Source organism: Chionomys nivalis, chromosome 5 (assembly GCF_950005125.1).
Source record: "Chionomys nivalis chromosome 5, mChiNiv1.1, whole genome shotgun sequence".
Taxonomy (NCBI): Eukaryota; Metazoa; Chordata; class Mammalia; order Rodentia; family Cricetidae; genus Chionomys; species Chionomys nivalis.
This window is the reverse complement of record NC_080090.1, coordinates 80,793,184-80,865,272: the sequence shown is the minus strand read 5'-3', so window position 1 is coordinate 80,865,272 and position 72,089 is coordinate 80,793,184.

Sequence of the window (72,089 nt, the reverse complement as noted above, 5' to 3'; positions counted from 1 at the left end):
TCATGAACAAGTCCTTTCTCTCTGTCTCAGACGCTTGTTAATTCTTACATTGCCACCTGGAATGCACTAGTACTAATGACAAAGCCTTTAAACTGATCTCCATACTCCATCTTACATCCCTCCCATTGCCATTCCAGGAAGTAAATTCGTCTTCTATCAACATAAATAGGGTTATATTAAATCTAACTTTATGGTATTTAAAACATATCATATTCTCTATGTTTCAACTGATTAAAATTCATTCTCTCTGAGCTCAACCCATTTAATAATGTCTTCCATATTTCCCATACTATGCCCTGAACATGCTGGCCTTTTACTGTTCCTTTAAGCGCCATGTTATTTCCTACTCATTTTACATCGACCACCTGGGAACATTCTTTTATCTACATATTAACTTCCTCATAAAGATTTTCCACCTCAGAACTTTGTTAATTTTCTCCAAATCTAGTGATGTATTTATTTCTGTTTCTACATACCTGTCTTCTTCACTATAAACCTGACTTGTAGTTAGTAGACTGTGATGTCTAATCAGTGGTGGTTAGTATAATGTAAAATCTAATGAAGGAAGGAAGAAACCAATGTTCAGACTTACACCACACAGCTGGATTTATACAAAATATTGAAGTTGATTGGATTAGAGGCTGGTAGGATGGTGGAGACGCTTGTGCTTGCCCTACAGGCAAAGTATACTAATGGAAGTGATGTTGATTCATGAATGAACCAATTGTCACAATTACAGATTGAATAAACATTATTATCAATGAACAAAATATTATAGGCGAACAAGACAGGAACTACTGTCATACCTTTATTATTTGAAAAATGCACATTCTTAATTCTGACATTTTATCATTTAAAGACTTCTGTGCTGGAGCTGGTGAAATGTCTTGTGGGTTTAGATCACTGACTGTTCTTTTAAGAAGACCCAGGATCAATACCCAGAGCCCATATGGCAGCTCCTGACTATCTATTACTCCAATTCTAGGAGATACAACTCTCCCTTCTGGCTACTATGGGCCCTGTAAACCATTTATAATACATAAAAACAAGGAAATACTTTTAAAAAAATGCCTCTCTGCTGAGCATAGAAGTCTGCCTTACTGATAAACCCACTCTCCTGTCTCTATGTTTAATGAAAATACAGATAAAAAACATCAGTCTACTGGGGGCCAGAGAGATGGCACAGATGGTAAGGGCACTGAACAGTCTTCCAGAGGGTCAGGGTTCAATTCCAAGTACCCACATGGTAAGTCACAACTAATTGTAACTCTAGTTCCAGAGTTCTGACACCTTCTTTTGGCTTCTGGTACACCAGGCACACGTGGTGCACAAAAATATATTCATGAAAACTGTCATTTGACTTCCAGTTCCATTGAAAAGGAAAGGAAGTGGATGCCAATAGAGGAACAAGATTTTCCATCAGACCTTATCCTACCATCTCCTTTCTTCAAATTGGACAAAGGCCTTTTTCAAAGGGAGAGGTGAGGTGACAGAGTGGAGACAGCCATGAGACTGAAGTGTAAAACTGTGGGGGAGTGGACACACAGAACTACAACTTTGTGGCAACGACTCTCTGTGAAATGAGGTGCAAACAGGAGTTGGTGTACTTTTCTGGACAATGTAAAGAGACTGTTGATTACAAGATGTACCCTGGTCTATTGTCCAAATATGCTTTAGGGTACAAGTGAGCTTCTCACATGAATGAGATGTGGTGGCACAACATAGAGGACGCAGGGAAGCAATATGATTGTATTAGGTTTGCTCAAAATAAAAGCTCCTTCCAAAATGATAATAGCAAAATTTAAAATTCCAAACAGCAGTCATACGGTTGCTCCAGGTTGTAATTCAAAGCCTTGTGAAGGCAGAACTGTTCCATAGATCCTGGCTTGGTTTCCACTAAAGTGAAACCAGTGCAACTAAATGAAATAAGAACTGAGCTAAAGACTTCTGAGCATGTATAAAGTTGAAATCACATGAACCTAGAATTTAAATTTATTTTAAGTTTCAACAAAGATGGTTTCAGAATCTCAAAGCCATAATTTACTACTTTGATTAACATCTAAAGCACGTTTAAGAGACCCACCCTCTATTCTATTTGTCTGAACTTATAAGTTTATGATCTCTAGTTTCCCTAGTTTTAGAAGCAACATGGAATCTGTCTCTCGGGCTAACAAAATGGGTGTTTAGATGCAGGTTAGCTACTTTTTGTTCTTATTAATAGCAACAGCTGCTCAGATGCTTAGAACAGATTACATTTTGTGACTATAACAACTTTTTCCCAATAGTTTAAACCATTCTTAAAATTCAGTTTGTTATTTCATCACTAATAATCTTTCCAATGTTACTCCCTAAACATATCTTGAGTTTATCATTTTCTCTAAATTTTTAAGTTTTTTAATATTTTTATATGCATTGATGTACTGCTTACATGTATGTTCATGTGAAGGTGTCAGATCTCCTGGAGATGGAGTTATAGACTGATGTGAACTGCCAAGTAGGCAGTGGGAATTGAACCTGGATCCTCTGGAAAACAGCCAGTGCTTTTCACCACTGAACCATCTCTCCAGTTCATTTCTCACATCTCTTAAGCAGTAAAAATGGTCCCTCCCCCAGCAAGCTTGCTAGCATTAATTATTCTCACTTTGCAATGCATTCTCCATGACTTTCTAAAAAAAAAAAAAAAATCACAACCTGTACTTCTGAAGCTCACAATCTCACAATCTCTAAGGTCCTTCATCCTCTCCTCATAAACATTGGCTCAACCTGGTTTTAACCATAGTCTTCTCAAGATAAAAGAGTTCACATACAATTGTTTGTTTGCCTTAAAACCCTGCTCCTGCTTTCCTCCTCGTATCCTTCTATTGCTACCTAAGTTTTTTGAAGAATTCAAAGATTCTACCAGTGTTTGTCCAGTGAAATTTTTGTCTTCTTCATAGTGCTTGTTCTATTTTTGGTAACTATGTATGATTCTATATGTTCTGCAAAACCCTACACTCCTTAGAGACTGCTCCCCTTGCCATTTTGAAATGAACTGTAGTCATGTGCTGTTGTGATGAGTCGAGAGACATCCTGATGTTTCTGCAGAACCTAGCACCCCCATCACTTTCTTGCAACCACAATATAGAGAATAATTTTCCTGGGAATAAAGTTTGATTTAATTTGAATTACAGGAAAACAAAGGAATGAATTTATTTTGAGTGAACACCTAATTCGAGATGACAAAACTCTATCTTCTACACTTATTTAATTTGGCACCTTTCTTCTCCCTGTTTACAAAGACAAAATCATTTTCTACATCTATTCAGGAAGAAGTGAGCATGTAAAACCTAAACTATCATTGACGGATATAATTCTGTTTCAGGGAAGGTCTTTTTACCCTAAGCACCTTCAATACTGCCTTCCAGAACAGTAAGATTTACCAGACACAGTAGAAGCTTGTTTCTCTCTTGCAGAATAGTCTAAAGGCAAGGATTCTGTCTGCTCCATTCCAACTATCTTATTCCCTGGACTTCTACCTTTCATGGCAGAAAGAGAAGTTACACAGATAAGTCGACACAGGCATAAAATGCCTTGGCAATCAATGACATGCATCCCTTTGCCATGTAGTCTACTGACAATAACCACTCACGTTGTCAAAAGCCGCGATGTCTCTGTCTTAGTGTAGACACACTTCAATGACACTGTGATCCAGGCCAGGCAGTAAGTCATGGTAAAGTACCCATTTTATCATTTCCAATCCAGAGTCTAGAGAGCACAGGCTAACCCATAAGCCAGCTCTCAATTCCACATCAAAAATTTATACCAGTTTCACCTGTTTCTTCATGTTCTCATTACTATCCTGTCTAGCTGTCACTGGTACTCTGCGGGACTCCCTCTAACACGTCTCTGTGCTCACCCTTGTCCTTGGCTTCATGATTCCCAGCACTGCAACTGAAAGTTTCTCAAATGTTGGCAACTTCGTTGCTCCCTGGCATTAAGTCTGTTGAAGTCTGGGCTTGAAAATAAAACAAAACTTAAACTATTTATCAGCTCCCAGGGGGCCCTGTGGGGTCCAATCTCATCCTGCTCTCTCCTCTGGTTCAAGCATGGCTTTGACTGTAGCTTCTGCCTGTCCATCTTGAGTTCACCCTTACCTGATCCCATGTGCCGAATTCAGACAGGCCTCTGGCATCCCTACTTTGTGTCTCCAGGTCTTTTTCATAAAGATGTTCTTTGACCCTCCTTTTGGAGGTAAAGATCCACAACTCTCATTCTCTACTTCATCCCAAGCCCTTGTTTCTTTCTTATCATGTTTTTTAGTCTATTTATTTGCTCACTTTTCATCTGATGCCCCTTGAATATAACAAGTCTTGCTTATTTTGTTCACCTTTGTATATTTGATACAGGGAACTGTACTTATCTTTTGGGAGATGCCTGATAAAATCCTGTTGGCAAAGGAAAGAATGGGATATGTATATTCAAATATATAAACAAGCAAATGCATGAATAGTGTATATTTGTTTTTCCCATGTGAGGAATCTTAAATGCAAATAAATACAGTTTTTGGAGGTATTAAAACAACATTGTGCTCTTTAGCTATCTCATATCTTTAAGTCAGCTTCCTTCCTAACTGCAAAACTCCTATATCTGCATTGTAAGACCTCATAAAGAGCAATTTATGTTTTTCTTAACACAGTTTCCTCAAGTGAAGAAGCTCATATTGCCTTCCAGTATTAGAGTTTAAATGAAATGAAATGTCATGTCGAGAGTCTAGCAGAGTGCTTCTAACGTGAAAAGGGCATAGGAAATGTTCCATTCTCGGAGAATATAGCCTGCCAGCTAGACCTTAGCCACCAGCACGTCTATATTCTTTTCTTGGGTATGTGACTCAATTGTTCCTGACCATTAAACCACTTAAAGCCTGTGCCTCTTCCTTGTGAGAAAAATAATTTGCAGCCTTAGCTTCTGCAACTCATGGCCAGAGTCACTTTTGCACTGTAGGATTGACAAATGGGTGAAAAAGTAAAATGCTAACATTTTCAGCTAAGATTCTAATCTAGTTCCCAAATATTACAAACCATAATTTAAATGTTTTAAACAAAGGAGTTTAAACCTCATCCTTTCTAATCTCTTATTTAGTATGCTACTAAGCATTAGAAGATCTAGAGGGCTATAGTCCCACTGTCTAGAATGCCTGTGTGTGACTCTGATGTTTGGGTTGATGGTTGGACCCTCACGTGAAATCAGTTGGCTCTTGAAACATTTCAAGTCTTTTCAATGTCTCATTTTATACTGCCTTGCTTGTTTGTCTCTGAAACAAGCAAGCTTTGTTTCTCTACCACAGGAAGTGACAGAGGGGTGGACAGCAGCCTGAGTGGAGCACAAGGAATGAGATCAAGGCGAGATCAAGACAGACAGGCAGGAGAGATCAATGAAAAGTTATGACCAGACTGGAGCTCAGAGGACCCTTGGAGTCTGCTAAAGAATTTAAGCTTTGCTTAACTTTCCAGTCCAAATTGTAAACATTAGATGCCAGGAAACAGCAGACTTACGGACATTAAAAACTCTCAATCCCCCAGAGTTGGGACTCATGAAGACAAGAACAAGGAAGGCACCGAGTAAGATACTAAGGAGAGATTGAAAAGAGCATGCTTGTCCATCTCTGAGACCAACTCATCACTATTTCCCATTAAAATTAACTGTATAGCCTGGTAACTTTTTGCCAAGAAATAAGGTTTTCTATCTTTTGTCTTCATATTTTAAGAAATTTGGGGTTGATGCGTTCTTTTTCATTCATATTCTCAATCCACCTCCAACTCCTCCTTCACGCGCCCCTCCCATTTTTCTTTCCCTGTGTCTTTTGCATGGTGGCATTATATTTTAGGGCCAAAGGAAGCTGACCTTCTTACTTTCTAATGACCACAGTGTCCAGTTATAACACTGGGCACCATTCTCTAGTTTGGATGCTTCAATTTATTAAAAGATTACTACAGAACAAGTCAGAGCAGACACAGCCATGAAACCTACTTTCACTTTTATTTTCCCTATGACTGTGTGCCAAGTTTTAGTCTTCTTTTAAAAAATATTTTTAAATGCTTTATTTTAAATTTTTTTCAACTAGCTCATATTAATCAAGAATTTTGCCTATCTTTTTATCAGCAATTAGTTTTCTTGGTCTGATAGGACTCAGTTATCAAAATGTGTGAAGGTTTAAAATTATATTTACGAGAGTATACATTATACTAAAATCTAACAGCCGATAAGATTTCTAAATTTTTTTTCTAGAACTGGACCCCAAATGAAGTTCTTCATCTCTAATATAAATCTCAAAGAGAAAAGACTTACCTCTATTTGCCTTTACCCTCTGCCTCACTTGATTATTTTTGACAATTGGTCTCTCTTTGAGTAAACGCCCCCATGCCTTTCTCAGTTCCCCTGGTTTTGGAACAAGGCCTTACAGAGAAGGACTGTATCGATGAGATCTAAGGCCATTAGATAAAAGGTCTTTCATGGCCAGAGGTGTTGGTTCTACAATGAGAACACATGCCAGTCACCGTAGAGGAGCCGTCTAGCTATTATTTCTGAGAAAAAGGCTCTTCCCACCCACTCCACTCCAGTTTTTTTTTTCTGGACTGAAAATTGCAAAGCCAAGAAAGCCTGAATTGGGGACCTCTCTGGCAACCACATAGATTCTTTGTCTCAAACTAAAATATTTTAAATTCAAGCCAAGAAATATGGAAAATTAAGGTATTTTGTGCAAACCCACACCTACGTCTTACCTAGTGATATCCTGAAATGGCTTATATTAAGAAACGAATTGTCTGTTTTCTTGAGTTAGAGCAAGCAGCCCAGACTTTGTAATAGCAACAACACAGTGGAAGACTTCTTCCCTCTAGAGTAGTTATGTATTTACCCTTTGAGGGATGTTTTCTGGCATTGGTCACAGACCTTCAGGGCACAAAACCCAAGCTGAGAGAAAGTCACTCTGACCAGCATCTCACTCTCTAGAAGTGAAAACAGACTCATAAGCCAACAATTGAAGGGGGATGTGATTGACTTGTAATGGCATTGTGGCTTGAAGGAGGAAGTGATCAGGGATGCTTGAGGGAGTGGGCTGAGTGAGTAGAAGATGCAGAGAACAGGGAAGAGGGTGGGGCCAGCAGTTGGTGTCCGAGTGTGATGGGTGTGCCGCGTTAAGGGAAAGGCCATGGGACTGTGTAAGAAGCAGAAGCCAAAGACCCACATTGGCAGCTTAGTGGGAGGAGCTAAGTGGAAAACCTCTCAGTCTCTGAGAGCTTGAGAGCCTGGAGCTTACAGTGATATTTGTAAGAGAGAGTTGTTATGGATGAAGGTAAAATATTTTTTTAAATGAATTTCTTTCAGTTTTTGATATCTGCTACCAAGTTGTTTCCATTTTCCATTAGAAATATTTTCTTTTTTTTGTCTTTGTATTGTGAATTTTAAGAAAATTTTGGTTGGTGTATTCATCCTTATCCCTATTCTCCTCTCTCTCTCTCTCTCTCTCTTTCTCTCTCTCCTCTTTCTCCTTCTCTCCTCCCTAACCCCCTTACTCTTTCCTCCAACACCAACTCTCCTTTCCTCTGCCTTTTGTCCATATACTCAGAATGTGTGGAGTGCCATAAAATCCCAAGAGGCAGTGGCAAGTGGAGCTGAGATGCATTGAACAGAGTCACTGGAAAGCAAGAATAAGGAAAGAATGCTGACACCTAAAACCCATGCATTTGTATGGCAATTCCCAACACAATGCTCTGTCCAAGGGGTCTCCCATCAATGCATGGTGTAGGATGAGACATCTTGGCCCAGAAGATGTCAAGTAGTTGGTGAAGGGCTCATTGTAGCTCTCTGCAAGCATTGCTCTGCCTTCTGATGTGGGCGGAAATGATCTCCGCCTGCCATGCTCCCCTGGTTTCACCCTCTCGCTGGGTGGTACAGCTGCAAAGCATGTGCTGGAAACCTTGTGAGCTCACAGTGAGCGGTGCTGGGCCACAACCATGGCAGAAGCTGAGGGGCATGGGAAACCAGAAGCTTGGTGGCCTTAGCCCTAGGAACATGGGGTCTTCTGTGTTACCAGAGAGAGCCTTCCTGGACCTCAATGCAGAGAACCTTGGAACAGCAGGTTCAAAAGTGTCTGTGCACCCTTTGAGATGAAGTCAACAGCTTCCACAGTGCTGCAGGCAGGGGTGAGAAGAACCCACACTCACAGGAAGTCAGTGGTTCCCTTTTTAACACTACCTGCCCCCAGCTCACCCTTCTTCACTGCCCTTCCTGGCTCTTTGCATTGGAAAGGGAAGCTGAACTGCGCTCTGCTGTCCCATGCCCTGGCTGGGACTTCCTTCCAGGAACCTGGAGGATGTGGGGTTGCTGGAGAAGGAAGGAGCAGAAGGGTTGCATTGCACCCAATGAGGCTGAGGATCAAGTTCACAGCTGTGTGTGCTTTGCTCAACGTCTGGGTTAGAGTTCCCCTGGGGGCTGTGGTGGAAGTGAGTTGCAGAAGTGTAATTCCTTCCGCATGGCAACAGCTCAAAGTTCACATGCATATTACGAGCACATTAGGGCCAGAGGCTCCTCCCAGACGGGGGAGGCCTCCTCCCCTACTCAGACTCAACATGTAAGCCGTACCAGCCTCCGTCCTCCCCCTGACTGATCATTTCAACTCCAATAAGAGATTGGGTATGTTCAAGGTTGTATGGTCATAGACCCAGCGCCATACAGGGTCATTCTCATTTCAGTGTAGAGGGCAGAATTTGAGAGCACCTGGAATGCATTGAGAATCTGCGCTGAACCTGGAGATATATGAGAAAAGAAAGAGCTTTGGCCTCATCACAGGAGATTGGTTGTTTCTGTGATGGCAGCAAGTGATTTCAAAGAAGAAGAAAAAAGAGCATGTAGAACTGCATGGTCTAAGCGCGTTTCCATCCTGGCCACCAGGCTAAATCAGTCTGTCTTGGTAGGCGTGCACTTGGATCACTGCTGATCCATATGTGGATGCTCCCTGAGGCCCACGCTTGGTTGCTTTTACAGGTTGATTCCTTGATGCATGAAAACCCAGCCCAGAGGCTGGACAATTAGATCAGTAGTTTCAAGTGTTTACTGCTCTGGGAGAGGACAGGGGTTCAGTTCTCAGGACCCGCATGGCAACTCACAACCATCTGTAAAACTGATGCCCTCTTCTGACCTCAACAAGCATCAGGAGTGCTTGTGATGTCAGTACATACATGCAGACAAAACACTCATGAAGGAAAAACAGATGAATCTTCTTTTTAAAGTAAAAACCGAGGCCCCATCTGCACTGCTATCAAGCCCTTGTCCTCGGGCTGCTGGGCCCAGACAGCAGCTGTAAAAAGCTGAATGAGAATCTGCCTTTCTTGCAAGGACTCACCAGGACCTGTAGCTCCTCCCACCTCTGGAGAGAAGTAGCTCTCAGTCTGCAGACAGTAGCATTCTGTCAAGAGTGCATGGACAAAGAAATGAAGATAAAACTCTATGACTCAAAAGTCATTTAAGGACCATAGGACTTGGCATTTAAAGAGTTGAGCTACCCAATTGCAGTTAAAAGGATTCTCCTCCTAGTTTTTGCAATTGGACTGTCTGAATGAGTTGTCTACATGTAAACTATACTGAGGGATTTGTTTGAGGCTTGTGGCATGAATTGGGTGTCCTTTATCTGAAATGCTTGAGGCCTGAAGTGCTTCTCTGGAGCTTGACCTATTTGTCTATACAGGGTTGGGTTCTTACCCTAGAGATTGGATTTAAGTATAAAGATGAGATCCAGCCGGGCGGTGGTGGTGCACGCCTTTAATCCCAGCACTTGGGAGGCAGAGGCAGATGGATCTCTGTGAGTTCGAGACCAGCCTGGTCTACAAGAACTAGTTCCAGGACAGGCTCCAAACCACAAAGAAACCCTGTCTTGAAAAACCAAAAAAAAAAAAAAAAAAAGATGAGATCCATTTGCATTTAATGTCTTCTTTTTACATAGGACGAGGTGATTTGATGAGATAGTCTAGAGAATTATGTTCTCACAGCATCTCATCTCTGAGGTCATGTGTGGACTGTTTTGTGGAATCCCATCAGTGCTCACAAAACTTTGGATTTTTGGAACATTTCAAATTTTCAGACTCTCAGCCTGGGAACATAATTACATGCGATAATGTGAATATTGAAGAACAGGGGTTGAAAACTTTGGGGATGAAGTAACAAGAGGGGTTTAAAATGTTTCCGAGGAGAAAGGCCAAGAAGACTACATTAGGAGACAAATAAAGAGGCAATATTAAAGACGCTATTAGCTGGTAAATGCAGAGGCAGGTATGGTGTGGTGTGTGGATGGCCATTGTACTTTACTTTGCTCATCTGTTGAAGCAAGTGTTACAAAAACTTAAAAAAATAGTAAATGTAATAGTCATGACATTGAACCTGGTAGACTGACCTAGTAGTGAAAGTCTCGTAACCATTTGGTTTTTATCTTCTGAAATACTGTATCATTCATTACCATTCAGTATGATTCGTTTAGCACTCTATTAAGAGAGAGGGCACTGCCAAGTGTCTTCACGGGTAAACTCACTCATATTCCTATAAAATGGAAAAGTAAATTGATGTATGGAGAAAAGAAATTACCTGAAAGCCATACCACAAGTTCACTTTAAATGAGTGCATTTGTATATTTGTGTGAAAGAGTTCATACAAATGCATGCATAGAGAGACATCCACAGTATGTCCCTACACCATCCACAGAGTCTGAATACAAGGTTGTCAGATGATATATCATTAGCTTTCTCATCACTGTGACCAAAATACTAGAAAGAAACAAATTAATCAAAGAAGGATTTGTCTTGAGGATTCAATTCAACATGGTGAGGATGAGATGCTACAGAAGGCTGGATGGTAGGAAAGGGTGGCACAGCCACTCTCCTAGTTTCTCCCTCTGTCCCTTTTAAATGCTTCCAGCTCATGCAATGGTGTCACCCACATTTAGGGTGTGTCTTCCACCAAGCCTCATCTTCTCTGGAAACACTCGCGTGTCTGCACAAACACACCCGGAGGTATGCCTCCACAATTTCCTAGGTGACTCTAAATACAGTCAGGCTGACAGTGAAGATTAACCACGACAAAAAAAAGGATTGTCTTCTTTGTTACGTCTAGTCTTTTTTATAGGACATGATCTAAGTTTATATTAAAATGTGTAATGTAGGAGGTAAGGCCTGCCCAGTTTGAGAAACACATAAGCATGATGCTGTCCAGAAACTACACAGGCAGCATAACTGATAAGTTCTCAAGGAAAAATGCAATGACTCCGGCTACTGAGTAGCACCAGTTACAGGAAGTGTTCAGGCAGAAATAAAACATTTGAACTTGAATTCAGTTTCCAAACAAAGGCTCTTTTCTTTGCCACAGCCTGTGAATTTTCCATTGCTCTTTGTTGCTGTGGCTTGTCTCTCTCTCTCTCTCTCTCTCTCTCTCTCTCTCTCTCTCTCTCTCTCTCTCTCTCTGTCTTTCCCTCCCTCCCTCGCTCTCTCCCTCCCTACCTCTTTCTTTCATTTTTAATTTTATACCTCCTTCTACAATTCCCAATATCTCAGCTAGAGGTCCAATTCAGCTTCGGGTTCTGGTAAGCATGGAAATGGTTACTGAAATGATGCTACTGAAAGAGCTGAGGCCTGCAGCAGAGCACTGCTGCTGGCAGCCCCTGGGATGCATGCATTTCTGATATAAACTGATGGTGGTCCTTGACAGAGACATCAGCATCCTCAAGGCTGTCCATCAACCACCCTAGTGTATTTATTTGTAGATTTCAGCAGCCATGATAGGGATGAAGAGTATGCACACACCAGAGCAAGAAAGAAGGGAGACCAAAGACGGCAAGTAGGAGCATGTAAAGATAAACCAAGTTCTCCGTGTGTGGTATTACTGTCACTTCACGGGAGATTCTAGGAACTTTTTAAGAGTTTGGAGTTCACAAACAGCAGAAGGTGTTTTGAAAAACAAAACCTACCCTATCTGGAGGGCATATGAAAGATATTTTACATTAATTCTAACACCACAATCTTGTTTTAACACTAACTACAAGAAAATAACTTATGACTAGTTCAAATAATTCATGGTAGGCCTACAAAATGGTCCTAATTTCTCAAATATTGATACAATATTACATATTACATGAAATAGATATAATGTCAAAAACAATGAAGTATATAAGGCATCGTTGTTTGATACACATACGCTTAAATTGCAAGTTTGTATAAATACCTACTCTATGTAAATTTATTGTGATTATCTTATAATTATTTAGCAAAGCTATACAATATTCACTAACATTAAAGATAATTAAGATAAATATGGAGAAAGATGTAAAACATTAATAATAAGAACAAGAGTACTATGCCAATGCCTTGGTTCTTAGCTTCTGTATACTACAGATTCATAAACCTTCTACACAACTATTTCCTTGAGGAAGGGAAATCACGAAAAAGTGTAAAACTATTCACTATAGAGCTGGGATTGTGGATTTCAAAGCAATCATTATAACTTATGGCTGTTATATTGTTCATGCTCACATTGATGTGGCTGTATTATGGTTTGCATATAAAATGTCCCCTTCAGGCTCATGTGTCTGAACACTTGGTCACCAGCTGGTGGTGTTGATCTAGGAGTCACTGGAACTTTTGAGAACATAGCTGTGTTACTTGCATCTCTCATTGCTGTAACAGGATTCCAGACACAAACAACTTCAATGAGAATGGCTTGTGCCTCTCTTATGATTCAGAGATACACTTCAGAGAGGTATGGTGCTGGGAACACTGGTGGTCTGTTCAAGTACATTCATGTGCCAATTAGGTCCTCTATCTAAAACATTTCACAATCAACAGAAGCAGCACCCTCAGCTAGAGACCATATAATCAAACGGTGGGAAACCCTTCACATTTGAATAAGAAGAGTTCCCTGGCTAGTAGAAATAGCGGAAATAAGTGGTTTCAGTGTCTGGTCTATCATGAGCTCTAAGTCTTTTCTGCTGAAAGGACAACAAGCCAGATGGCAAGCTCCAGCAGCTGTCTGTTCCCCACCTTAAGAACCAGAAGCCAGAAGAAATCTTTCCTGCAAAATGTTGCTTCCACCATATTTGTCACAGCGATAAGCGAAGTAATTAAAACAGGCTGTTTTAATGTGAATTAGTTGACAGCATTTAAAAGTAAGAAAACTGAATTGGGGATGATGGTGTGTGCCTATAATGGCAACATAGTAAGCTGAGCTGAAGTGTCATGGTTTCAAGGTCAGCTTGAATTATACAGAGCAATCCTTATACACACACACACACATACACACAAAGGTTAGTGGGTTTAGGAAGAAAGAGAGATTAATTAATTAATGGTATTTTCATATTTTTAGGTTCTCTTCAAAAACTAGAGGTTCATATTCTTAACATGACAGTTAAAGTGAGTAATTAATGGTCTTTCAATGTAACATCAATGAACTTCCCATTAAATAATTAAATATCATCCATATATATATATATATATATATATATATATATATAGTGCACATTTAGAAAATCCCAAGATCATATTTGGTTAGATCAATTTTTGCAAAGTGAATGCAAAGTTAGATTTCACTGTTAAAAAGCAAAAGAAAAACAAACAAACAACTACCCAAATCAAGAAACAGAAGAAAATCAACAGTTCCTGAGCCTTCTTCCCTATACTCCTATCATCTTCATCCAGGTTGGAAACTCCCGAGACCAGTGCTGCTCTGATCCCTTACACCATATGTGCTTTGTGCCTTTGAATGTTACATAAATAATGTCCACTCTCTTGACTTCTACATAATCCACTGTGTTTCTGAGCTTCATCCATGTCATACTATGTTTTGGTATCTTGGTCATTGTGGTTGTAATATAAAGTTCCATTCATAAACATATCCATTTATTCTTTTGTGACACATCTGTTTTTGTTCTTATTTAGGGATATGGTATACAATGCAGCTATGGATATTCCCATGAGTAGCTTTTAGGAAACCCATAAGAAATTTTCTGTGGGATTAGCCCATTGATAGAAATTTTGGGTCATGTGATATGTAAAAACTCAGCATGATCTTGCTAATGCATGCATAGAGAAATGTAGAATGCAAGAAAGGCTCCAGGGTCTTACTGATGGTATTCTGCCTTACCTTGTTTGTTTACATACATTAAAGAATACTAGGGCTTTTGATCATAGCCATTTTTGCAGGTAAAATGGTATCTCAGATTTGTTTTAATTTGCATTTCCCTGATGGCTAAGGATGTTGAACATTTCCTAAGTGTCTTTCAGCCACTCCACTGTTGAGAATGCTCTGTTTAGATTTGTACACCATTTTTAATCAGATTATTCATATTTTGATTTTCATTTCTTGAGTTCTTTATTTATTTTGGAGATAAGTTCTCTGTATGATGTGGGGTTGGTGAAGGTTTTTTTTCATTCAGTAGGTTGCCTTTTTATCTTATTGACTGTGTCCTTTTCTTTACAGAAGTTCACAGTTTCAGGAAGTTCCATTCATTTATTGTTATTCTCAGTGTCTGTGCTATTGGTGTTATATTTAGGAAGTGGTCTCCTGTGTCCATGTATTGAAGGCTACTTCCCACTTTCTGTTCTATCAGGTTCATACTAATAATAGCTTATTCTCGAGAGGATGTGGAGTAAGGGGAAGACTCCTCCATTGCTGGTGGGAATGCAAACTTGTACAACCACTCTGAAAATTAGTATGGCATTTTCTCAGAAAATTGGGGATTAACCTGATGTGGGATTTCATTAGTCAATAAAGAAACTGCTTTGGTCCATCTGATAGGGCAGAATTTAGGTAGGCAGAGTAAACAGGACAGAATGCTGGGAGGAAGAGGAAGTGAGCTCAGACGCCATTTCCTCTCCTCTCAGGGGCAGACGAGATGCAGGGCAACTCCTCTCAGGGCCAGACACGATGAAGCAAGCCACTAGGTCAGACATGCTGAATCTTTCCCGGTAAGCCACCATCTCATGGTGCTATACAGAATATTAGAAATGGGTTAGATAAATAAGTAAGAGCTAGCCAATAAGAGGTTGAAACTAATGGGCCAAGCAGTGTTTAAAAGAATACAGTTTCCGTGTAATTATTTTGGGGCATAAGCTAGCCAGGCGGCCCAGGAGCTGGGGTGGCAGGAATGCAGCCTGCAGCTCCCTACTACATTAATCTACTATAAGACCCAGCAATACCACTCTTGGGCATATACCCAAAGGATACTCAACCATACTACAAGGACATTTGTTAACTATGTTCATAGCAGCATTATCCATAATAACTAGAACCTGGAAACAACCTAGATGCCCCTCAATTAAAAAATAAATAAAGAAAACATGGTACATTTACACATGGAATACTATTCAGCAGTAAAAAAACAATGACATCTTGAAATTTGCATGCAAATAGATGGAACTAGAGAATAAAAAACCCTGAATGAGGTAACCCAGACCCAGAAAGATGAACTCACTCATAGGTGAATACTAGCTATAAAGCAAAGGATAAGGAGCCTATAGTCCATGGCCCCAGAGAAGATAAGTAATAAGGAGAACCCTAAGAGAAGGTTAGGAAGGGGAAATAGACAAAGTCTCCTGAGAAAATTTGGAGCATGGAGGTGGGGAAGAAGGGAAGGAGGAAGTGGGAAATAGGAGGTGAGGAAGGAAGAGAACCAGAAGTAACGGGATGGTCGAGATGGGGGAAGGACAAAGATGGAGAACAAGTAAAGAGATATCTTGATTGAGGGAGCCATTATGAGGCTAGCAAGAAACCTAGTACTTGAGAAATTCCCAGGAATCCACAAGGATGACCCCAGCTAAGACCCTAAGCAATAATGGAGAAGATGCCTGAACTAGCCTTGCCCTGTAGTCAGATTGATAACTATCTTAAATGTCATCCTAGAACCTACATCCAGCAACTGATGGAAGCAGATGCAGAGAACCACAGAGGAGCATTGGATTGAGCTCCCAAAATCCAGTCATAGAGATGGAGGAATGAGAATACGAGCAAAGAGATCAAGACCATGATGGGAATATCCTTTGAAACAGCTTACCTGAGCTAATGGAAGCCTTCCAACTCTGGCCTGACAGCAAGGGAACCAGCATAGGACCAAACTAGGCCCTCTGAATGTGGGTGACAGTTGTATCGCTGGGGCAGACTGTGGGACCACTAGCAGTGAGACAAAGATTTATCCCTACTGCTCATTCTGACTTTCTGGAACTCATTGTCTCTGGAGAGATACCTTGCTCAGCCTAGGTATAGTGGGAAGAGCCTTGGTCCTGCCCCAAAGCAATGTACTAGACTTACCCTCTCTGAGGAGTGGATGGGAGATGGGATGGGGAGTGGAAGGGGGAAAGGTGGAGGGAGCAGGAGGAGGGAAGGAAGTAGAAAATGGATTTGGCAAGTAAAATGAGAAATGATAGGTTTTTTAAAAAAGTAAATTAAAAAAAATTAACCTTAAAATAAAAAAGGAGTGTTTGAGTCACTGAGATTTCTATCTGCATTTCCCCTAGTGAAGAGTAAATATGAGTACTTTCCATTAGCCCCTTGACTACCCCCATATTCTCTTTTGTAAAATGCCTGGAAAAGTTTTCTGCCCCCCTACCCCCTTTGAGTTATCATTGCTTATCTGGTTAACTCATAAACCTTCTTGTATGAACTTACAATCAAGTTTTATTTTATAAGTAGCCTACTATGCAACATGAGGAAGGAGAGAGACAACACTTAGGTTCCAAAGGTTAATTTGCCACAAAAACAGATCAGTGATGGATCAGGGCTTCAGGACAAGAACTCGGGAGCTTTGTTTCTCCTGACAGCCATGAGCAGGGCCAGAAGTGGGCTTTATAAGCATAAAATTCACAAACTTCTGTTGCTAACCTTTCACCAGTCAGGATTTAGAAATTAGACACTTCCTTGAATGTTCCATCATTGCCAATCAATATACAACTCAGGCCTTTTGGTCCAACCAATCAGATTCATTCATTTTCTCTGTTGTAAGGAACAGCCATGATGTTTCTAGAGAACTAAAGATGTATAGCAACTATTTCTATGGTGTAGGGAGGAGGTTGGTCAGCCATTGCAAGATTCTCAGCTCCCCTAGGGCTTGGGAACCTGAACTTTGTTTCTTTCACCCTACGTAAAATGGAGTCTGGAGTCAAAATGGCAGTACTCAAGCCAAGGCGATTTTGCTTGCTCCCCTCAATTTGACTCATTGTCGTTAATTTTCCTCTATGAAGCCATTTGGTTTCTCACACAGCCATCACACATTTTGGTAAATACAAGCTCTCTATTTATATCCTGTTAACTAGTTGCCCATGTGGCATCCACAAACTCTGTTCTGCTTTCTTCTTGACTATCTGCTGTTTAACCTTGCCCATTCATGCCTACAGTCCATCTAGAACTGATCTTCATCTAGAATTGAGGTCAGGCATTTTCCCACATGAATATCAAACTGAAAAGTGTCATTTATTTTAAAAGTCATTCTTTGAAGCTGGATGGATGGCTCAGCAGTCAAGAGAATTTTCTGTTGTTGAAGACCTGGGTTCAGCTCCCAGCACCCCATGACAACTCAAAATTTTCACATACCTCCAGTTCTGAGGAATATAGTGACTTCTTCTGGCTCCCATGGGCAAAAGACATGAACTCAGCACCCTCGCATGCATCCAGGCAAAACACTCATACATATAAAAAATAAAAAAAAATGTTTATAGAAAATATCCTTTACTCTAGTAAGGGGTAGTGTCATAATGATTGTCATCTTCACTGTCAACTTAAAGGGGCTGAGAAAAACGTAGAAAATCAGTAAGTAGCATCTCTGGGTGTATCCTAACTAAACAAGAAAAATTTGTCCTGAATGTGAGTGACACCATCATATAGACTAGAGCCCAGATTTAAAAAAAGGGAGAAATGAAAGATCCCACAAGGGCAGACATCCTCCTCTTCTATATGGCCACCAAGATATGAATGGTTCAGCTCTGTCATTCAGTTCTTTCTATAATAGTCTGAAAGCTCAGTGCCAGGAGTGCATTTCTTTCTTCAACAGCATATACAGCAAGTATTTTATTACAGCAGTAAGAAAAGCAATGGCAGCTCCTTTGCTATAAAGTATGTAGCAGTTTGCTTGGGCTTCCTTTAAGTTATACTCAGTACTCTGGTCAGTTGATCTTGCCATACACCAATACCACACAGCCTTAATTACCATATATTTGTGGGGAAAAATCAATATATTAAAATATAAGTCACCTAGTATGAATGATCTTTGGGAATGCAGTGGCTAACCTTGATCCTTGCATTTTTATGCATTTCAGAAATATGTTGACATTTTCAAAATGTATCTTCTGGAATCTTGACTGAGAAGGCATTTGATAGATAATCTTGAAAATAACTCTTATCCTAATCTTTTAGATCACTAATATAATGTACACCTCAGTTTGTACTCATCTTTCTTAGGAATGCTTTGTGCTTTGATTATAAACACCTTGAACATTTTTATTAGATGTATTCTTGAACTGTTAATGCATTAAATTTTATAATAAATTGCATTGTTTTAGATTCTCATTTTCTATTATTTTGTACTTGATATAAAGTAGGAAAATTGTGTTTTTAAAATAATAACTGTGGTTTTCTATGTAGATTGCCATACGCCTTACACTCACAGCTTTCTTCTTTTATTTCTATGTTTTGTTTTAGTGATCTAGGATCTGCCTCCAACAATTTATGGAGAAAATTCTATATTATTTCTTTCACAATTGTACCTGTAATACTGTTTTGAATATCTGATTGTGAAACTTTATCTTTGCAATTCACTATTTTTTAAATAATGGATGTTTATTTGTTCTGAATTTGTAAAGATGCGATCAAGTGATCTCTCTGTGTATGACTCTGTGTGTGTGTGTGTATGTCTTTTATTTGGGGGTCAATTGAATTGAATATTTTTGAATACTAAATAGTCTTTTCATTCTTGGATCAAAATTTGAAAGTGAAATTAGACGTGATATATTATGCTCAGTGTATTCTTTTTACATGTCTCTAACAGTTTTATTATTATTACATTATTTTGTACCCCCCCCCCTTGGGAACGAGAGCATTTAGGGGAGTGAGGCTACACAGCCTCTTCCAATGAGAATGTTACCTCCTAGCTGTTCCTGGCACAAGTTTGTATACTACTGCGGCTTCTTCTCACAATAAGACAGTGGGGAAAATGCAGTATTTTCCTCACCCTTCACAAAGAATATGGCTTCATGCTTCTAAAACAAAGAAAAGATTCAAAAAAGAACAATGTATGCAATCAAAGTTTTATAATTCATAAAAGCCTTCACTCAGGGCAAACTGTGGTGTTTTGTTGTTGTTGGTGGTTACCTATGATTAAAAAAAATAGTTCAATTGTGGTGCAACGTGATCAAACAAAGGGATTGGACCTATTGGTGATGGAGCTGCTGTGAGCACCCAGTGATGTCTCTCAGATGCTTCCTGGCTTCTCTGTAGCAGGCCTTTCCTCTGGGTATAGGACACAACATCTTTCACACAAGGGTCTTATGACCTACTTTCAGAAGAAGTAGGTCAGGTAGTGATTTTCCTAGGTTTTATGGCTGGCTTGGAGGGAGAAAGAGAGACGAGAGGTAGAAGAGAAGGGTGGAGAAGGTCAGAAGCATCTTGCTTTCTAGGCTGTCTTGTCTCCCTTAGCTTAAAAAATGCTCAGTGAGCCCTGGCACCATGCTTTGATGTATTGTGTCCTTAACCCTGACAACAGAAGCTGTCTGTGTCTAAGAGATGCTTAAGGTAAGAGGAGAGTAAAGATTGCCATAAAAGAAACAATGTGCAGGTTTAAAAAAGAATTTTTGGATTTTCAAGTTCATCTTGAGTCAGGTTTATGGTTCTATTTTTAATAATAATAATAATAAAATCAAAAATTATGTATAGTTACATAAAATTACTCTCAATGTTCTATCTTTTTAAAGTTCATATTATTTGTAATTATATCAATTTTCAATCACCAATAGTGATTTTTATGTTTTTCCTCTCTCTTGTAAGAGATTAATCTTTTTTAAGGAATCTTTTTAAAGAATCAACCTTTTGTCCATTCCTCACTTATCTTTAGTTTATGGATTGTTGCTTCACATTTTGATCCTACATGCATTATTTTCCAGCTTATACAGTACAAAGGTTTCATTTGTAATTCTACCTGTGTTTTCTTGAGTTAGAAACTTAGAGCACTGATTGAAACATGTGTTTTCCACTACCAGCTTAACTCATCCCTGCCATGTCTTTCATTCCTGATGGCATTGGGGCTTGCCCATCTTCTATATGTCCATCAAACTGTCTAAGATCAACATTCTATGTCCATAAGCTACTATGAAATAAACAACTTTCTATTCAAATTCAAGTGTGTCTTCTTTGAAGGAGAGAGAGACAAGAGGCAGAAGGGATGGGAAGGCCGTGATCCTCTCTGTTGACACAGAGTGGATCATGGAAGCACTGATGGAGTTGACAGTTTCCAATGATGATGACAGGAAAGCAAAGAAGTCATTAACATTGAGCCATCCCTGCTTTTTACTAAGTGGAGAGTACCTATAGATGCAGACAAAAAGTGGGGGAGACTAAAAGAGTCGTGTTCTTGTGACCTTGGATAACTGATTTCTAAAACCAGTCTTTCCTCGCCTATACGACAGCAGGTATGGGATAATTCTCTCTAGATTTTTCTCTCTATTATAACTGAAGGTTCAAAGAACAGATCATGTTCCATATAATAAATATTGTTGTTATTAAAAATACATCTATTGACAAGGCAATGATTTACTACTTTACCATTATAATAACGACAGTGGGATCCAAAGGGTTTTAATGCCTCCCTCAGGAATGTAGGGAAGCCTATGGGTAAAATACCCCCAACAGTATTTTATAGTCAAGAAAAGAAATCAAACTTGAATCTGTGTCAACCAGGTAATAACCCTCAGTTTGCATAGTCCTCTTTTTCATAGTTATAGAGTTCTTTTGGTTCTAGTGTAAGATAAAATCCATCAAGAAAAATCATCAAGGAAAACAAGAAGAAAAGTTTACTCAATTGGATTTTAGCATCAAAATATCACCTAATTTTTTGCAGAAAAAATTAAAATAACAAGACATTTACAGAAGACAAACTTCCATAAAAGTCATAACAAAGCACAATTACAATTCATTAAATAGTTATGGTGAAAACCACATTAACCAAGGATGTTCACCTGATAAGAACAAATACCGATAATAAATAAAACTTTAGTTCTCCCTTTGATAACGGATTTTCCTCTCTCCCATTTCCTAGAAAATGTCTGAGTGCAATTGCTTTCTCCTTTTAATGTGAAACTGCACACATGCACAAATACACACACACACACACACACACACACACACTTTGAAAACTTAACAGGCCAGTTCAGTGATATTTAGCATAAGCATTGTCTTTTCTCAAGGACCTGGGGGGGCATCTCTTTGAAATGTGCACATAGCATTCCTTTATCCTAGCATTTGCAAAAAGGTAGGCACCTAATTGCTTCAGGTTGAAAAAAAAAAAAAGACAGTGATTTAACTGATGACGTGACTTCAGTTGTCATAGTCTCTTCTCTTACTGGAGAACTGTTTACTATTTATTTTGAAAACGTGTGGAATAGTTGTGTATATTTGACTATGAAAAGAGGAAGATTTTTTTTTCTATTCTCAAATTCTTGGCAAAATTTCTGCGATTTGGGTTAGGGTTATCACAGTTTGGTTCAGTTCTTATTTGTAATGCAAGAGTATTCTTTCCTGTTAACTTTGTGGTGAGGTGTTCTGGGCTGGGCTGTGACTTTGTTTTTAACTCTATGGTCCTCACTTACCGAGACTGAATTCAGAACAATAATCTGAGACTTCCAAGTATATTTCCCAGTAAATAACGTCTGACCTATCCATACTCCTCTGATGTCTGTCCCAACACACCACCCATGTCTCTTTGCCAGAAGTACACTGCTCTGTGCAGGAGAAAGAAGGAAGAGAAGGAAGAATCGAGTTTAAACCTACATTTGTCTTCTTTTCTGGCTGTTGGTCCCCGTGTTAGCTGCAGAACCGAGTAGGATCCCTCTTCTCATGGCATGCTGAGGGCAAATGCTAGATTGCATTGTTCATGAATTCAAAACTGAAGCATAGAGAGTTACCTGGAAGTTGTTCAAGTACGTTAGGTCCCCGGGCTCAGAGGGGCCTCTTTCAAGATCCTAGGAAGGGGTTTATGTGATCTTGTCCTTATAAAATTTGCAAAAGTAACATCCTCCTATATTCCTTTTGATAAAGAAGATGAACGGAACCATGAAAGCTTTAGGCTCCTGCTGTTGAAGAAAGTAAGAAACAGCAAGGGAGCAAGCCAGAGCGCAAAAACAGCTCAGAATTCACGCATGTTTGAAAGATGGGATCTTTAGGCATTTTCCCCAGGACAGCCAGAGTGGTTCCACAAATAAAAACCAACCAACCAACCAAACAAACAAACAAACAACTTTGTTGTTTCAAAATTATTTTCAAGCAATCAGAAAATAAGTTGCTCAAATGACTGAATTCTTGATATCCGGCTAAAATCTTGCTGTAAATACCCCCCGATATATCTGTTTTTCTTGTGCATAACTTACTTCACAAAATCAAACATGGCATGGAAAATAAACTGATGGAACCATCACGATGTAGGAACAATTTTTAAAGCTGAATGGTTTTGATAACAGGAACTTGTAGCAACTAAGGATGTAAGTTGTAAGTGTACAGTGTGAATATTCTCTCGCTCTCATTTGTTAAAGGCATTTCATAAAAATATATAAATATAATTTATGTGCCATTTGTTTGTATAAATACATTATGCTATATTAGAAGGAAATGACAGTCTGTTTCCCATGTGGCCTTTTTGGAAGACTTTCAACTAAAACTGCAGCATCCATTAAGCACAGCAACCGATAGGTCAGGATATGGTATGCACAGAAAGAGGCAATGAAACCTTTGGAGGATATGCATGCCTCCAAGGTATAAAGCAAAACAGAGGATAGCCTTCAGCCAAGAATAAGAGCTTTCCCTTGGTGAAGGAATGGGGCTCTCCCACATGCTTTACTGTTAGCAAAGGTAGAAGAAGAACCTGAATTCAGACTCAGATTGGCAAGGCATGACACGCTCAGGCTTAAAGGAAGGCAAGTGGTACGGGCTGGCTCTCGCTGGCCACATCCTTCTCTTCTGGTGACCTGTATCTTTTAAGAGCCCCAGTCTGTGGTTGGTGAATTACTGAAGTTGGCTAGAACTTTGCCCTATACTTTCCTTCATCATGTTTCTCTCTAATGTTTCCCTTACCATTTCACAAAATGAATGTCACAACAGAGCTGAAAAAAAATGGAACCATGAGCACAGAGTACCAGTTATGCTCCGACGCTATAACACAATGGCCACTGTTTCTTTGATTCAACGCTTCTTCCATTTGCCTTGTGGGGCCTGTCTTGTACGTGTCAAGATCTTAAGCAGCACCCCTGACCTTGACCCGTCTCCAGATACTGACCACACCGTCCCGGCAGGAAAACTGTCCCCTGTTGTGACTTCTGTAATAGAACTTTAGCACTACGAGTGTAGTCCAGGTCAGTGTGCCTAGAGTGGACAAGGCTCTGGGTTCTATCCGCAGCACCAAAGAAAACCAAAAAGGCCTGATCAGTATTCTTCACCAATGCTGATTTATGCCCACATGTGATTTCCACAGAGCAATTTTGACATTATTCCCATTTCTTTTCCATAGCTACGAAAGACAGTTGGGAAAGCAAGCAAAGCAAGATGGTAAGCTATCAGGGTGGGGGTGGGGGCTGGTACTAAGCTGCATCATCTAATCAGTATGGAGAAAACACACACAAGCATTGCCAGTGGGTTATTCCGTGGTCCTTCAAAAATCTCCATCTCTTACACATATAAATGCAAAGATCAGTAGCTTTTCAAGTAAGAAAGAATAGGCTTTGTGTAGTCCAAAGTGGTTTTCAGTGAGACGGGACATTTACATTTGTCCTTGCTACTTTCCTGGGGTGTGCCATGGCAGAATCCTCACCCAGGGTGAACCTCCCACCGCTGCCTCATCACACCGGCCCTCCTGTTGTCAGTTTTGATGTGGCCTCACAGAGTCCTGCTCAGAGCTGACTTAGCTGGGCTGCTCCTTACAGGAAAGTTAACAAGCACAGGCATTGAGGAAACGGTGCTCCTGCGGGGATTCTGACCCCAGGCCACAGATTCAGTAGTGAGTTTATGGCTTCATAGCATGTTTTTAATTTAGTCACCTCAAAGATTTGTATTTCTCAGACTTGCAAACTGCCCACCCGCTCCCATCCCTTGAGGGTCTTCTACCCCCCTTCCAACACCAGAGGAAGTTTCTCTAGTAAAAAGCAGAGAGCTAGGGAGCTAATGAGCTACACACACTGCTTGATGCCCACTCTCTCCCTCTTCAAAGGCGGCTCACAGGGGGCTTTGTGTTTGTGCACTGCCAAAGTCGACACAAATCACCCCCTATGCCGCCACCTCCTTCGAATTATTTTCTATTTATCAGACTTGGTCATTCAGAGTAGTTTTTAAAGTGGATGTTGAAAACTGAAACTTTCAATACACATGACAGGCAAAATAATTCCTCTTTAAGTTGTTCTATTTACACAGGAATTCACAAAGTCTGATGACTTTGTATGATGAGTTTCGTTCGATTTAACATGAGTCTTCTTATTTCCAGTGAACTTGGGTAGGGAGTTCTTTGTTAGGATGGCTGGCCTGGACATTGCAACGTGTTAAAGAGGCCCATAGCAGGTACCGGGGAATGGCCCTTCTTAGCCCAATGTTAAAAACATTTTCCCGCTCATTGCCAGTGTCTCTTGAAGAATAAAACTGTTAATGACTAAGAAAAGCTGATGGAATATAGCACTGAGTATTTGCCTCTTGGTTATACTGTCCCCACTAGAAAAAAGTGAGGCCACAAATCCAGGTGGCTCTACGTCTCCCCCAAGGGAGAACTCTCTGTGATTAAATATATTTATGTTTTTATCAACACTATTAACAGTTGTGATATGCAGAGGAAACCATTTGATAGAAAAACAGGTTTTTCTAGCCTAAGTGTAGTAAGTGATGAGCGGCTAGAGAGATGGCTCAGAGATTGAGAACATTTGGATCCTTCAGAGGACTTGGATTCATTTACTAATATCCACACAATTGTCTCTCAGTCCAGGTCCAGGGTATGTGATGCCCTTTCCGGGCCTCCACAGGCACTGGGCACACAGAAAATGCGCAACACGCATAGAGGCAAACACTCATATGCAGAAAAAGAGACGTTTGCTCTGGGTTTTATACAGTCTTCTCCCTTCCCACAGCCTCTCCTCAGAGTAGTCAGGGGAAAGCTGGGCCTTGAAACTAATGGTGACGATTGTTTACCTGTGATTAGATAACAAGAAGCTAATTACTTATGGTACTTCAAGAAGAAAAGAGTACCAGAACAACCTCTGAAAGAAGGAATCACATCAAGTCAATAAGTTCTTTATATTATTAAAGCATATGATGCATTTGTTGCTAATATTTTTACTGGCTTATTTTGATTTTATGAAGTGGTTTGTTAGAAAACGGCACCAATTTCCTTTTTTGACTTTTTTATTGATTTTTATTGAGCTCTACATTTTTCTCTGCTCCCCTCCCCGCTTCTCCCCTCCCCTTCAACCTTTCCCCAAGGTCCCCAGGCACCCAATTTACTCAGGAGATCTTGTCTTTTTCTACTTCCCATGTAGATTAGATCTATGTATGTCTAGACTCTTAGGGTCCTCATTGTTGTCAATTTCTTATTGAAGTCCAGTGAGTGATTCTTGACCACCACACCTGGCCAATGAATGATACTTATGTTCTGAATATATAGAACGGACTTCCAATGATTTTCCTTCAGCCATTGGATTGGTCACATGTTTCTGTGTTTCTTACAGTTCAGTAGATGGTGTGTATTTATAAATCATTCTTAGATTTTTTTTCCTACTTCCTAATTCTACCATTTGCTCAGTTCTGGTCAGTTCCAATTGAGTTGCCTTTGGATTTTTTTTGCTATATAGCATTGTCTTTTTCTCTTTGTCTATGTGATTGGCTTTTCCTTGATTCTAGATAAATTTACCCTGTTGTATACTGAATGCCTTTGCGTTCCTGTATTCTTGGCCTTGATTCTAGAATGTATTTACTGATTAACAATTTTATATTCTTGAGTATGTATTAACATTGGTCAAGTCAGACCAATCAGTGTTCAACCCAGGCGTAACTATCCTTCCCTACCGAAGGAAACATTCTGAGCCTTTTACCACTGTTCTCTGAGTTGGGAGTCTGTCTATTTTTCCAAGTCGGTACTGGCAGTATTCCCATCTCTGTGGGAATGCCAGAAACTGTTTCTTGTCCTCTTAGGTGGTTCTTTCCCTGTATTTAATGTAAATAGTTTCCTCACGTACAAGTAAATATTATCATGTGTACCTAAAAAGACGTCAAGTTTACGATGTCTTCTTCTTCCTTCTACCCTTCTTTCCTCTCCTCTTTTCCTTTTCATCATTGTCTTCCTTCTCACCTTCTTCATTTTCTCCTTCATGCATGTATTATTCCTTGGATTTCAGATAAAAGAATAGAAACATTTCAGAGCCCAGAACACATAGGATGTTGCATGGAGATCCTTGGGAAGAAGGAAATTAAGAAAGTGCAAAGACTAGTTCTAGTGCCTGTTAAACTTTAGAACCTAGAGGTTTGAAATTGAACCAACAAGCACCTAAGAATGAGTAGCTAATGAGATAAGAAAAATCAGAAATGGGTGACACTCTTAAAAAATCAAACACATAAATGAAATAAGGATGGATCAACTATAACAAATATTACTGAGATAAAAAAGTAAGATTTAACATTGAATGTTTCATGTACAGGCCTTTTTCATTTTATTAGCCTTTAAGGTCTAAAATATTGGACAAATTACACTCACCAAATTAATTTTTTGTTTGTTTGTTTTTTGTTTTTTGTTTTTAGAGACAAGGTTTCTCTATAGCTTTGGTGCCTGTCCCGGAACTAGCTCTTGTAGACCAGGCTGGCCTTGAACTCCCAGAGATCTACCTGTCTCTGCCTCCCGAGTGCTGGGATTAAAAGTGTGTGCCACCACCGCCCAGCACCAAATTAAATTTTAATGGGCATAGTGATCCATAATACACTCACATCCCTCCTTAGTTTTTTGTCTATGTTTAATCTGGAGATAAGCTCATGTTTTCTGATTTCCACTATCTGAAGAGTTAAATCTCAAAATGGCAGCCAGGGCAGTGCCATTTCAGGGATGGAAGGTGTTCTGAGGTCTGCCACTCCTAATGAGAACATGGAAAGGACCATTGTAGTGGGTGGGCTCATCTTTTCTTATGAATGACATGCTTTAATATACAAAGTTGGGGCTAAATCTCAAGTTTAATTCTGCGTTAATTTTTTTAAAATAATTTTAAAACACATAAACACCCTAAATAATACTGGAAATGCCTAGGAACCCGAAAGAACAATTTGTTTGGGACCACAATCTGTTTTACTACCTCTTTACTAATGCTTCCCTCTGTCTGTGACTCAAATGGGAAGAAAAAACTTCACGATGAATTATCCACTAGAAAATGTTTCCTGTTTCTGATTTTTTTGCCTTAGATTATTGCTGTTTGGTAATACTAAAATAAAATTTAAAAAGTTAGTGTACATGGTCAATAGTTTACATGCATAATTCATTATGCTGTTTTAATTTCCGTTTTACAAATGACTCACTTAAGGCAAATACATTCTGTTGAAGTAGGCTGTCAGCTTAGTGAATGACTAGATGTCATTCAGTTGCGGGGACTAAGAATACTTCAGTAAAATAATTTCTCAATGAGACATATTGAAGGGACTCAATGAGAGATTTAAGAGAATCACCAAGAACCTTCTCAGGGGCTAAAGAAGTGCCAGTGAGTATCTAATGATGCCCTCTGTCTCCACAGCCTGGGGCCTTGCCCGTGGAGTCTCCTAGAGCTACTTCCATAGAGCACTGAGAAGCTGGCAGATTTTCTGGACTGTCCTTGTTTTCAAACTCATGAAACCCTTCCAGTGACTTTCCTGAAAATTAAGGTGTAGATGGAAATATGCAAATTTTCAACCACACAACCATATTTTGGAAGTTACCAGTATAGAAATACAATGTGTTTTGAGCTAGTGGTTTTTTTGGTTTTGGTTTTGTTGTTGTTGTTGTTTTTGTCTGGGTTTTTTTTTTGGTTTTTTGTTGTTGTTGTTTTGAAATGAACAGAATTTATCCTCCTTTCCTGGGTCCTCAGCATTGTAGTTACTTGGTAAGTTTTTCTTCAGGCACATGAGTCCACAGACTGGAGAAGTCTGAATCCCACACCCAAATTTCTCAACTATAGAACAGAAGCTTCAGTTATCTCCTATAGCCACTGCCTTACCTTATGTGAGTTCCATATCCGTTCCAATGAAATGCAGAGAAGTTACCACACTGCATGGGGTTACCTTCTGGGAAGTATTCTGCTCCACTAGTGCAGTGTCTGGCTAAGGAGGAGTAATAAAAGGCTGTCTTAGGGCATGGTAGAAGTCATAGATCACATGTAATGCTAGGCCCTCGTCAATCCAACACTTCCTCCTCCATATTTCATGGGGTGCTTCTGGTACAGGCCAAAGAGATTATGGCCCAGGTGCTGCAGGAAGGCAATGAAAGGGTGGTATCTCAGCAGGAAGCTCTTCCACCAATTTTGGGGGGAATATGGTTATACACATACCAGATACCCAGGTTCTCAGCTTGGATTTAGCCTAGATGATGTTTCAGTGATATTTTGCCTGATTTCTTTACAGCTTCTGAACAGAGAGGAAGACAAAGGAATGGCCCATCTGTTGATAACTGCGTTCTTTTTAACTGTACTGCAACTTCTGGTGGCCACGATGATAAACAGCAGGAAACTGAGTTTCGTGAAGGTCATTGTTGAGGTGAAGATGTCCTTGAACTTCTAATTCTTTTCGTCTCACCTCCCAAGTGCTGGGATCATAGGCCTTCAAATCTGACTATAAAAAAGGAAAATTTAACAATCAAATTGCAATAAAATCATAGAAGAATAAATACAAACCTTCAGTCTACACGCATTGGTCTCCATACAGCTCTCACTATTTTGTCCTTGACTTTCATATTGTTACCACAGATGAGTGAAATTTTACAATAGACTGAATTTTGGATTAAATCACTAGAAATCCTCCCCCATGATGCTTTGAACATCCTTTATTCCCACTTTTTGTCTTTCTCCAGTTCTCAGATACCACTTTGGGCTCTAATGAAATGAATTGCCTTTTCCTCACCAAGGAAACACCCTCAGGACAAAGCTTTATTATAATACTGATAATATTGCAATCTTGTGGGAGTCACATTTTGATTAAGCTTGCATTTTATATCCTTTTATGTTCAAAGGATTGGTTTGCACGATATAACTCAGGTAGAATAGAATAAAACAGAAGCACATAGCTCAGCTGCTGGAATGTTGCCTTGTATATATGAGATATCGGTTCAATCCCTAGCATCCTGTAAACTAGGTGTGGTAGGCCATGCCTGAAATTCCTGCCCTTAGGAAGTGGGAGTAGAAGGATCGGAAGTTTGGGACTGTCTTCTACTACAAAGCCAGGTCAGAGGACAGCCTCTGGGGCATAAGCTCCTGCTGACCGGCTGGTGGGGAGCTAGGCTTTTTGTTTGGTTGGTTGATTTAGGGTTTTTTAAAGACAACAAGTAATGTCTAGCATCTCTTGTACAAAACCGAAGAGAACAGGTCAAGAGGGAATGTCTCTGTTAGTTTAGCACGTGTGACTCTTAGCATTTTAAAATGCTGTCTCCCATTTGCTCAAAAATGGAAAAAATGGCAGGGATGCAGGTAGGCAAACTGTAGGTCTATGTAGACTAACTGTAGATCTTGACCTCTCCTGCCTTTCCCCTAGATCCTGCTTCCCAGTTTCAGTCCAGCTCTGTAGTAGAATCTGTGACAGCCTTCCTCTCTCTCTCTCTCTCTCTCTCTCTCTCTCTCTCTCTCTCTCTACCCCCCCCATCCCTTTTTCTCAGTACTCACTTCCAGCAGGCATTACCTGTGGAATCCCTTGCAAAGCCTGTCAGAGGAACAAGGAGGTCAGGAAGGCGGCTAGGCAAACCTCAGATCTTCACTCTCCCTCTTCTCCAAATACGCAAGAGGGCATCCATATATGAAGCTGCTTTAGTGACCAAGAACTGAAACTAGATAGCCCGGTGACCTAGCTGGAAACCAAATGCTACTTACTCTTCTTTTTTTAAAAAAAAAAGTAGCAATAAAATGAGTCTGACATTCTGTTATCAGTGCCTTCTCAGCCATCAGCCATGGCCAGGAAAGCTTCTGTGTGCAACAGATGCAAACAAACACAGAGACTCAGCCCTAAATGTCTCCATCAAATCCATCCTCTTAAGACTCAAGGGAACCTTGCAGAAGAGAAGGGAGAAAGATCCTTCATGGGTCTGCATCAGATGTGTCTTGGAACTTAAAGAAGTGGACACACACCTCCATCCCCAACACAGAAGCTATTTCCAACTGATAATCACTTGCAAATGAAAAACTAGTTTTCTACACAGGAATCTCACTGGGAAAAAATAAAACTACTCTTAAGGGTTGGACGCATGCCCAGCAGTAAGTGGCCAACAGAAAATGAACTCAAGGGCATCATTGGAAATTTCTTGTCTCATAATGTTGTATCGTCTTTTTTTTTATTTTATTTTTCTTCTTTTTTAATTTATTTATTTTTCCCTATAGGTCCTTTGTGTCTGTATTACTGCCCCCAGTTTAGTGTATTCATGGGATTCCTGAGTATGTAAATGGTGGATCTCTGCATCTGCCTCTTGTGCCTTTGGGGGGCTCATTTCCTTCTGTTTTTTGTCATGTCCTATTCTGACATGTTTGGTTTTGTTTTCTTATTATATTTTATTATTATTATCCATTAGAATTCTGTATGTTTTTAAATGAGAAGCAGAAAGGGGGTTCACTCTCATGCTAGGGGACATAGGGAAGAGGAGGGGGAAGGAAAATCATAATCAGAATACATTGTATGAAAAAATGTATTTTCAATAAAATAAAAAAAATACAAAACAATGAGGCTAGACCATGGCCTCTACACTTGGCCTTCAAAAACATATCCTGTTATGAATACCTAGAGTGATAGTCAAGATCTTTACTGAGTAACCCCTGCAGAAGTAGTTTGGGTTATGTAACTTCCTTAAATAAAAGAAAAGAGGGTTAGGCCACTGTGCAACAAGGGGTTGAGTCAAGATTGGGCAGCTTGTGAAGTTCAGGGTAAAAATATCACCATCTCAGAGGTTTGGGGAGCAAATGTTAGTTTCTTATTTGCACGAATTATCCAACACGCATTGACAGGAACTCTGTCTCTTGACATACTGTAATTCCTCAAAGGTCAGCTACTGCTTTGTCTGCCAAACTGAGTGACAGAGAACTCACATGAACTCACAGGGATAAAACAGCATGCACAGGCCCTCCGTGGGTCTGCACCAGATGGGGCCTAGAAGTTAAAGAAGTGGACATGCGCCTCCATCCCTAAGCCAGAAACTACTTTTTACTGAGAACCCGAGTTCTTAAAGCTTGCTCTCAGAATCACGTAACCCTCAATCTCACGTTTCATTGGGTCTAGCAGCTGTGACGTGAGAACTATGCAGGCTTGATGCGGATCAACAGTTGTGCGACCATAAACCCTACGGTGATTCTCAGAGTTCCTGTTTAGATTTTCAGACCAGGGTTATAAACAGCTGTGAGTAGCTTCACTAGAAAAGCTGGTTATTGTCCAATTGTCCAATGCCAAGCATGTAGGTTAGGAATGTTTCCAAAGGATGGGTGAATCCACAGTTGACTTTAGCTAACCTATGATGCACCAGACTAGGAAAGTGGTTGAAGAATTGGGCTCAGCAGTTAGGAGCACTTGTTCCTACCTGGAGCCAGGTTTGCTTCCCAGCACTCACATAAAGAGGCTCACAATTGCCTGTAACTGCAGCTCTCGGGACTATTTTTGCCTTATTCTGGCCTTTGTGGACCCCACAAATATACACATATACATCAGACAAACATAAATAAACAGATAAATCTTAAAACTAAGTAACAGACTAGAAGACAGAAGACCCTCTCTGTAGGGTGCAGAGTGGTTGCCTGCGTCTTTATTTGTTTCTAGTCCCACCTTATGTTTATTCAAATTCTCATTCAAACAGAGTGAGGTTCTTTACTAACTCTTGATATTGAGGTTTAATTCTTGACTTCAAATATATGTAAAAAGAATTGATTCTGGTATTTTCCAAATTATTTCAGGAGCTGTTCCAGTGGGCACCTTATTTGACTGCAAATGCTATGCTACCAGCACCTATGCCAGTTCCCCATGTCTGTTTTACAGCGGCATGATGTGAATATGTAATGTTTTAGCTCTAGTGGCTTCATATACATTGCAATTTTTAATTTCTCACTTCAGATGGGAATTTGATATTTATGCACCATTCATCTACTCCTTGGCCTGTTGCAGGTCCTACAGTTTGTTTCACGTGGATCACATATATATTCAGCTTTCTCAGTAACTTGGGATATGTATGTAGGTGATTATTCACAGGTTAAGAAACAGGGAAAATGTTAGGCATGCTCATACAAAGTCAAAATGTTTGAAATTAATTTTTAAAAAACCTTATCTGGCATCTTGTTTTATTTCAAACTTTCTTGTTAATTAATAAAATCTCCTAAGCCCCAAATAGCTACAAAAATATAACTTTGTTAGCTGGACATGATGCTTGAAGCCTATAATCCAAGTACCTGGGAGGCTAAAACAGGAGAATTGCTGTATATTTTGAGGCCAGCCTGAGCTATATAATGAGTTACAGTCCAGCCTGGTCAAAAGTATAAGAGCCTATATTGATAAACAAACAAATAAATGAAAATCTAGTATATTACATTATATGACATCAATTTTTACTTTAGGAGCCAGAGATATCAAAGATATCACAAGAACATGACCCACAGAGTCAACTGACCCGGGCTCATAGGGACTCACGGAGACTGAAAAAATAATTAGCGTCAGGGAGCCTGTACGGGTCTGACCTAGGTTCTCTACGTATGTGCTGTGGTTGTGCAGGTTGGTGTCTTTGCAGGACTCCTAACAATGCGAGGGAGCGGGGGCTGTCTCTGACTCTATGGCCTGTTCTCAGGACCTTTTTCCTCCTACTGGGTTGCCTCATTCAGCCTTGATATCAGGGTATGTGCCTAGTCTTACTATAACTTGTTATGCCATGTTTCGTTGATATCCCTGAGAGTACTGCATTTTCCTGAGGGGAAATAGAGGAGGAGGAGTTCTGGAGGAGAAGGGAGGTGAGGGCAAAGGAATGGGAGAAGAGGAGAAAGGGGAAGCTGTGGTCGGGATGTAATATATAAGAAATGAATAAAGAAGGAGCAGGGAAAGAACTTTATGTTGTGGAATATTAGTTTAAGATGTGTTACTTCGTTTATTGTGTGGAATATTTGTTTAATGATGCAAAGATGTGTTACATTCTTTTATGTTCCTTTTTTTTTTTAATTCTGCAAAGCTGTGTTACATTGCCTGTCTAAAACACCTGATTGGTCTAATAAAGATCTGAACAGCCAATAGCTAAGCAAGAGAGGGGTAGGAGGGGCTTCTGGGCAGAGAGAATAAATAGAAGAAGAAAAAGTGAGAAGGGAGCAGTGAAAGGAGAAGGAGAGGGGGACTTCAGGGGTCAGCTACCCAGCTACACAGCAAGCTAAGGAGTAAGATGGAAAGAAAGGTGTCAGGACGATAAAAACACCAAGGCATAAGATAGATGGGATACTTTAAGTAAAGAAGAGCTGGTTGGAAACAATCCAAGAATAAGCCCCCTTGGATTTACTTGGGAGTTGGGTGGAGGGCCTCCCAAAGAGAAAAAAAAAAAGTAAAAGAAGCAACTACAACATTGGAGTAAGTAGCTTGTGGTTTTGACTCATCAAATTCTTAGTTTGCTATTTTGTGATTCTATAGTATTTTTTGATGTTGATACCTGGAAATAATGAATCAGTTTTATCCACATTTTCTTGGCTTTCAGGATAAGAATTCACCTCTTAAATGAGAGCTCTAGAATCTGAATTGCCAGTGAAGCCATGTTGTTAGGTAGAGGTTTTGGAGAGGTGTTTATGGTGTCAGAACTCGGCCACCTTTGAGAATGTCCAAGCCATTCCCGTTCTCTCTCACCTATCTATCCACAGCCTTGGAACATATCAAGAAAGCGCTCACTGAGTGTACTTGATCTTGGACTTCCCAGTCTCATCATAACTGTGAGAAAGTAAATTTCTGTTCTCTATAAATTTATCCAGTGTCAAGTATTCTGTTACAGTAGCAGAAAACTAAAGTCTTGATCCAACCAAGTATAATGTCAGGCTTATTCACAGTGGAGTGGAGACACCCAAGCCACACGTTATTAAAGTCAGATTGGTGGCTCAAGGATCACATATCAGAAGCCAGGGCAGGAAGAAAAGTCATTACCACGGTGGAACAAGAGAAAGACGAGGAAGGGGAAGAAAGATAAAGGCTAAAGGGAGAAAGAAGAGAACAGGAAGGGGCAGGTAGGACATCTCCCTTGCTGGGCAGGAAGTACACTTTCTGGAAGTTCATGCAACAGAGGCCTGGGTTCATGTGCCCATCACTGGTAATAACAAGTCCCCTCGAGAGGCTAGAGACACAGGAGTAACCAAAAAAGGAAGTTGCCGAGTTTTTCATAATTCACTGTGGGTGGCCAAAGATGAGGAGTTCTGAAATGATCAGTAGCATCCCACTACCTGAGACTGACACATGCTTCTCACCCACGGTGACATGAGTCAAGGGAACTTATTATTAACTTATTATTAACTACATTCTGGAATTCACCCATTATCCAGTCACAAAATGACAGTTCTCCTTTAATGGAGAAGATGGATCATCTGACTTCCCCCAAATCCTTCTAATTTGGGTGTGCTTTTTTTATTTCTGTATTAAAGTGTGGTTAGGTTTCCCAATTTCAGTCTCTTTATTGTTTCAGTGAAAAATTTAAAAAATGTTGTCTACTCTACCAAGAAGTTCTCCTAAATTTTATGACTTTCTCCTCTTCTTTCTTCTCATTCTGCTTGTCTTCTTCCTCCTCCACCTCGTTCTTGGTGGCATTACTAAATTCATGTTGAGTATTGTGCATACAAGCAAGTGCTATTCCCTTGTATCTTCTTTCAGTCCCAGTGTTAAAGTACTGTGAGATTAGCTTTTCATTTCAGCACAAAGTCTTGAGCCTTTATACCTTTGATTTCATCCTTGCCACAGTTTCTTCCCTGTCCAACTAATTTTACCTTAAAGCTGTATTTAAAGTCTGCCTGTTTTCCTTGACCCCATTTCCAGCTCGAGCTGTCTTTGTTTTTGTTTTGAACATTGCAGCATCTGATTTTCTCACTCGCATTCTTAGTTCTCTATAATATTCTCATGATATAATGAAAAATAGCTAAAGGAGGTCTTTTGTGGGAGCCTAGGCTGTTTGGATGCTCACCTTACTAGACCTGGAAGGAGGTGGGAGGTCCTTGGACTTCCCAAACGGCAGGGAACCCTGACTGCTCTTCGGGCTGATGAGGGAGGGGAACTTGACTGGGGGAGGGGGAGGGAAATGGGAGGCGGTGGCGGGGAGGAGGCAGAAATCTTTAAAAAATAAATAAATAAATAAACAAACAAATAAATAAATTTGTAAATCAGGGGGCTAGGGGCTTAAATTAATGAAAAGACACCAGCCTCAGCAACGCAGAAAGAGAGAAAAAGAAAAAAAGGAAATGAAAATCAGATTTTGCTTTTCTTCTTTTCTTAAAACATGCCATGGCCATTCTCTGTGCAACTCTCAAACTCTTATCATGGACCACATTGGAAGAGACAAAGAACTTCTGGAGGAAAGGGACCATAACTGTTTGGTTAGCATCGTATATTTAGACAATAGTCTTGCCTTAAGCACTATGTATGTGTGAATTTGATGAAGAACGGATGATGGAAAGCTGAGTTAGTTTTACGAGGATTCTTGAAAATGGTCCAGCAGAAATCCTTTGAATGAGCCCTTCCTTCCATGTGAATCATCCCCAAAGCCTTCTGATCATCCTGACTATTAGGGCAACATGACAAAATAGAACTGGCCAGCGGCAGCCATGTTATCACTAAAGTAGTACATGCGGAAAAGTCTATAGCTTAACATAATAGTCCTACTTAAATATCAAAATATGTTTAAAGTTTTGTTTAGATCTAACATTTTACCATTTTAAGGTCTTACTTGAAGGTTACCATTTTACTATTAACTTATGCAAAACTAATAATATTGCTTGCAAGAAAAAAGATGACTTGCTATGAAATAATATATTTAATTTGATAAACAATTCATGTAACTATAAAAATAGATCTGTTGTCTTCTAGAGATAATATACAAATTCAAGAACTACGTGTTCTGTATCATTTTCCATCTATTATCACTAGGGTAAAAGTTGTAGTCTACAGGAATTAATTGGACTTACTCCTTCGTAGCCATGCAGGAAGCTTTTCTTTAGATATCTTTCTGTTCATCATTTGTGCCACAGTCTGATCTGTAAATAATCCATGTGTAGGTAATTGTCTTCAGAATTAATTCACTAATTGGAGATAATCCCTTGTCACTACACTTACTCCCAGGTCAGTTGTTCAAAGTATAATGTCTTAATTAACCTTGACCCTTGCTGTGAGATTTTTTTAGCTATTTCTGTCTATGATTGGCACGCTGAGGTTCAGGCAATATCATCCCTCAGTTGCATTCGCTAGCTATAAAATGTTGGCAAGTAAGTTTTCCTTCCTTTCAAATTCTGCACAGCAGGAGATAATTTTACAGTGGTTATCATGCGCTCTGCATGTTACAGAGAATCTCTTAAAAATAAGTAAAAAGCATAAGGTCCTCCCCGCTCCATCCAGGTCTAGGAAGGTGAGCATCCAAACAGGCTAGGCTCCCACAAAGCCAGTATATGCAGCAGTATCAAAACCCAGTGCCATTGTCCTTGGCCTCTCATCAGCCACAGGGCAGGGGACCCTGACTGATCTTCAGACTGGAGAGGGAGAGGAAGGAGATTGGGGGTAGGGGGAGGGAGGTGTGAGGCGGGGAGGAGGCGGAAATTTTTTAAATTATAAGTTAATTAATTAATTAATTAAAAAAATAAGTAAAAAGCTATGCATCCTATATCATCTTTCCCACTGCATGGCAAAATCCATACGTCACACCTTAATACCACTCATAGTGTGTGAAACCTGTTTGCTTTTTTTTTTTAAAGTATCGTATTAATATCTCATTTTATATGTTCTTCCATATTAACAGCTTGCCTTTTACACTGGAAAGTATTATATTAAAAATAGCATGTGTTTTAAGCCCCACTATTTATTTTACATCTTTATTTCTTCATATTTGTAACTATTCCATTGACATGTTTCAATGCCTTTGCCTTCCAGCAGAAATCTACCTATGGACTATATGAAATGGCCCTTATTTATTAAAATTCACAAATCAAAGGCAGTGCTTACTTCCTGGGATACATAGTGAGACTCAGTCCCTTCATTGAAAATAATAAAAACATAGATTTATGGTTAATATAAAAACCAGCCAAAATAAAAACTAAAATTAATATAACTTTAAAATATCCTTAGATTGATGGCCATTCATTACTGAACTTACACCTAGAGAAATTAAATTTTTAAAAATGAAACATGAAGAAAAATTATTTTAAAAATTGATGTGTAATTGATGGTCTGTAAAAAAGATAAGTAATTTAAAATTAATTTAATTCTCAGAATGGGACAAGCAGGAAAACACATGAAGAAAAAAAGAATGGAAAACTTCAAATGTGACAAATGACACAAAACAGATGTAAATACAGGAAGTTTAGTGAGACTCCTGTACAGCAAAGCTTGAAGACAGTTTCATCAAACTGCTCAAAATACTTAATAGGGAAAACACTGAAAAAGAAATAAATAAACTGAATATCGGATATATAGAGACGAACAAAAAGTAAGAATAATAGCAAATTTTTCTTTTTTTTTTTTTTTTTTTTTTTGGTTTTTCGAGACAGGGTTTCTCTGTGGTTTTGGAGCCTGTCCTGGAACTAGCTCTTGTAGACCAGGCTGGTCTCGAACTCACAGAGATCCGCCTGCCTCTGCCTCCCAAGTGCTGGGATTAAAGGCGTGTGCCACCACCGCCCGGCCAAATTTCTCTTCATAAACAGTGCAAGTGAGAAAAAGCAGCATCTCTGAAAGACGAAAAAAACTACTGTCAGTCCAGAATTATATACCCAGTCAGTATAATGTTCAAAATAAACCTAAGGAGTTTTGGAAATACAGAAGCAGAAAGTGACATAATTTATCAGCCCAAATGTCTGCACTATCATACCCATGGCAAAGAGATGATTCAGCAGAAATGCAATGAGAGGGAGTGAACATCATGAACCAGGATGAAGGAAAGAAGATTGTCAACAATGGGAACTGCATAGGTAAGTGCATATATAATTTCATATTTATTTGAAATTATTTATAAGATCTTGAAGATCTAAACAAAAGTAGTAATGTAGAAGATTCTATAATACATGTAAAAATCAAGGTATGAAAAATAACATCAAACAAAAATCTCAGGTTGCACCATGAGACCAGTTATGCAAGGGCTGGATAAGCTGCTACAAGGTTTCTATGCACACAAACATCACAGTATCACCTAAAAGCTGAATAGTGAGCTAAAAATCAACTCCATCAATCCTTAAAGCCCCATTATTTGTAAGTGTAACAGCTAATAACTTGAAAAGAAAATGTGTTAGAAGAAAAAATTTATCCAATGGAGAAATAAAAAAACTAAATAAGAAAAGATATGAAGAAAAAAATAACAAGTAAAAAATGATATTTAAATAACCAATATTAATAGTCACACTAATTGTAAATAATATCAACATACAACCCAAAAAACCAATATTGCCATGCTGGATATAAAGCAGAATCCAGGTACTTACAGCCTACACTAATTAAGCTTTAAAATGATGTAAATGGGCTATCAGGATGGTTCAGAGGACAAAAGCTCTAAAGATACAAGACAAATGACCCTAGTTTAATCCCTGGATCCCACAGTGGAGAGAATGAAATCCCAGTGGTTGGCCTTTGATTTCCATGTGTTCATTAAATTTGATTTAAATGACAGCAAAGCTACACTCCACCAAATGGCAGACTGAAAATGTATACTAAAGCACGCATAAGATACACCAAGATAAACAATAATCTAAGATATAAACTAAGTCTTATTGAGTTTAAATGAACTCAACACATACAAAGTATATATCAGAATTACAATGAAAATAAAATAAATTATGAATCAGTTATAGAAATGTACTTAGAAAATTCCTATTTTTCTGAAAACAAAACACTAAGCACAAAATCTCATTGGTCAAAAAAAATGAATGAATGAATGAATGAATGCATGAAGGAATGAATAAACAAAACTGCGATGCTAAGTCATTGAATGGGAAACTCAAACAAACAAAACAAAAAACCAACAACTTATGAAAGTCTTATGAATTCTTTGTCCTTGTGGACTCTTGGAGGTTGTAGCATTAAAGAGCTGCATTGAAGAAAACAGTCTTAAGCTAATGACTTCAACTTTTAAAAAAAGTTGGAAAGGAGAAGCAAATCAATCCCAATATACACAAGTAAAAGAAAGTCAAAACAGAAATCTGTACACAAGGAGAGAGGAGAACAATACAGACAATCAGGGAAGCTAGGAGCAATAAAATTTAATGAGAAGAGCAATAAAATTTAAAAGTCAAGAAAGTATTCATGAACAAAATGACAATGTCAACAAAAAAATAAAACAAAAAAAGGGGGGGCTATAAATAAAACAATATCACAATATCTGAAAATAAAAGTCACTAAACGGATTTAATGAAACCGGTCTCTGATCAGATTTTATACAACAATAATAAACTGTCCAAGTAAACTTGGAAAGACGAAAACAAAAACAATTAAATCTAAAAACAAAAAGAAAAATTATTTGTTTTAAAAAACCAAATGGCCGGGCGGTGGTGGCACACGCCTTTAATCCCAGCACTTGGGAGGCAGAGGCAGGCAGATCTCTGTGAGTTCGAGACCAGCCTGGTCTACAAGAGCTAGTTCCAGGACAGGCTCCAAAACCACAGAGAAACCCTGTCTCGAAAAAAACCATAAAAAAATAAATAAATAAAAAATAAATAAATAAAAATAAAAAACCAAATGGATCCTCAGGGACCCATGAAACACCATAATGTAATTCTATATAAATAATATGCCAGAGCCATTATAGCAAGAAATAACATGGACAAAGGATATTTGAAGAAATAATAGCCCATATTACCAAAAATAGTGAATAATACTAAATTAAACATCCATAAAACTCAATGAACTCAAATAGGATACCCTAAAGTAGACACATATGAAATGCACTATAATCAGTCTCTAAAGTTCAATACCAGGATAATATGCAATCAGCAAGACAGACATGACTGTCAGGCAAATAGAATTCTCATTATCATCAACAGATTTCTTACAAAAACTTCAGAAACCAGGAGGCAGTGTGATAGAAAAGTAATTGTCAGTTAAATGTTTTACAGCCAGCAGAACTGTCTTCCAAAAGTGAGCAGGAAACTATGACATTCCCAGATTAAAAAAAAAATTAAATCATCCTGCAAGAAGTGTGCAAGTGAATCCTTCAGCTTGAGATGAAGGGGCATCAGATATCATCTGATAACCTAAAGGGATAAAGCAAATAGGATCCTAATAAAAGTAAATGCAAAAAGGATTTATAAAACAAAATTGTGTGTAAATTCACTTTCTGTTTTCCAGTTGATTTAAAGGAGTAATTCATTTAAAGGAAGACAATTATTATCCCCAAACCTATTATAATAACTTTGGTTTATACTTTCATAAATTTTGTTTAATACATGGCTAAAGAGACTAATGAGTTAAATCCTTTAAGGTAGATAATTTATAACAACGCAATTTTGTCACATCAAGTTCTTGAAACGGCAGAGGTGGCACTGTTAATGGGGTAGGTAAAATTGTAGTATATTATTAAACTCAAGTTGGTACAACACAAAATTATAGTGCTGAAACTTTAGGATATTAACTAAGATCCTCCTGATAATTGCAAAGGTAATAGCCAGAGAATTCACACAAAAGAAATGAAAATTGGGTTTAAACATTTTATTTTTAAGAAAGGAAGTTAGAAATGCAAAAAGAGAGTCAAAACAGTTTTTAAAGATATAGAAAACAATAACAAATTAATAGAAAACCCTTACGCCAGTAATTATTAGTTTAAGTATATGTTAATCAAACTCTATAATCAAAGACATATAATGTACACTGTATAGAAGAGACTAAATTTAGATTCTGAACTATAAATAGTTTGAAAGTGAAAGGGTGAAAAAATATATTTCAGGTAAATAGTCACCGAAATAGAAGCTGGGTTGTTTTACTAATATTAGACAGAGTATAAATTTAGAAAACTTATGAGAAACGTGAAAGAAATTACATACTACTATAAACCAAGACAGCAAGAAAGTATAACAGTTATAAACATAACAAATGTTCCTAAAAACTGGATACCAAAATATGTGATGCAAAAATTGACAGTTAAAGAAGGAATGTAGTGCATAATAATCGCTATAGGTTTCACTATTCCATTCAAATTAATGCTCAGAATATCCAGGCAGAAGTTATGCTTCGAACTGTAGGCCCGGAAGAACACAAGAAACCTATAAGATCAAACATGTGCACACATTATTCAGCCAACAATCAGCATTCTTTCTAAGGGCACATGGGATGTCTTTCAAAAATGACCTGAAAGTGTCACAAGTGGTAGATTCTGGGAAGAGCAATGAGAGGAAGAATCAGAGCTAAGGAGAGAAAAGAAAGGAAAGAGAGTAGATGCACAGACTGTATGAGTGTGTGGAAAAGTCCCAATGACTCCCGTTCATCTGTATAACTACTATGTGTTAATGACTTTAATAAATTCAGGTGGTGATGGCACACACCTTTAATCCCCATATCCTGGAGGCCAAGACAGGTAGATCTCTGAGGTCCAGGCCAGCATTGCCCACAGAGTGAGTTCTTGGAGACACAGGGTTACACAGAGAAACCCTGCCTTGAAAACACCACCTCCATCCACAACAACAACAAATATATTAAAAAGATACTGTTCAAGGTATTTTGTTGAGAAGGTTCTAGGCAATTTTCTAACCACAACAGAAAAACTGAAAATTTGAAAGTTTTGTTGAAATTAAACATATTCTCTTAAACAATGTGTTAAAATAAAAATAGCATGAGAAATTAGAAAATAATTAGAGAAAAGTGAAAACAATATCATACTAGTTGGATGCGGTGGTGGTGTATAACTTTAGGTAGAGCCAGGCAAGTCTCTGAGAAGGAAATTATAGCTATTTATAAAAATATTAATATATTCAGAATTTTCAAAGAATTGTGCAAATTAAACCAATTTTATTTTAATGCTATTTAACCTTTCTGTGTCCAAAAGTCACTGGTATGATACTGTAGTTTTACAAGAAGGAAACATTTTCAAGTGAGATACAGCTATGGTTGTGCTTGGTACCATAAAGATACTCAATGCCCAGCAATAAGAGTTTCAGTTGTTAAAATATGAAATATATGTGAAGGGACTGTTGGACACATTTTCTTGGATTGCAGATAGATATATTAGCACAGATTTAATTTAATTTATCCCTTTGAAATGCACATTAGGAAGACAAGATAAAAGTATATTCCCGTTACGATACCAGAAATTAAAAATCCCGACCATACTTCATGTTAGGAAGATTGGAGATTCTCTGGAATTCTCATACACTAAGTATGGAAGTGGAAGAAAGTTCAGCTAATTTGCAGAATTGCCTACAACCTTTTCAAACTATAAATGTTCTAGTTAATTAGCTCTTGGTTACTTGAGATAATGCAAAAGATGTCTCTACAGTGGGGTGATTTATAGTAATACCAAATGAAAACAACCCAGACATCCATCCAGATAAACGAACATGTTTGGTCCACATTATCATAAGATAATACTTGGGAAAATATAGCGTGACTGGATCTCAAAACAGCTAGGCTGACTAATGAGAACTGACAATAGGGATTGGAGAGATGTCTCTGCAGTCAAAGGCTGATGTGGTATTCCCCTCTGTATGCTGTGAATACAATTGTTTAATGAATAAAGAAATTGCCTTGGCCTGCTTTTAGGGCAGAACTTAGATAAGCGGGGAAAACTAAACTGAATGATCAGAGAAAGAATAAGGAGTAAGAGAGAGGCCATGTAGCCCCCACCAGAGACAGATGCAGGAACTTTAGCCTGTAACCCACAGCCACGTGGCCATACACAGATGAATATATATGGGTTAAATTAATATGTAAGAGCTAGCTGATAAGAAGCTAGAGATAATGGGCCAAGCAGTGTTTTAAATAATATATTTCTGTGTGATTATTTCAGGGCTGAGCAGCTGGGAACGACCAAGCAGCCTCCTTCAACAAATGGCACCAACATGAACAGCTAATCCACATGAACAGCTAATCCACATGAACAGCTAATCCACATGAACAGCTAATCCACATGAACAGCTAATCCACATGAACAGCAAATCCACATGAACAGCCAATCCACATGAACAGCTAATCCACATGAACAGCTAATCCACATGAACAGCTAATCCACATGAACAGCTAAATCCACATGAACAGCTAATCCACATGAACAGCTAATCCACATGAACAGCTAAATCCACATGAACAGCTAATCCACATGAACAGCTAAATCCACATGAACAGCTAAATCCACATGAACAGCTAAATCCACATGAACAGCTAATCCACATGAACAGCTAATCCACCAACATGAACAGCTAATCCACCAACATGAACAGCTAAATCCACATAAACAGCTAAATCCACATAAACAGATAAATCCACATAAACAGCTAAATCCACATGAACAGCTAAATCCACATGAACAGCTAAACATGAACAGCTAAATCCACATGAACAGCTAAACATGAACAGCTAAATCCACATGAACAGCTAATCCACATGAACAGCTAAATCCACTTAAAACCTGAGAGAGTTTGGGAAGGAATTCTAGCCACAAAATGAGCAGAGTTAAGCATGGCTTCTTGGTACAGCAGTTTCTCAGGTAGGCTATGTTTGTTAGCGGCAAGTGCATCTCATTTAAGAGAGGCTTCCTGACCCAGCTTTAATTGCAAAAACCTTGCAACACTGAATAGAAGAATTCTAGGCAGAGGAAAGACTCAGTCTCCGGTCGTTACCCAGACACAGAGGAAGCAAGATGGGAATGCCTCACTAATAAAAGGTACCAAGCTATGTGACTAACACAGACAAGAATTATGGGCTAATTTAAGATGTAAGAATTAGTTAATAAGAAAGCCTGAACTATTAGGCCAACCACTTTATAATTAATGTAGACTTATGTGTGCTTCTTTGGGACTGAACGGCTGCTGGACCTGATGGGACAGAAACCTTTGTCAACAAAAGGCACTTGCTTTTGCAGAGGACCTGGGTTTGATTCCTAGCTAAGGAGGGTCTTTGGCATCAAACCCCAAGGTCCTCTTCCAGGTTCAGATTGGATGATAGAGCAAGTGAAAGGCACTACACTTTCAGGATATCTGAGGGTGAATGAATTCTCTCACACAGTGATGTTCCCATTAAAGTCTCTTTATTCTTCTGCTTCTATTCTAATTCTCCTGTTCTAATTCTAATTTCTCCTAGGTTCTTCTCCTCTAGCCTAATAATCTTTTCTTACAGGAGTCTGGAAGCAATGAAAAAATTACAAGAGTTACTTCTCATCAGTAGAAAGCACATTTGTAAGGTAAATGATAAAGAGTCGAGCCATTTACCATGGCTACACAAGGGTTTCAAGACCAGAGCGGAGAGGGGAACATAGAGCCCAGTGACAAACTTTGATGCCTAGGTCTATTGTCAGAAGACTTGGCAAGTGAAGAATTGACATGCTTTTCTTAGGGTGCTTTGTGTAGCAACTTTGAACATTTGCAACTCTGAGTACAGTGATGGGTGGAAATGGCAGAAGCCCATTTGGGAGTGAGTGTTTACTACACCCTGAGCCACAAGGCTGAGTCAGAAAGACAGGAAATGATAGATCAGAGTCCCAAGATTCTTGTGAGGACCAGCAACCAATGATCCATGAATTTTCATAAGACCTCATGATGGTTCACTATACTTAATATTGCAGACTGTACTGCAGTACCAAAACCGTCCTTATGGTGTTTGGGGAGCAGGGGATACTCACACAAAACATAGTAGGAAGTATTGAACACTGGCATCCTTTCTTATCCAATTTCATGGAATTGTCGAAAAGACATAATAGATAACATATCAGTAAAGGTTAGCTGATACGTTGTTTAAAAAATTATTTGAAACCAGGGAGTGGTGGTGTGTAGGAGGTTTTCTGTTTATGTATTGCTTTCATTGGCCTTTTAATAGGGCAGCCCTTAAGTGGACAGAGTAGACAGAACAGAATTCTGGGATGAAGGGAAGTGTGGCAGATGCCATAATTCTCCTGCCTGAGTCAGACGCTGGTTAGACTCATGCCAGTAAGCCACAGTCAAGTGGCGATACACATTAACGGAAATGGGTTAATCAGGATGTGAGAGTTAGCCAATAAGAGGCTAATAGGCCAGGCAGTAATTTAATACAACTTCTATGTGATCATTTCGGGTGCAAGCTAGCCAGGCGGCAGGATGTGGCCCGCTCTCTCTCTCTCCCTACTACAGTACTGCATGTCTTTAATCCCAACACTTGGGAAGCAGAGACTGGAGGATCTCTGCGTTCAAGGCCAGCCTGTTCTACATACTGAGTTCCAGGACAACCAAGGCTACACAGAGAAACCTTGTCTCAAAAAAAAAAAATTAAGAGCATTTGATAGGATAAAATTATATCTAATCATCTAATTAAAGAGGGATCCGAGTCAGACAACCAAGAATGTCTTTGATAATTAACGCTATAAAAGAGGACAGGCTGAGTGAGAATTTAGAAGCCCAGAAAGTGAGGACAGAACACTTATATGTGCTCAATAGGAAAGATCTGGAAGAGGAACCGAACATGAAAATTGAGAAGTAATACAGAGGTGGGAGGACACCAGGAAATGACAAGGTCAAAGACTATAAAAGAAGAAGCATACTAAAAAAAAACAAGTTCTTTTTTGTGTGTAGCTATGGGAATGAAGGTCCAGTATAGGATTAGACTACAGCAAATGTGGGTTTTCTTTTGAAAGAACATCTTTCCCATTAGGTGAGAAAGCTAGACATCGGGGTTTAGGAGTGAGTGGTTCAGAAGTATAGGCAGTCATTTCAGTTAACTTTTCTAGACCATTAGAACGGCATGGAAAAAAGAACCATAATATTAATAACTTTAGCCAGAACTCAGAGGGTGTTTCTGTATTAGGAAACACTGGAGCATGAGCTACGAGGCAGGGTACAGTGACTGTCGGGTGACAGGAAAAAACAGATACCCTGTGAACCTGTGGACTACTTAGATCCATGTTCTTGACCAATTTCAGTGCCCTAATTTCTTTTACAATACAGAAAAACTACAGTGACAGTGCTAGGGACCCCACGGCCCAACTTGGACAAGATGTTTTGCCTTGTGGAGCCTCAGAATCTATTGAGAAATTCAATCCAGTCTCAGCAAGACACAAATTAATTGTTCCTGTTGCATACCTGATTGCTTGCATCTTGAATGGCTTGTAGACAGAGTTTTCCTGTTCCCTCGGCTGCTCTCAAATGATCACTCAGAGGCTTAATATTAATTACAAATGCTCAACCAATAACTCAGGCTTATTATTACCCGACTCTTTCATATTAATTTAACCCATTTTATTAATCTATGTATTGCCACAGGGCTTTTTCAGCTATCCTCCAGCATGTCTTACTCCCTCTGAGTCTCATGGAGCCTCCTCTAACTCTGCTCTTCTTCATCCCATCATTCTAGATTTGGCTTTTCCTCCTAATTGGATCCTGTCTACCTATTGGCCAGTTAGCTTGGTTATTAGAACAATCATAGTGACATATATTCACACAGTGTATAGAAGGATCATTCCACAGCAATGGCTGAAACTTTCTTCATTCTTAGTTTAATAAGATCTGAAAAGTTGTTGTTTCAATTTAAGAAATAATTTTCTACTCTCCTCCGTAGGTGAGAAAAATAATTAATGTATTTGTGGTATGCATGTATGCATATTCATGTGCATGTAGGTGCATGTGTGTGCGTGTGTAAATGTGTGTGGAGGCCAATGACTGACAGCAGGTATCCTCTGTCAGCCACCCTTCACTGTTTTCTGAGTCAGGGAATCTCAGGTTCTCACCAAACCCAGAGCCTGCAGGTTAGGCTGGGATAGACAGCCAGCTCAGCGATTCCATTCCACCCACCTGGTACTGCGATTGCAGTTCAGTTGCCACATGTCCCAGCATCTTCGTGGTTGCCAGATATCTAAACTTCAGTCCTCAGATTTGTGCAGCGACTACTCTTTCCATTGTGCCATCTCCCCTCGGCATTCAAGCCTACTATAAATTACCAACATATAAACTTTACCAAGGCCGCTCAGCCTGCTCCACGGGCCTCCCATGTTGCAGAAGTCAGAACTGTTCTGGTTTCCTGTGTCACGGCAAATGTCAGGCAGGCAGAACTTTCCTTTAAACATAAAGTTCAATAGTTCGTCGATTTGGGGTATTTTTCAGAGACTTTGACCCAAACCAAGCATACTGGTACTTCATGCAAGAGCAACTGGTGCATGACAATGGCATATGAAGTTTCCAGAAACAGAGCCTGAGTTTGAGTTCTGGCTCTACTGCCTATGATACACAGCCGAGTTGTCCACCCCTTCCCCCAGCTACTCTCCCTATCACTGGCTCAGCACCAGCAGTCATTCTACTATGTATGGACATGAAGTTCACTGAGAACAAGACTTGGCATAGTAAGCAAAAGACCATTCTTGATAAAACTAGATTTCATGTTTGTAATTTTTTTTCACCAATGAACATTTCTTCTGTTTGGAAAATAATTCATATCTAAGTCCTTAATAAAATGCATTCTAGAGACATACTAGATTAATAGCAAATGATACTCTTCACAAAGAGAAGGCACTGCTTCCATAGTCTTGTCTTTAAAGCAATGGCAGGCAAAGGAGTAACTGATGGCACACAGCTGGCAGCCCAGCCCGCATGGCATTTGCTTATACTAACTCTTTGCTGTTTATAAACAATTATTACATCCAATTAGATAATTTAGGTGCTTAAGTGTGACTCTTCTGTATCAGGAATATTTAGATAAGATACTAAAAAGTAAAATAGTCAGATGATATTCAAATTAATCTATAAAATTGAAAAGAAAGATTATTTTTAAAAACTTCACTTTAACTTCTAATTTAATTTTTATTGCTAAATAAAAATCTTTGTATGAAAGTAAAATATCTAATTTATTAGGAAATCAGTGGCTAAAATATGCCAGAGTGTTGGGTATTTTACATGTATGTATCCCCTTTTAGTGCTATAATGATAAAGGAACTTTCTTTGATCAGTTCAACAAACACAACCTGAATATCAACTATATGATAATTGCTTTCCTAGATTTACTAAAACAATATTGACTAATGGAGATAAAAATAAAAGTCCTGTCATTTGGTACTAGAAGTAAAAATGAGCATTAATGGACCATAGAAAAGAAACAGCTTAATCTGTGAGTCTGGGGCTAAGCTAATGGGGTTCAGTAAGGTCCATAGAGACTGTGAAAAGTTAATCCAAGAGACACAGTGAAAAGGATGCCTATATGAGAACATACATTGTCACAGAGGTCAGAGAAGCACATGGAATTCAATATGCCTAGAGAAACAGTTCTCAAGCAGAAAGAGATTAGGAAAAGCTCTGAAAACTCATAGGTGAATTTTGTAAGTAAATTGCACATGACCCTCTTCCCACCCTTTCATTTAATACAGTCCCCAAAGGGGCCAGTGTCATAAGAATTTTGTGCCCCTCCCCACTTCGTATTCTGAAAGCACACCACACTTTGTGATGATATTTACACACGATGTGATGATGGGAGTATCTGAGTAAGGGCGGGACTTACATGAAGGTAGGGCCTTCCCGATGAACTTGGTGTTATTAAGAGGGTGGAGCTTGTCTAGTGAGATACTCTGTGAAGGCAAGCCTGGATGGTGGTTTCAGCAGACAAGGAATCTTCCAGCCACTTGGCCTAAGGCTTTCAGACTCTTGTGCTTTGAGAAATGAATGTGTGTTGTTTTAGGTGCCCTGCCTGTGGTGTCTTGCAATAGCATTCCAAGCTGTAGGATGGTGTTTAGAAAAATCTCCTAAGTCAAATCTGCTCAACTTTTCATTGTGTTTCTCCTTCTCCACTCCCACCCAGTTACTCTTTTCTGCTCATGTGGGAGTCCAGTTTTTAAGTACCTATTCATGTGGAAAGACATTCATGGGGAGAGAAAAAAAGGATTGGAAAGAGTTCTACTAACAATTTTGAAATGTTCTTTTTGTCTCTTTTGATCAATTTTAGTTTGAAGTCTATTTTGTTAGATATTAGGATAGCTATATCAGCTTGTCTCTTAGGTCCATTTGATTGGAAAATTTTTTCCGAACCCTTTACTCTGAGGCAATGTCTGTCTTTGAGGTTGAGTTATGCAGCAGAAGGATAGATTCTGTTTTTGTATCCAATCTGTTAGCATGTGTCTTGTTATAGGTGAGTTGAGTCTATTTATATTAAGGGATATTAATGACTAGTGATTACTAGTTCCTGTTACTTTAGATTTCATTGATGGTGCTGTTATTGTGTGTGTTTCCCTTCTTTGGGACTTGCTGCTGTGAAATCTTCTGTTGTTGCTGTTTTTGTTGATGTAGCCAACTTCCTTGGGTTGGAATTTTCCTTCTAGTACTTTGTGTAGGCCTGAGTTTGTGGTTAGGTATCGGTTAAATCTAGTTCTGTCATGGAATATCTTGTTTTATCCATCTACGGTGATTGAAAGATTTCTGTGTATAGTAGTCTGGACTGGCACCCGTGGTCTCTTAATATCTGTATAACGCATGGCCAGGACCTTCCAGCTTTCATTGTTTCTATTGAAAAATCAGGTGTAATTCTGATAGATCTGCCTTTATATGTTACTTGGACTTTTTCCTTTGCAGCTCTTAATATTCTTTTTTATTCAGTATGTTTAGCATTTTGATTATTATGTGGCAAGGGGACATTTTTTTTGATCCAGTCTATTTGGTGGTGTGTAAGCATCTGGTATCTTCATAGGCATATCTTTCTTTAGGTTGGAAAAGTTTTCTTTTATGATTTTGTTGAATATATTTTCTGTGCTTTTGAATTGGACTTCTCCTTCTTCCATCCTTATTATCCTTAGATTTGGTCTTTTCATGGTGTCCCATATTTCCTGTATACTTTGTGTTAAGTTTTTGTTAGATTTAATGTTTTTCTTGACCGAAGAATCTATTTCCTGTATCATATCTTCAACACTTGAAATTCTCTGTTCCATCTCTTGTATTCTGCTGTTTATGTTTGTATTTGTGGTTCCTGATCATTTTCTCATAATTTCCATTTCTAAAATTCCCTCAGTTTGTGTTTTCTTTATTGTCTCTATTTTGGTTTTCAAGACTTGCTTCCTTGGCCATTGCTCCCTTGTACCTGCTCCTATGGAGGATACGACCTTTGGTCTGCTCTGGCCCTGAGTGATATAACTTACAGACTTCCTACTAGCCCTGCAATAATCTGGGCATGACTTTTTGTCTAAAGAGATGCCTCAGGAATTAATAGCACATACTAGTATTCTATAGGGCCTATATTCAATTTTTAGTACCCATACAGTGGCTCAAAACCATCTGTAACTCCAATACTGGGGAACTGCATACACACTGTGAACAGATACACATTCAGCAAAACACCTATGAACATAAAATAATGAATGAAATATAAACAAAGCTAAGAGTAAAGATTAGCATTTTGAGAAGAATAATAATTTACTAGAAGAAATTTCCTAATCAAGCTGAAGAGTGAGCTGCATACTCCATTGTCATCCATTTACATCTGTCCACCACGAGACTAGCAGACTCATACAGCATCTGGACAAGTCGTCTACAGGGTAGAGGACTCTCACACAGGGAATCAATACAGCAGAAGAAAAGGGACAATAGGTGATAGATATGTGAAGAGAGGGACCAATAACCAACCATGAATTAATCTGAGACAGTGAGTCTGACCCTCTGTCTGTCAGGAGAGGAGGGTGTCATTATGGACCTGTGTAATTTCATGACCCTGGGATCTTGTAGAGAAGTGGATGCATTTATTTCCTTCTAAAGAGGATGGATGATGGAAGCAAATTTCTTTCTGTATTGCTTGAGGTTACAACAAAAAAAAAAAAGGATTTTTCTTCCCAAAGGAAGAAAAAGTAAAGAGACCATTTTTCAGACTAAAGAAGATACTGTTAATACAAAGAACTCAAGAAATTAGACCGTAAAAAGTTAATCAATCCAATTATAAAATGGGGCACTGAGCTGAACAGAGACTTTTCAACAGAAGAAGTTCAAATGGCCAAAAGACACTTAAGATCGTGCTCAACTTCCTTAGCAATCAGGGAAATGCAAATCAAGACAACATTAAGATACCATCTTACACCTGTCAGAATGGCTAAAATCAAAAACACCAATGATAGCCTCTGCTGGAGAGGTTGTGGAGAAAGGGGCACTCTCATCCATTGCTGGTGGGAATGCAAACTTGTGCAACCACTTTGGAAAGCAGTGTGGTGGTTTCTCAGGAAAGTCGGGTTCAACCTACCTCTCGACCCAGCAATACCACTATTGGGAATATACCCAAGAGATGCCCAAACATACAACAAAAGTATATGCTCAACTATGTTCATAGCAGCATTGTTTGTAATAGCCAGAACCTGGAAACAACCTAGATGTCCTTCAATGGAAGACTGGATGAAGAAAGTATGGAATATATACGTATTAGAGTACTACTCAGCAGTGAAAAACAGTGACTTCTTGAATTTTGCATACAAATGGATGGAAATAGAAAACACTATCCTGAGTGAGGTAAGCCAGACCCAAAAAGAGGAACATGGGATGTACTCACTCATATTTGGTTTCTAGCCATAAATAAAGGACATTGAGACTATAATTCGTGATTCTAGAGAAGCTATATAAGAAGGTGAATCCAAAGAAAAACATATAAGCATTCCCCTGAATATTAACCTTCATCAAGCGATGAAAGAAGACAGAGACAGAGACCAACATTGGAGCACTGGACTGAAGTCTCACGATCCAAAGGAGGAGCAGAAGGAGAGTGAGCACGAGCAAGGAACTCAGGACTGCGAGGGGTGCACCCACACACTGAGGCAATGGGGATGTTCTATCGGGAACTCACCAAGGCCAGCTGGCCGGGGTCTGAAAAAGCATGGGACAAAACCGGTCTCGCTGAACATAATGGACAATGAGGACTACTGAGAACTGAAGAACAATGGCAATGGGTTCTTGATCCTATTGCACGTAATGGCTTTGTGGGAGCCCAGGTAGTTTGGATGCTCACCTTAATAGACCTGGATGGAGGTGGGTGGTCCTTGGACCTCCCACAGGGCAGAGAAACCTGCTTGTTCTTTGGGCTGAGGAGGAAGGAAGACTTGATTGGGGGAGGGGGAGGGAATGGGAGGTGGTGGCGGGGAAGAGGCAGAAATCTTTAATAATTAAATAAATTAATTAATAAAAAAAAGAAAATTAAAAAAAAAAGAAGATACTGTTAACTATGCACCCAAGAAGGAGTTAATATCCAGACTATATGAGGAACTCCAAAAACATAACAGAGAAGAACATAACCCAATTTAAAATGAAGAATTGGCATAATTGATATTATTACCCAAAAGAAGACTTATTAATGGTCACTGGATGAATGAAGAAACCGTTCAGCATGATCAATGATCTGGAAAAAGCAATTCACAGTTACAATGATGTCACCTCACTCTTGAAAGAACTATTATCCAAAAGACGAAAGATGAAATGTTTGGGGAAAGAAATGAGAAAAAGGAAGCTATTATGAGATGAGATGTGAGATGTGAGAAAAAAGGCTAATTATCATGGAAAACTTTAAGACTATTCCTCTAAAAAATTAAAAATGGAAATTTAAACAATCCAGTGATCCCAGTCAGATATGAAACATTATTCACAATATCAAACAAGTCAAGATAAATTAATATCCATCAACTGATGAATGCATAAGGATATTGTGGTGCATAAATAATAAAATAATATTGAAGAATAAAAAAGAAAAGGCTGCTATTTTTACAAGATGTTATCATTGTATTTGTGGTGATAGTTATTAAGTGAAATATTCCATACACAAAAAGATAAGCACCTATTGACTTCTTTCATGGAATCTAAACAAATTGGTCTTACATAATAGGGGAGGAGAATTGTCATTAGCAAACACTGTAGGGAATAGAGGGGAGAGAAAAGAGGAAGCTTGGTCACTAGGTACTACATTCCAATGAAATGGGAACCAGAAGTTCTGATGTTTATTGTACAGTATTGCTATCAATAATGACTATATGTACAAATAACGTATTTTGTACATTTCAGGAACTAAGGGAATGCTTTCACACAAAAAAAAATTATTTGAGAAGATACTTATACTTAGCCTGATGTAAACCGTGCATGACTTATGCATGTATTGAAATGTACATAAAGGTGAAGTGATAACCCAGTGGTTAAGAACATGTACTGCTCTTATAGAGGACCAACATTCAGTTCCTGTTGGGAGCTGCAGATCCCTGGCCCCTTGACTTTCTTTGCCTGCCTTAGACCCTTTGCCTGCTGGAGTGAACTGAGCAAAACACATGTGCCTGCAGCTGCTCTGAGCAGGAGACCTTGAGGGGAGGGGAGTGGGGTTCTGATGAGGCCTGCAGCTGAAAGATCCCAAGAGCTGGGTGTGACTAAGAATCTCTAGTATAAGCTGGCTCTGAGCACAATAAAGTTTGGCATTCTTGTCATTCTTGTCATTCTTGTAGCAAGGATGATCCTTGTCCACACTTCTCTCTCTCTCTCTCTCTCTCTCTCTCTCTCTCTCTCTCTCTCTCTCTCTTTCTCTCTGTCTATGTGTTTTTAACTCTCTCAGCTTAGTTCCTGGCTTGTGTACCGTCTTGTAGTGGCACTGGCACTACAGGACCATTTCGGGTTTTTTACAAGTTCCCAGCACCCACTGACTGTTCAGAACCACCTATCACTCCAGCTCTGGCCTCTGTGGTCACCTGCTCTCATGTGCACATACTCCCCACAGAGACCCATACATACATATGACTTAAAATAATAAAAACCAATCTTTAAAAGATAATTTAATTTAACAAATTAAACCATAAAGTTGAAAAGAAAAGAATGGGTAAGTTAGTGTTAGAATGTGAAATGCTCTCCTCGGGCTCATCTGCTTGAACATTTGGTTTCCAAGTGGTGCATTGTTTGGGAAAGTTGTGGAACCTTCCCACAACTTTGGGGTGGATACTTGCTGGAGGAATAACCACTTTGAACAGGAGGTAGAAACTGGCTATGTAGGACAAGGACCCAAAAGCAGCAGTTCTGAGAATGACCTTTCTGGAGGCCAGAAATTCCAGAAGATAATTCTGCTTCCACCTCTTTGAAGTCTCCTGAGGGAGCACCTCAGGAGAAAGGCCACATGTCCCTAGTGACTGAAATGGAGAGGTGACATCTGAATATCTAGGAGTGCCAACTGGACTAAACAGCTGACCCTGTCCCATACTCAACCCAGTTTCTGACATAACTACCTTACAAGGGTCTCAGAATAGCAGCTTCCTGGCTCCTTAGACCCTATGTACATCATCTGTCTGTCTTTCTGTCTGTTCACCTTTCTATTTCTATTTCTTTCCTATTTCCCCTTAAGCTCCCACATTCTTACATGTGAATCTATAACCCACCCTCTGTGGTCTATTTCCATTCTTTGAGTGCATAGGACAAGAAACTGAAAGTCAGTCACTAGCTGGTTCTGGGCAGCTTTGGTGGTCTTTGAGTTTCCGGATTCCCAAGAAAGACTCTGTCATTTTCAAATACCCCAGCATTTTGTTTTCAGTAGGTTACCAGTTGTAGACCTTGTGGTTTTATAGCTTAACCCCACATCCTCTTCTCTCTCTGTTTCTGACCTCTAAAGCAGTGTGACCAGTTGGTCTCTTGTTACTCTGCCCTCCCTCTCATGATGGACCGTATCCTCATGGAATTTTAAGCCAGAATAAACTGCTTCGCCTGAAGAATGGTCTTGACTATTAGGAACATCATGAGTATATGCTAACAGAAACAAATGCTTGGTTCATGGAGGGGATTGCTGCTGACTTTACAAAGCACATCTAAGAATACATCTCTTCCTCTGAATCTATGTACCTGTGTAACAAAGAGGAGTCCAGCAAATGTTGACATCTTGCTTCTTGGGGCTTCAGCCTTGGCTGTGGACAGCTGCCCGGCCCTGCACTTAAATAACCGATAAATCATCACCAGCACCATGGTTACCAAACCACTCTGAGAAGTGTGAAAAAGAAGAGAAGGGGGGTGTGTGACAAAAGTAGAGGTTCACATGACAGGCTTGAAATGCACAAGCACGCAATTCCCAATGGTCCTTTTAGCTCATACATCATGTTCTGGAATCACCAAGTTCACTTTGCTTCAGACAGATGCTATTCAGTTTTGAAGCACATTGCAGACACTAGCGTTCTCATTTAAGCATCTGTAGGCTGAGGCTGCTTGTTCATTTCCCGGCCACCCAGACTCGAAATCATCACACAGAAACTGTATTAATTACAACACTGCTTGGCCTAGTCTGGGACCATTTTATTGTGATTGACAGCAAGCATCTCTTGAGCATCTCTTTCACGCTGGTTTGGAGCACATTCAGAAGCCCAGCTCTGATGCTGTCTCTCTAAGCACAGCGCCTGCAGAGGGGCTGAAAGGCTTTCTGTGATTCCAGCGCACACCAGTACATTTCTGATCCTTTCTTCTCCATTGGGATCTGAGGTCCACGAGGCGAGACAAGCACTTTTTTTCATTTCATCTCCATATCTTTTAGTGCTTGAAACTTACCATTTCAATATTTTGACATATCTGACAAAAAGAAGAAAAAGAAAGTAAAGAAGGCAGGGAAGGAGGTAAGGGAAGTGTAGATGAAAAAGCAAAAAAGAAAGAAGACAAAGTGAAAACTTCAGATGGATAAGAGTGTGAGAGAGGCTGCACAGTAGTTTTTACGGAGGAACCCGAACACTTACCACCCTTTCATAGGCAAGCAACAGACTGAGCCCCAAGCCTCCGATAGAGAGAGCCCCAAGAGCAATACTGGAATTAAAGTACAGTAAATAAAGTTTTGTGTTAACTCTTAACTAGGGCGATCATGAAAACGGAGCGGTCCCTTGAAAGGGCCTGTGGGAAAAGAATCTGAGTGGAAACAAAGGCATGAAGCAAGGAGAGCAAACAAACAAAGAAAGAGAGAAGAGAGCCACCAGTGCAGGGATCTGTGACCCTCACTAAGAATGTGAATTCCAATCTTGGTTCTGGGTGCTGACTGGATCTCCTATTTTGGCCATGGCACTTTCTTCATTTGTGAACTGCGGAAAGAATGACAGACACCTTCTTTTATTTTGAATCAGGTTAATGTGGCCTCGACACACTGAGCAAGGTTCCTATTAGGATCCAGTTCGCTGTGGGCCTTAGGTCTTCAATCAACTTTGAAAAAAGAAAGAAAGAAAGCTGAGAGGTTTCAAGAGATGGATTCTAGGAAGTTGACAATGCACACCGCCACACCTAACCAGGTTTGTTCACGCCGTCCCTGTACCCTATTCATTTAGTATGCTGTTTTACCATCATAGAAACTTCAAAATTGTAAAATATCAAAGGATTATCTCTCACATCAAGATCAGGAGTCATTTTCAGAAACATGACATAAGACAAATTTAATTTAAAATGCTAAATCAGACTGTGTCAAAAGTCTAAATGATAAGTATCCCATGAAATGAATCAGCAAACTGGTAATGAAGAAATATAACTAAAGCAGATAGTGAGGAGAAAAAGAGGAGGTGGAGGAGGAATAGAACTGTACAAAAGGCAACGGTAGAAAAGCTGTACATCTTGGGAAGGAAATTAGATCGAGTAGGTCCCTTGATTATGATGCCAAAGTAAATATCAGCAACTGAATAATAACTCAATCTCTGAATACATGGGTCAAATAATAAATCAAAATGGCAATGGTAATAAGAATTCCAAAACACTGAGAAGTATCAAAAGCCATGTTTTAAGGAAATTATATGACATTAGCAAATACATCAAAAAATAAGAAAGCATGAAAATTAATGAAAGATTTTATTAACCTAAGAAATCACTGAAAAAGAACCCAAGTTGAATAAAGCAAATAATAAGAGTAAAAGCAGAATCAAAAGAAGTGCATGATAAATGATCGGATCTAAATATTTCCTTCAAGCCAGATGAACCCATGACAACTAAAGATCATTTTAAAGGAAAAATTAATGATGTTGATATTTAAGAAAAAAAATCACTGCTAAAGATGTTGGTCTCAGAAAGGGCTTCAAAGGCAAAGACCAAAACAATTCACCTCATTTATGTAATAAAGATAAAAGTTATGTGAGCATTCCCATAAAAATAAAATACACATTGGGTAAAACTCAGCATCTGCTCTTCACAATCTGGAACTAAGAGAAAGTCCTAATTTAATTTTAAAATTGAGCAGATTAAAATTAAGTATTGTCAGGGCCCACAGACGTGGGTCTGTTTCACCTTGACTGGAGGTCAGAGAGTTTGAGCTTATTTTTGCTCTTTCAAAGTTGTTGACAACAGATATGACTACCAATAAGAGATTCTAACCTTGGGCGTGGTTAATTAGCATTTTGGGTATAGGGGTGAATCCGCTCCACCTGAACCAAAGGTTAGAGAATTCAAGTCTATTCCTTATATCATGCCTGTTGCATTCCCCTCTCCCCTTTTGGAGTGAAATATATAAGCATGTGGAAAATAAATGAGGCAGATTTGGTATTCATTGAATGAATGTCCCTCCCGTTGTTGTTCTGTGTTTCTGTCTCGTCTTCTCTCATATCTCTCTTCCTTTGGCTTAATAATTCTAATCTTCATGCCCCTCACCTGGAACATGCAAATTTCGTCAAGGCTGGTCTTCGACAACGTATGCTGGACCAGGGATGTAGTCCACACCATAGAGTGTTCACCTAGTATGTGTGAAGTCCTGGCATCAAACGCCAAGACCATAGCCATCACTTCTCAGGATAGGTAGAGGCAGAAAGACCAGAAATCCAAAGTTATCCTTGGCTACATGTTATTCATGTATATTATTATTGCTATATAAAAAATAAAATGTAAATATTGTGCACACACATACATTATATAAGGCTGTTATGCAGATTGGCCTAGAGGTGGATTAGTCTTTGGAAATTTTCTTAATTAATGATTGATATGAGAGGGTTCATCCCACTGAGAGTCATGCCACCTCTAAGCAGGACGTCCTGGATTATTACATAAGAAAGGTAGTTAAACAAACCAGGAGGAACAAGTCAGTCAGCAGCTTTCCTGCATGGCCTCTGCTTCAGTTCCTGCCTTGAGTTCCTGCTCTGACTTCCCTTCATGGTGGATGGTAACCAGAAGATGAGACAACCAATTTCCCCCCAAGTTGCTTTTAGCCATGGTGTTTACCACAGTATCAGAAAGCAAATTAACACAAGATGAAAATAATCACCCTGTGTGAGCATCGAGGGTCAATCTCAAGTGTCTGGACCTGTCTTTTCCAAGGAGGGAAGAAGAAGGGAAAGAGGAAGAAAAGGATGGTAATCACACATCTCTCAGCCTTCCTTACCTTCACCACATTCCTTGTGAAAAGGCATTTGAAAGACAGAACCTAGGTAGTGGAGTATTAAAATATACACGCTGCTGGTGTGGAAGAAAGAGAACATGGCAAAAAGCCAGGCACTCGGGCAATTTTAAGGAAGCAAAGCATGCTGGAGCCTGGGAAATGAAACATTTGCAGGCTGGAGACGTTGAGTTGCGGAAGGCCCCTGTGTTTTATGTCTAACTTCTGCTTCATTTTTTTGTTGTTGTTGATGCACTGCAATAAATGTTGCCAAGTACAAATTAGAGTATTTGCCTTTTACTGACTCAGAAATTATCCCTTTTGACTAGTGAAGGGAAAAGTCATTAAATAAGTAAATAAAATGGTATCAGAGGGTTTCAATTGTTTTCAAAGCTCCCCTGAAATAAAACCTCCCTTTCTCCTCTGTTGTGTCCCCAAAAGAGAGTCACTCTTGAAATTGAATAGACGTCCATATCAGTAAATTATTAAGCACACCAGGAACAAATGCTAATTTGTAAAGCCCCGTTTTCAACTATAACAATGTATATTATAATAAGCAATAAAGAAACTCTTATTCCACAAAACTCAATACTCCGATTTCAAATCAAGAATAGGAATGTTATTCCCTGCAGTGTTTTTTACAAGTTAACTGTTTCTTAAATAGAACCCACACACCAGACGGCTGGTATCTATGTTCAGTCTCTGTGCTAAATCAATAGAATTACTTTTAGAATGGACCAACACCATAATTTTTATACTCACAAAATAGCAATTTTATCACATGTTCACTTGGACATGTAATTATCATTCGGACATGACTAGATAAGCTTGATTAGTGCCCTGAGGTACAAAAGAGGCCGGTATATAAGACTCTGAAATTCCGAACACAATCATAAATGCGCCATTGGGGGCTACCTTTATCAAGTTAAATAAATAATAAATAAACCCACCAAATCTGTTGGTTGAGTTTGGCCAGTGCACGGAGGACTGAAGGGCAGCAGCCCTTTATAATTAGGATTGTAAACTGCCCCCTATTGAATTGTCTTACCTCTGGTAAGCAAACAAAGATACATTGAAGCCAGGCAGGTAACTGCATTAGCTCCTGATTCATTCTGCAGACTTGCCGGAGCCAAATTGCATGTTGCCAATCAATATGGAGCCACACAGTTGTTTTTAAATGTCTTACCATGGAATTGGCTGGCAGCCATGTAGCAGGGTGGTATGAGGAAGCTGATATGAAAGAAACCAGCAAACACTTTTGTGTTTGAGTTTGTGCATTTGTTGGGTTTTCCTATGCAATCTGTACTTTTTGTTTTTTAAAGAAAGCTATCAATTTGGAGCTCTTAAGGCTGCGATGCCTCGAATACCGTTTTATTCTCTAAGGCAATCCCATTAATCTTTTCTTGAAGTCCTCGCACCCCCTCTTTGTACATCACAAGCTTGAAAGACCTAGGGTCCCCAATGTGACTTTTTAGATTTTGAGCATTTGGTTTGTGAACTTTAATTTTTATTGTAGTCTATAATTTTGAACTCACTGTACTTTGATGTCTTTCCAGTATGTACGATAAGGATATCTAAGAGGGTTCAGGTGTTAGATATCAATAGTCCAGCAAAAAATAAATGAAGATAATACAAGTGAGATCATAACTAAAAAATACGCTTTGTAGCCTCTGAGGAGTCTCGAGTTCATTTCTTCATCTTATGTCTGCTCCTCCTAGTCTCACAAGAATGTTCTCATTATTTTACAGTGATATTTTCTATAAATAAGTTCATCTGTGTAACTCAGATACCTTTTAGAAATGGAAAAGTGGATTTATCCAGAAGGCCATTCTGAGTAGCAGTAGGAAGTAGAATGTTTACATATGATAACTGCATTTGGAGATAAGTTCATAAAACAGAAAGCCAGTGTCCTGAGAACTCCATCCTCTATAAATAATCTGCCATAAATAATAGATTTCCTGTCTGGCTCTTGCTGTATGAAATAGAAGTCTCTCGGTAGTGCAATCAAAAAGTGCATTGATAGCGCCTATTGTGTTTTTATCCCTTTGCTATGACTCCGGCTGTGGCGAGGTTGGGCAGGTGTATATAGGAGTCAGGTAACGTGACACTTGTCTTCCTCCCTTACCTTTTCTCATTCCAGTCATGCAAGAACTTATTATTTTCCCCCCTCTGGGGAACATTATATTTTCTAAGTATTTTCCATAAATCTTATAGCCTTACACAGGAGGTCCATCAGTCGCCAAGGAGGGGAGAGAATAAGTTGTGGTTATATATCCAGTTGCATCAGAAAGTTCTTTAAGCTGTTAAACGTCTTTAAAACATACGAAGACATCATACGTTTCCAAGTTCCCATGGAGCTGCAATACCGATGAGTACGTGTGCTGTGGAAATAGAGGATGGTTAGGGAAGTTTGAGCATCTCACTCTGCTCATTGATATGTGGACGGCATCACTGTCATATCCTTCTTGCTGGAAATGGATGAGTGCCCTAGCAGGTCATGCTTCTGTAGAGCGTGTTTTATTGCAGCATCCCTTTCTCGGCAGGGTGGTGATTTCTGATCTCAATATGTGTGTGCACCTCTACTCACAAACATCCATAATATACCTACTCTCACACAATATATGTAATAGTGCAAACAATCCCCATTTGTTAACTGGAAAAGAAGCAAAAGCATATGTTTTGAATTTATACTTTTATTTAGCCGATGGCTATTGAAGAGTTGCTTTGGACAAGGATGTCTTGGGTACAATTGTGTTAATACACAATCTTGTGAAGACCTCTGAGGACACTGAACTGACAAAACAGCAAAAACAGCTCAAGAAAAGTTCTGGGGCCAATGGAACACAGGGGTAGGAATATATCTACTTTGTCTGAGAAATATCAGGCTTGGCTAACAGGATTCTAAGGAGTCAGTATGGTAATACTTTGTTTTTCTCTACGAGTGTTTGCCATATAATCAGACAGTAGCTGGTCCCTTAAAGGTCACAACAGGGGATATGAATGTAGACATAGCCAAGCATTTTTATGAAAGGACCATGGACTCTCTAGAATGAATGACTCGGGGAGACCATTGAGAAAGGACGAGTAAGGTGTGAAGGGAGAATGGAGAAAATTACCTAGTGCTGCTGAGGAGACGCTAAAGGATGAGAAGGGCTGAATACAGGGAAGCAGGTAAAGGAGAACAGAGGAGAACATAAAGAATCATGTACAACATCTTCCTGGTTTTGTAAAACCAAACACTTGGAAGAACACAGTGAAATGCTAATGCGGTTACTGCAGGATGACAGACTTATGAGCCCATTTTATTTTATTTTCCTGTCTTCTGTATTTCCTAAATTTTCTTCATGGAATATATATTGCTTTAGTAATTGTCAGAAAATTAAAAACAGATGTGCTAGTACAGAAATATGAGGGTAAAACCAAACAGGTAATTAAAGACAATCATTCCCAGACCTTGAGACTGGAGAGTGATATCCGGCACCCTGGAAGAAGCATCAACAACTGCCTCCAAGGAGGGCTGACTTGCCACATCCACTCCTCCCTCCCAAGTCTCTCCTCGCATAGAAACACATACCGAAACTTACACACACACAGTGAGAAACCTCCAAAGCAGGAGCATGCGCACGCGTGCACACACACACACACACACACACTTCTGCACTTCCTTTTTTATTACAGGAAGCACTCCCCACCACTAACCTTGACAGCCACACCCATGTGTCTCCGAGCTTCTGCTCAGCTCTTGATAGCTTTGCCTGTGCCTATTGATGTCTTATAGTGGGCAACGGTAGATATTGAGATATTGGGAAGAATGATGGAAGTCGAGAACCTTCCCTATTGAGTAATTTTAGTGTCCATCTGCTTCCGTCTTCCATTTCAACTTTGGTTTACAATAAGACACTTAGGAGAGAGAAATTCATTCCCACTACTGTTCTTAAGCTGTGGCTTGGCAAAATGGTAGTAGGTGATCCCTTAGCAACACTTCAGTAAGTTTCTCCGAGTAATTGACCAATGTCACTATTTAGGTGTTGTGTGACAAAATTTTCCTAGGGAAATGTTATGCACACACACATACAGACACAATTGCCTATTCGCCCCAAATAGGGATTCCACAACAGCCCAAAGTATGGACACTACCAAAGTCCAACTTGGTGAATCACTGAGTCTTATTGGGGTTACTTACTTGAGCAGAAATGACTCAGAGACAACTACATCACCACAGCCTACCCCGGCATTGTTGAGATGAGAGTTCACAAAAGCTGGGAACCTGGAGTCCACTGCACAGCCTGCAGGCAGCTCAACATGTTAGAGAGTGTCCCTTCCAGCTGACTCATTTGTCTAAACCTCTTCCAGGATCATTGTGATCCTTTGAATTGGATTCAAATTTGAATCCAGGATCATAATGATCATTCAATGTCTTATGACCCACTGTTGATCCTCATTTGCCTACGGTTCCTAGATCTTAGTTTAGTTCTGTTAGGAAAGATTTATTCTACCAAATCAGGTGATTCTCCCCCCCCCCCCCCCCACACACACACCCAGTACACTGTTGGTTTCTGTTTCTTCCAGGCAGCAGGTCTGGCTGGTCACTTCTCTGCAGCTTGGGTTGTCTGAGAGTAATTCTCAGCAGCTTGGCTTGCTTACATTTTGAGACAAGGAGACTAGTGAATCTGGTCGGTTTCAGGGACTTCTGAAGCTATTAGGATTTGCTTACCTTCCTCCCTTAAGGAGCTTTCCGGAAGGATGGGATGTTCCTTCCAGTCTAGGAGAAAACTGTTATATAACACCAGGCAACTGGAAGTTTCCCTCTAAAGACCTCCTTCTGGAATTCCACACATTTTATACTCCTTCACAATTCCGTTCTATATACACACAGTGTAGCACACAAAGTTAGTAAATGTAGAAATAGTTACTAAATTCAAAGGATCACAATGATCGTCCAGTCTCTTCTGACCCACTGGTGATCCTCATTCACCCACGGTACCTAGATCTTAGTTTTGTTCTGTTAGGAAAGATTTGTTCTACCAAACCTCAGAGCATTTACTTTTCAGTTACATGCTGGTCCCAAGAAAGAGAAAATTGATTTATTTGTGGTATAGATCCTAATTTCAGGTCCAGCTTTCATAGAGTACACTTTACCTGGAGGGAAGGGAATTTCTAACCCCAGTTCTGGTTATGTTGTGCTAAACTACCTACTCTAAATTATGTGGCTCCTTACGTTCTTGCATCTGGAAAATGCAGTTCACAAAAGTTCAAAAAGTGTGCAATGCATAGAAAACTAAGAGAAGGAAGTTAGTAAGCAAGTGTCAGCATGAAACCAAATCCCTCCAGTGATGTATGTGTGCGCACACACGTGTGCAGTACGTTCTCATGTGTTTGTACAAGCATGTACACCATATGTGCACATGCAGAAACCAGAACATGGTCAATGTCATGCTCTGTCACTGTCTACCTTGCTCCTTTGATAGCCAAGATAGAGCTCACCATCTTGGCTAGACTGACTGGTCAACACACAGCAATCCTCCTGCCTCTGTCTCCACATCATTCAGATTATAGGTATGTGCAAAGTCATATCAGGCTGCTATCTGGCTGCTGGGGCATATGAACTTTGCACTTTAGCCACTGAGCCATCTCTTCAACCCATCCAGTCATAGTTAAATAAAAGTATAATCTTTGGAAAATTAAACACTGCTTACAAAACAACTAAATATGAAGGATTTTTGGAAGTATTTAAGAAATGAGAGTAGACTCAGTTTCCAGCACAGTAGCTGCCAAGACCACAGAATAGCTTTCTTCCTTCCTTTATGCCTTCCATCTTTCACCTATTTCAGATTAGCCAAACCATATCAGCAAACTACATTCAAACAAGTCCCAAAACAAACATTACGGAGGGAGAAATATGGTTCTGCATTCTAAGAATTCAGATAAGGACTACCTTGGAATAATCACACTTCTTAGACTTGCTTAAGACCAACTTGATGACTGACCCAAATAGACCAATTGGTCCTAAAAATCAGTCCAATGTTATTCAGTAGAGGACTCTTTGAATCACATTTCATTCCCAGCAAATAATCCTGGAACTCAACTTTGGGTGAGGAAGGTAGAAATTGGGAGAGAGGAAGCAGAGCCAGAGGTAATAATTAGAGATAGACATGGACACAGAATTAATAAAGATGGGACAGAGAGACTTAGGGGAGCTAAAATAAAATGTATCCTTTCCTCCTGTCTTATGCATCCAATGAGCTCAGTAACCCACATCGGCACAAATCCCTGAACAAAAGAACATTTTCCCCTATTTAACTTAAGCTCTCTTAGTCTCTTAGAATGATCAATATTAAATATTTTCTGATTGAGCTAAACAAGCAGAAGATGTCTCTGGACATATGTTTCAATTTCTGCTGTTCTGTTCTCTGTGGCCGTTTCTAACTGCAGCTCTCATTTCTGCTTAGTTAAGAAAGCAGAATTTCTGCCAGAAGAAAGTAACTTCAGAAATAGTCCCTGGGATTGACCTGTGCATGAGAGAGGAAGGGGGAATATTTAGAAAGGTAAAGGTACAATCATGCCTCTGGATCTCATGTTTTCTAATTTGCTGGTTTAAAAGAGCCCTGAGCTTCTCTAAAGTCTTGGGTTTAGAACTTGGACACTTAGAATTTTCCAGATTGAGTGACGAGGGGTGAGCTGTGCTTCAGTTTGTCTCCTAGCCCTTGTCAGGACTAAGGTAACAGAACTTTAAAGTAAATTAAGGTCATCTGGCAATAGAAGCAGAAGGGACATGAAACAAAAGCTTTGGTGCCTATGCCATGGTGGTGCTTGGTTTTCTTTGTGTTAAATACTTATCTTTCTTTAATGGATCTAAAATAAAAATAAGGAAGACTGGAGAAATGGCTACTTTATTTTTTCTGAGTATTTCCCCTGGAGTCTATGCTGGGAACATCTGGAGGAGAATAGAAGCTATCTTCCATCAGAAGATGGGCTATGTTCTCACCGATCCTTCAGAAACAGTGGCCACAGTCACCTGCCTCCCCTGTACTTTGTCTCACTGTGTTTACTTGCTCAGAACAGAGCCCCAGAAAAGGGGTGCCCTGGAAAAAAGAGACAGCATCACAGGCAGGCCACCCTGCCAAAATATTTAGACTGTTGTGATAATTTTAATGACCTGATCAATATTAAACTTTTATTATTATTTATTTGTTGTGTACACACATGCTTTGGCATACATGTGAAGGTCAGATGACAACTCTGAGCGTTTGATCACTTTCCACTATGTCTCAGAGGTGGAATTCAGGCTTTCAGGATCAGCATCAAGGGCTTTGACCCAAGAACCATCTCGCCATCCCCACTATTATAATTTTTTCTTTTACTGAAAGCAGATTTTGAAATACAATATATACTGATTACTATTTCCTCTCTCCCCCCGACTCCTCCCAGTTCCAACCCACCTCCACTCCCATCTGGATCCACATCCCTCTCTTCTCAGAAAACAAGGAGGCATTTAAGGAATAATAAAATAAAGTAAGATAGAAATAAACAAGTCAGTATAGGACAAAGCAAAGGGAAGACAAAAGAGCTCAAGGAAAAGCATGAGAAACACACACACATAGAAATCCCAGAAAAACACAAGACCCAAGATTCTTCATTCCAGTTCTCTTTCAGTCCGGGTTTCTCTACCGATTCTATTTCTTCTTTCATATCTTGAACTGTTTTCTCTATGTCATTCTATCATTTGTGTTTTCATAGATTTCATTATTGGATTCATTTGTAACCTCTTTAAGGACTTTTTAGATTCATAAAAGTCATTTTATAGTTGTGATTTATAGATACATGATATACATTGTGTATATAAATCCCAACTTATATAAATTAAAGAGATTTTCCAATATAGCATTTTTATTGATTACTTGGGAATTTCACATAATGCACCCCAATCACAATCACACTCACTTTCCAGTCTTCCCTGGTTTGTCACTCACCTTTGCGAGCCCCCGCCAAAAAAAAAAAGAAGAAATAGAAAAAGCTATATACCAACTCCAATTTGCGTTGCCCGTATGAAGCATGGTCAAACTCCCAATAGCAAGCCCCTTTGAAAAAACCGAGTTTTTCCCCATCCCCATCCCTGCAAGAAGTCATCAACTGTGAAAAGTTACACTTCAGTATCCCTGTCACAATTTTTAAGAGTTCTCATCAGTGACTTCCTGTCTTGATGGTTTCTTTTGGGAATTGGGGGTGGGGAGGGGTTGTCACAGAATCCTTCTATGTCTCTCGTTCTCAACTGTGAGTCTGCAGTCATGGATACCATTGCAAAAGATTCCTCCTTGCCGTTTATCACCAGTGGCAACATGAATCATGAACTTCCACATGGTTTCTGAAGACAACATGACCAAAAGCATCCACAATACCTCAGGCCATAGGCTGGACCACTGATCTCGATAGTCTTTGAAATACTTGCTGAATGAATGAGAATAGTGCCCATGCTGGAATCCATGTAACTTAATGGTTTTTTGAAAATTCATTATATTGAATTTTAAAGCTCATTGTTACCTTATAATGTAGATACTTCACTCCCTATTTTATAGAGAAGAAAAGTCTCAAAAGTCTTGCTACTTTCCTAAGAAACAAAATTATTTGATTCTAAAACCCCATAGCTCTGCACAATTGCCTCCTCCTGTTCCTAGTCTTAGAATTGGGGAGTAAATTAGAATGAAGTATTTGATAATGACCCTGGAGATAGCAGAACACAACTGTGTTATGTTTATTCATGCATTCATGTACCAATGATTATTAAGCATTTATTTGTACAGGTCAAGGACACCAGCAAGCACTGGGATAACACAAGTGAAGAAGGGCAGGAAAACATTCCTTAAAGAACTAATAACCTTAGATAAATTGATGATACAATAACACAGGTCAGAGCATCGCTTTAGAAGATTACATATAGAACTGTAGACACACAGGGAAAGATCTACAGATGCTACAGATGAGGATGGTGTGATGATAAACGTGTCCTGGTGTTCTTTCAGGCCCAGGTAAAAATGAGATCATCATGAGATAATGGGTTTATGTGATACTCATCACTTTAGTACTAATTGCTATTTACAGTTTTCAAGAGTTATCACTCAATCTTCCTCCGGGTTAAAAACTGTGTGGTTGTTTCAGGCTAAAGTTTTGTACTGAAGTCCCCTATTTTGAGCTATCAAATTCCCCAATCCTGTGATCATCTTCATATTCATTACATTCACCTAACATTTGTAAAGCTGGTCATTAAAAGCCCTTCTCACAAGCATTGGAATGACAGCGACCCCAATAGGATGAACTTTCAAAAGTTCTCTATTTACATGTTCACATTTGTTTATGCATGCGCTATGTATACCTCTCTCTCTCTCTCTCTCTCTCTCTCTCTCTCTCGGCTGTGATGGTGGGCAGAAGCTGCAATGTCTGCCTTCTGTGTGGGTTCCAGGGATCTGACTCATATCCTCTGCTTGTTATGCAAGCACTTATGGACAGTGTTCTCTCTCTAGCTGACAGAACATTCCCGATGCCTTAAGTCAATAACATAAACACACGAAGAAGTGCAATCTTTTATTCCCTTTTCTCTTTTTTTGATGGCTGCCATTCAATTTCACAACAAGTTTTTCCTCTTCCCATCTTTATGTGAGTTTATAAGTTACAGGCTTCAGGCTCACTTCTAAGATAATTAAAGGAAGCTTAGCAGAAGAAATTAATAAAAGAAAACACACATAAATAAGCTTCCGAGTCTAATTAATTAAGCTGCTCACATCAGTGTATTTTCTTATTTACAAGAAACAACCAGAGGGGCTGGAGAGATGGCTCAGAGGTTAAGAGCATTGCCTGCTCTTCCAAAGGTCCTGAGTTCAATTCCCAGCAACCACATGGTGGCTCACAACCATCTGTAGAGGGGTCTGGTGCCCTCTTCTGGCCTGCAGGCATACACACAGAATATTGTATACATAATAAATAAGTAAATAAATAAATAAATAAATATTAAAAAAAAAAAAAAGAAACAACCAGAGACGTATGGTATGTCTGTTTACACAGTGCCGGCCTACCTGCTGGGTCCTGAATTGTGCCTTTTCTGTCGCAAGTGTTATGAAATAAAGATGTTTAAAAGGAGCTCAGACTTCTAAATGACTGTGGCGTTAGCTTGAAACTAATTGAATTATTATTACTCCAAAAGATCAGCAAACTACTTCTCAGGCTTTTGGTAGCTACAGGGGTTGGATGGAACAACAGAAAGACTCCTAGTGCACTCTGTATTTACTACTTGTAATTGTATATCATTAAAATATTTTTACTAAAACAAAAGAAGATAAAAGAAACTCTTATGAAGATGCTGTGTGATAATCAAGGCTTCTCTGTGACACTTTGGTGCTCTGCAACAGATTTGTTGCAACTACGGCTTGCATCGATTATGTGAATCAATCAATAAGCAGAAGATAGATAGATGATAGATGATAGATAGATAGATAGATAGATAGATAGATAGATAGATAGATGATAGATAGGAAAGATAGATGGTAACAACTAACATTTTCTATATCCATGATATTCTCTAGGTGCTTTTCATATGTCAAATCTAATCCCCACAATACTACTAGGTTTCAGTGGAGAAAGAAATAGTGGTCTCATCTGAAAAATAAAGAAATTATGGAGGGGTGGCTCAGTAGCTTAGAGCACTTGTTGCTATTGTGGTTGTGTGGTATTCACTTCCCAGTACTCACGTGATGTTTCACATCTATTTGTAACTTCAGTTCTCTCCAATGCCCTCTTCTGACCTCTGCAGGTATCAGCTGCACACATGGTGCACATACAAACATGCAGGCAAAGCCTTCATACAGAAATCAATAAAATAAATCTAAAATAGGAAAAATAAGAGATGAGTCAAATATTAATTGACTTTATTTAATCCAATATTGCTAAACACTATTATTTTATTTTATAATCAATTTAAAGGGTTTATTCTGATATTTGGAATGTTCAGTGTGTATTTATACTGATAGATCATTTCACATTGCGCTAGCGAGTCATGTTCCAGGAGTTGTTGGTGCCGCTACCAGCTACTGTATTATGTGCTGTGGCTTCCAAGGTGGGTTGGTTTGCTTTTCGGTGTTTGATAATTAGCAGCCTCAGCCTTTATATGGGCAACCTAGCTGATCAGATTGGTAGATTATAGATTATATGAGAATGCCTTGGACTTAAACAATACCATGAGTATTTAATGTAAGAAAGAGAGGGGTGAATTATGTGATTATGGCAAGATTAGGAAGCCATTCAAGAAGATGGGCCCAGCCCTGCATTATCTGCCCATTTCTCGATGTGAACGCTACTTCTACTCTGTACCACTGAGTTTCCTACTTCCTTCTTCCTATACCACAACCTGTATCCATCAGCTTGGTTGGAAATCTTCTTTTGGTCTTTACTGTCCTTTTACTAATGTTGTCTATTAGTCAACTTTTTATCACTGTGGCAAAATACTGGTGATAACAGCATAGGGAAAAAAGGGTTATTTTGGTCCATGGTGGTCCTGTTACCTTTGAGCCTGTGCTCAAGAAGCACAGCATGGTGGAGAGTGTGTGACAGAGCAAAGCTGCTCTTCCCATGGCAGCCAGGAAGAATAGAAAGAGATGGAAAGGAGCCAGAGTTCCTGCACCCATTCGAAACTATGCCCTTGATGACCTTTGTTAAATAAACCCCATTCTTGAAGGTTCCACCATCTCCCCATAGTGCTATAGATTAGTGATAAAGTCTTTATATATGTGATTTTATGGAACAGTTAACATCCAAACCATCCATAGTCCTGGAGAGAGAGAGAGAGAGAGAGAGAGAGAGAGAGAGAGAGAGAGAGAGAGAGAGAGCAGATAGACAGACAGACATGGACACAGACACAGACAGACACAGAGAAAGAGACAGCGAACATAGAAAGATATAGAGAGTCTCCAGATCTCATGTAGCTCAGAGAGCCTCAAATTATATTTGATTATATCTGTGATGGAAGATGACCTTCAGCTTCTGATCCTTCTGTCTTGTCCTCCTTTTACAGCTGTGTGCCACCACGTTAGATCCCTACAGTACCAAGGACCAAACTCAGGACTTTATGTATGCTAAACAAACACTCTACCAACAGGCCTACTTCCCCAGCCTACTCCCTAATGTTTTTCAACATTCTTCTGGCATGCTCTTCCACCTGATATGGTAGGTGGGTTTTAGCCAAAAGGAGATGAAGACTCAGAAAACAGGCAGAGCACATAGAGACTGGCAAAGGTTGCATGACGTCCTATGGTGAAGGTTTCCTGAGCATCCTTCAGGGCCATCAGTCACTAGACACATTTGGTGTTCTTCTTTCTGTCTCCCATATACTCATTAAAGGAACTCAACAAAGAGAACATTTAGGAGTACTTTATAAGATATAGTGGTTCATAAAATAGTATTCTGGAGGGGGATGTGGAAAGAAAGAGGAACACACCCTCTGTTTTCCTCCCCATGAGTTTCTACTGAGGGAAGTTATGGGAGGTTATGGGCCAATGGCATGTAAAACAGTCTCAGTTCTCTTTAAAGACAGGCTGGGAAACACCCAGTCCTCCCCAAACTTGTGATGCCTTAAGTAGCACAGGAACAACCATTACCCCTAGCTGAGAACATGCTGCTTCAAAAAACTGCTGGAAGGATCCTTTTCAGTATTCCAGCAGTGAGAAGTCCCAATCCTAGTTAGCATAAAAGCATCCTTCTAGGGCTCTGCATCTTCAGATTCCCTGACAAACTTATTGTAGCTTTCTTCACTGAGATGAAAGGAAGAGGAAACTCTAATTGCTAATGATACCAGATGCACATAGAAACATATAAATGCCTACAAACATAGCCCTGCAGAATAGTTGGTTATTCTTTTTATCTTTATTTTTACTGGGAAAAAAATGCTTTTCTAGACCCAAAGCCAAACATTAGACAGCACTCAGAGAATCCTGAGGAAGATGGGGAGGAAGGATTGTAGGGGCCAGAGGGGTCAGTTGATACCACAAGAAAACCCACAGAAT